General features: G+C 43.3%; 1 long non-coding RNA gene across 1 annotated transcript; it reads right to left on the bottom strand.

The window, feature by feature from the left end:
• Positions 1 to 13,788: 13,788 nt before the first annotated feature.
• On the bottom strand, positions 13,789 to 70,188 carry LOC130361654 (uncharacterized). Its single transcript, XR_008891099.1, has 3 exons — positions 70,100 to 70,188; positions 69,040 to 69,220; positions 13,789 to 13,997 (listed from the first exon to the last, which is right to left on the bottom strand). It is a non-coding gene; the product is annotated as an uncharacterized LOC130361654 (long non-coding RNA).
• Positions 70,189 to 72,089: the final 1,901 nt, after the last annotated feature.

Raw genomic sequence — 72,089 nt, 5'->3', positions numbered from 1 at the left:
ATTAGGTGGGCCACAGACAAGCCCCCCCCACTCTAAATAGGTGAAGGCTGAGGTATGAGGATTAGCTGTGTATACAGAGCCACAGAGAACAATGCTCTTAGCATCTGCATATAGAGCTAAACATGTATTGATACAAGGGCTCAGCGATGCCTTAATGGAGGAAAATAAACAATCATTTGCCTTTTTCTTCTACATTCATGTTTGTATAGCTGGAAACTAAAATGGATTTTTGGTTAACGTACAATCTGATATCACGTCAGCTTCCTGTCTGTCCCCAAGCTTCCCAATACTGTAGTCAGACATGCTGGTGTGATGTCCCAGTACCGTATTGCATACCGTACCTTGTGTGGTGGTCCCCAAAGTCAGAGTAACTATGCTCAGGAAGGGTCCCCCAGGTGGGACAGCCCCTAGTCACCTCTCCTCTATTCTAATTCTGTGATGTTTACATGTACATATTTAATAATAATGTGTATATTTAATACAATGTATAGTATGCTTACCTTGTTAGCGTCGCAGGACCTTCGGTCATGTGACTTTGTTAATTCCTCTATGGTATGTTAGAGGACCTTTGGAGGTCCTTGGGTCACATGCTACCCATAATCCTATGTGGAGGTGATTGACAGAAGCATTGGACCAATTAGCTCTAGTCCAGCCCCTGCCCATATAAGGGAGCTGTAGCCAATTATCACTCTCTTGGTTTGTCTTTTTCAAAGACACGCTAGGCCAGAAAACCTACCGGCCTCAGCCTAAACTAAACCGTGAGTTCTAAACTAATCCCTGCTAAAGCTAGCGTGACTACTGGACTGCAACTAATTCCCCTAAATCCAGTGGAATAGGTCCCAACCACTGTCAATCTCTGAGAGACCTTGCATGTATAGAGACTGTTCCTGTTATGAAGCTTGCATAAAATCTTCAGTAAAAGTTCTAACGGTTTTCAGCAAACTCTCCAGTTGTGGACATTCAATTATACTATACCTCCCTATCGCTCTTGGGAAGGGTGGCGGTAGGACAAGCATTACAGAGGAGCCCTCACCCTGGCGTCACGGATAGAAAGGGTTAACCAGACACCCTTTAGTCACCGCACAGCTACACCCCATATCACTACTCCCCCAGGCTATCACACTGGCACAAATACATGTATATCAATGGTATTTAGAGTGGGCATCAACAATTTACTATCAATTTTGATGCTAAGAATGTGTACTATATGAGTCAGATGGATAGTATGGAGATCCTGGTGTAAAAGGTATACCTGAGCCCTCCAACAAATGATAACTCGGTTCTTGTTATTTCCTTTCCTGTTATTCTTTATAAACGCTTTATTTAGGGTTTATGTGTACATCAAACCTATCCATTGTCACTTTGTACAGTCTCTGTGTTTGTTTATAAAAATATATATATATATATATATATATATATATATATATATATATACACAGTCATGGCCGTAAATGTAAAGTATTTCTCACAGAAAAGGATTGCAGTAACACATTTTGCTATACACATGTTTACTCCCTTTGTGTGTATTGGTACTAAACGAAAAAGGAAGGAAAAAATGCAAATTGGACATAATGTTCCACCAAACTCTAAAAATGGTCTGGACAAAATTATTGGCACCCTTAACTTAATATTTGGTTGCACACCCTTTGGAAAAAATAACTGAAATCAGTCACTTCCTATAACCATCAATAAGCTTCTTACACCTCTCAGCCGGAATGTTGGACCACTCTTCCTTTGCAAACTGCTCCAGGTCTCTCTTATTGGAAGGGCACCTTTTCCCAACAGCAATTTTAAGATCTCTCCACAGGTGTTCAATGGGATTTAGATCTGGACTCATTGCTGGCCACTTCAGAACTCTCCAGCACTTTGTTGTCATCCATTTCTGGGTGCTTTTTGACGTATGTTTGGGGTCATTGTCCTGCTGGAAGACCCAAGATCTCGGATGCAAATCCAGCTTTCTGACACTGTGCTGTACAGTGCAACGCAAAATCCGTTGGTAATCCTCAGATTTCACGATGCCCTGCACACATTCAAGGCACCCAGTGCTAGAGGCAGCAAAACAACCCCAAAACATCATTGAACCTCCACCATATTTCACTGTAGGCACTGTGTTCTTTTCTTTGTAGGCCTCATTCCATTTTCGGTAAACAGTAGAATGATGTGCTTTACCAAAAAGCTCTATCTTGGTCTCATCTGTCCACTAGTCATTTTCCCAGAAAGACTTTGGCTTACTCAAGTTCATTTTGGCATGTAGTCTTGCTTTTTTATGTCTCTGTGTCAGCAGTGGGGTCCTCCTGGGTCTCCTGCCATGGTGTTTCATTTCATTTAAATGTCAACGGATAGTTCACGCTGACACTGATGTTCTCTGAGCCTGCAGGGCAGCTTGAATATCTTTGGAACTTGTTTGGGGCTGCTTATCCACCATCCGGACTATCTTGTGTTGACAGCTTTCATCAATTTTTCTCGTCCGTCCATGCCCAGAGAGATTAGCTACAGTGCCATGGGTTGCAAACGTCTTGATAATGTTGTGCACTGTGGACAAAGGCAAATCTAGATCTCTGGAGATGGACTTGTAACCTTGAGATTGTTAATATTTTTCCACAATTTTGGTTTGCAAGTCCTCAGACAACTCTCGTCTCCTCTTTCTGTTGTCCATGCTTAGTGTGGCACACACAGACACACAATGCAAAAACTAAGTGAACATCTCTCCTTTTTATCTGCTTTCAGGTGTGATTTTTATATTGCACACCTGTTACTTGCCCCCAGGTGAGTTTAAAGGAGCATCACATGCTTGAAACAATCTTATTTTTCCACAATTTTGAAAGGGTGCCAATAATTTTGGCCAGCCCATTTTTGAAGTTTGGTGTGACATTATGTCTAATTTGATTTTTTTCCTCCCCTTTTTGGTTTAGTTCCACTACACACAAAGGGAATAAACATGTGTATAGCAAAACATGTGTTACTGCAATCCTTTTCTGTGAGAAAAACTTTATTTTCAAGAAAAATTTCAGGAGCGCCAAGATTTACGGCCATGACTGTGTGTGTGTATATATATATATATATATATATATATATATATATATATATATATATATATCTTTGTGTATATATAGATATCTCACTTTGTATATATAGATATCTCATTTTGGATGTTTTCATTGATGACATTGTATTTTTTAATATGTTTAATATATGTTTAATATAAAATCTTTTAAATAGCATGACCATCCACGCTAAGCAATTAGCAGAACAGCCATTTGTGATGTTATATGGGGTAATGTGTGTATTAACCTCTTTGTGACGCCAGGGCGTGGTTATCCTATACACCACCCGAGGTAGACCAGCTTCACCTGGGCCAGGCACGGTGCAAATAATCACTCTGACGCAAGGTTATGATTAACTGGTATGCTTTACTGAGGCAGACAAGGGGTTACAGTCTTTATAGCTCAGTTCAGCACTTGGGAGATGCAGGGTGAACCTCAAGAAGCTTTTCGGCTTGATGGTACTTATAGTTGCTATTGACTTGACTGATGCAGCACTGCTTGTTAACAGACTTGACTTGGACTAACTTGCTTAGACTGGAGTGGACTAGAATCCCCACTGGTTTAGGTCATACCTTGCAGCTTTGACTTTCACTACAGGGGCAGGGTTTAACTTGAAGTAGAAGAGTGCTGGCTGGATTAGGCCTCAAGCCTCCTTCTGGATCACACAAACTCCTCAGGTCCTCACTTCACTGTACCTCAGCTAAAAACTGCCACTAAGCTAACTCCTCCCAGCTATATATGGGAGCAATTTAGAGATGTCCCATTGGTCACTGATAAGCCACCTGTTCACCTTGCAAACCGCCTCTTAACAACAGGGTTACTAAGAACATAATTTAAAGTGACAACTGCCTCAAAAGATGGACCAACACATGACATGAGATTTGATAGTACTCTATAGTTCTTAGGAGGAATGTGGACCCAGGGACACTGAAATAGAAGCCGCCACACAGGACAGGCAGGTGTACAGAATGACACTGGGCCACAACACATTCATAGGGCAATACAGTGGGCAATATATTTGTATATATGGATCTTCAGGTTGCTCTTGAAGGCCTTGATGGTGGGTGAGAGGTGGATATGTTGAGGTAGCAAGTTCCAGTGTATAGAGGATGCACTTGGAGATGGTTGCGTGAGGTGGCAACAAGAGGAAATCACAGGCAGAAGCCTTGAGAGAATGGAAGATTACATAAAGGGCGGTGTTGGATCTCAGGCCATAGATGTATAGAGGAGACAGGTTGTGGATGGCCTTGTATGTCATGGTTAGTTGGGTTAGCTGGGTAGCCAGTGAAGGGATTGAGAGGAGAGCGAGTGGAGGAGCGAGGGGAGAGGTTGATTGGTTGGGCAGCAGAGTTAAGGATGGATTAGAGGGAGCGAGAGTGTTTGATGGAAGACCGCATAGGCCGCCTAGTAATGTGTAATCTGCTTTATCCTCACATTTCTAGCTCTGTCTGTAGTTTTGATGGGTCAATACTACAAGGATCACAGACTCCCTTTATGGTGAAATATATCAGCTTCCAATAGAACTTCTAGAAATTTGCTATCTGATAACGTAATGGCATTTTTAGATGCAGAAAGATATGTTTCATCATGTGCTCTTTAAATAATAACCAAAAAAAAGAGTGGTCTAAAGCTAACCCGCGCCTATGAAGAGTCGACAGTCTAACAGTTCTCTTCGCTTCTTAACAGCCACTAATACATAACTTTTATTACATTTGGTGACTTATTTGTGTATGTGTTTTAATGTGAACAAAGATTTAATAAAAAGAGTGATTATGGTGATTGAATGCAATTCGCACCTATTTATTTTGTATTTGAAATTGTCTTTATTAAATTATGCTAGATAGAGGTGATTTATAAATCTACAAGACTTTGCAAAAAAGATTATTGTGAAAATGTATCAACAATATTTATATTACTATAAAGCTTGGGTAAGGAGGGCTATATCTATACCCCCTGTCAGTGTACAGTCCCATGAGGTTTGTGGGTTATTACAACATGAGCTACTATTGCCTTGGATTGAGCTTTAAATATATTGGTGAATGTAATAACAGTTTAATACTGTTCAGCTGAAACACAATGGCGTTTATTCATTGTGTAGTTTAGATTATTCAAAGATTATTTGGAACAAAAACACATGAGTGACTAACATTGCTCCCCCAACATTTAATGTAGGTCTTAGAGGGTCATCTCGATCAACTGATCTCTCCAATGATGTCTATATTCTATGCCCAAAAAATTAGTTTTAAAGATAATTTAACTACTTAAAGATTTAGGTATTGTAAACAGAGCACTATAAAATATAGGTTTAGCTACTCAAACTAGTCTCTATTTCCATCAATGTACTGTACAAAGTGTAAGGCATGTACCTCCATGTATGTTCTGGGCTTGCTGACCATACCTTCTGCATACAAGCACAGCTTTATGGCATGCACAGAAGGTATCAAATTCACAGAGTAAAAGTGGCTACAAGGATGGTGATGGTGACCATGTGCCTGCCAAGAACCAAAGCCGGTATACAACAAGTCTATGAGATGAACCCGTGGGGTAGCATCTCTTGGTCCAACTCCCAATGGACTATGGGGGAGATTTATCAAACCTGTGTAGGAAAAGAGTGGTGCAGTTGCCCAAAGCAAACAAACAAATAGCTTTTTTAGGTTTTCACAGTCCCCTTTAAAAATAAAAGAAGCAATCTGATTGGATGCTACAGGTAATTGGACCCCTATTCCTCTACACAGGTTTTGATAAATCTCCCTCTATTTGTCTGCTCTTGAGTTCCCACTAATAAAGCTGCGATAAATGAAACAAATGGGCATATGCCATGACAAATAAAAGCATGAACAATGTAAACATATACATTAAAAATGGATATTAATATATATATATATATATATATATATATATATATATACATACACATAGATAGATAGATATCTGGTATAGAGACAGCACTTGGCTCCACAGCTGTGCACGTAATAATCAAGGAAAGGCAAGGAGTGTAGTAGGAATGCATATAAGGAGTGTAGTAGATTACAGCACCAAAAAGCCGGAGACTCAAAATCTTGATGGAGTGTGATTTGAAGGAGTTGCAACTGAGTATAAAATCAAGTGAGTCGCTGATGAAATCAATTTCATCTGCGACTCACTTGACTTTATTCTCAGTTTCAACTCCTTCAAGTTTGGTGACCAATGGTATACTCAGGTTGGAGAAGTTGCTCCGTGGTATACTCCGTGGCTTACATGCTAGCCAATATTTACGTGGCAATGTTCGAAAAAAGGTTTATTTTTTCAAGTAATAACCCATACTGTAAAGCAATTGCTTGTCAATTGCTCATAGATGATGTTTTCATCATCTGGACTGACACAGAGTCTGCTTTGCAGACTTTGTGTCGTACCTAAATTCATCTAATGATATGAATCTAGGGTTTACAAGCAAAGTGGGCCCATACGAATTGGAATTTTTGGACGTCCTTATTAGTCTAAAAGAGGGTAACTTGGTCACAAGAGGGTCCTGGAAGCCAACAGTGTGCAATTCACTCTTGCATTTTGAGAGTTATCATCCCGATCCTGTTAAAAGGGCAGTACCCTACGGACAGATTTTGAGACTGCGGAGGGTGAACAGCCGGGATGATGACTTTCTGATGCAAACAAGAGATTTGAAAAGGCACTTGGCTGTAAGAGGTTACCCTGAGACTGTCTTGGATAAGGCTCTAGAAAGAGCAATGAAACAAAATAGATCCATCCTTTTAAAAGGTAGAAAAAAACTACAAAAATGATGGGCCTCAGCTCGATACTCATTGCAAGGATGGGGGTTTTTCATTCTCATTTTGTTTTAGCCCAATTGCGGAAAGAATCAAGAGAATCATCTATGACAATTGGTTTCTAGTTCAAAATGATGCCAGTTTATCAGAATATGCTAAAGCGAAACCGCTCATCTCGTTTAGGATGTGCAGAAAACTTGAGAGATGAATTGGTAAAAAATAGTTTTTCGTCATTCTGGAACAAAAAACAATTGGCTAAATAGAACCCTGTCACCCGGAAACTATAGGTGTAACACATGCAACTGGTGTAACTTCATATGTCAAGACAGTAATGTGACTATTGGAGGTAAATTATTTCGAGATACAATAAGCTGTCACACAAATTAAGTAGTTTAGGCCATAATATACATATGTAAACGTTTCTATATTGGTTGCACCATACATCTAGTCAATGTACGCTTTAGGTAACTTATCCACTCAGTGAAATCTGGCAAGGGTTGCCCAAGACTCATTGCACACATAAGAAATGAACATCAGGGTGATACTAGCTGTCTGTCCTTCCTTGGCTTGGAAAGAGTTACTGCCAGAGAGTGAACATACAGACATAAATTACTTTTATACCTTGAAGCCAAAATTATCCTGGAAACAAATGCCCAGGGTATTCTGGGCTTAAACGATCGCTTAGATCTAGGCATATTTATGTAAATACTTTTTGCTACTACATATCTATCTGCTTTTGGTCCACAATGTGCTTTTGCTTTTAATGTGATTTTAATTCACTTGTAGCTACGCCCTGCACACCACACGTCACTACAGGAGGTGTATTTACCTGCCATGACAGTGGAGTGAATGCAGTCTGAAGAAAGAACCAGAAGGGGCGTGAAACAATTGTCATTACACCTATATACTCCTTATGGCGTCCCGCTATTGCTGTACCTGCATGCACAGAAAATAAAGAAGCCTGCTGCGCTATAATCGTGAGTGCCTCCTCAATCTCTTTCTTCCATGGGTGACTATATATGACTATACATTTATTATTATCATTTTGTTTTGAAGAAAGTATTGAATTGAATAAGAAACATTTGTGAAAACATACTGAAAATGCCTTTTTTTTTTTTTTAAAGGGAAGGTGGACAATTTAACAACAGCATGTGTATGACCTGAATGCCATTAGGTGGAGTAGTAACTAAAACACAGCCTCCAGTAAGAGGGGGCCTCCAGTAAGAGGGGGGGAGAATGGACATTATTTGTATGCACACAACCAAGTCTGGAATTTCCTATATTAACTGCAATGATCCAGATGCCCAGGACAGTCATAGCATCCATTGCTCTCCATTCAAAGACCATAGATGCATCTTTTCCAACAACTCTGCAAATTAAAAGAGAGATACCGAAACAGATGAGTACATTTACTGGGCTGTCTTCATATCTCCCAAATAGTGTATCAATGAAATTAATTTAGACATCCACCTCTCTAGGTGTGTAACCTAAAGCAATAAAATATAGTCTTTATATCACATTATATTACATGAAAACATCCCCTTGCTAGTTAGTCTGGCATTATTGGGTACGGGTGGGGCCTGTCTGAACTATGGATGAAGGGTAACAATTTGTATTGGGCTCTATGATGTAAATTGTGACACTCACCGGAGAGGACTGGAGGTGGATCCGCTGGGCACCGCATGGCAGGTGTAGAGAGCCGCACCAGGGAGCGGAATCTAAGACGCCGCTGGTCTTCACCAGAGCCCGCTGCAAAGCAGGATGGACTTGCTGCGGCAGGCGACGTCCAGGTCGCTTCCGCTGGCACGACTCGACCACGCGGGCAGCCGAGGTGGAACTTGGCACCGAGAGGAGTCGCCTGAGGTAGGAAGCGGGCAACCGGCCGGGCAGGTGGTAAGTCGTGGGCTGGGTCAGCCTAAGGTCTGAGGCAGGAGACAGGTTGTGTAGTCAGGGACGTAACAGTAAGTCAAGGGCTGGCGGCAAAGGTACGAAGTCAGGGACGTAGCTAAAGGTCAGGTAGCACAGGTAGTCAGAACAGTAGTAGTAGTACGCTTTCTCTAGGGCAATAGCACAAAGATCCGGCAGGGAACAAGGGAAATGACATGCTTAAATAAGGTGGGACCATCCAGGTGACAAATGAAATGCGCACTGCCCCTTTAAATCTCACAGAGTGGTGCGCGCGTGCCCTAGGGGAGAGACGCGCGTGCACCAGCACTGCAGGACGGTGCACAGGAGACGCGCCGAGACAAGCCCAAGGACGTGGCTCCCGTGCGAGCGGGGCGAGGAGGCTGACCAGCGGGGGTGACCCGGGGAGAAGCACCAGAGGAGGAAGGTAAGTGGCGGGGAGGTGAACGCCGAAGCACGGGCACACAGGAGCGGGGGAGAAGCCGCAGGCGGCCCCGCGCAGGGCACCGGGACATGGCGCGGGACGTGACATAAATGAGAAGTAGGAATAACAGGTTCTGCAAAAATTAAAAGAGTACCTGTCATCAAACCATATTATCTAAACTACCGTATTTATCGGGATATACCACGCACCGGCCAATAACACGCACCCTCATTTTACCAAGGATATTTGGGTAAAAAAAGTTTTTTACCCAAATATCCTTGGTAAAATGAGGGTGCGTATGTGTGCATGTGTATACCCCGATAAACTGTTTCTGACCCCGCAAAAGCCCCCAGGAAAGGCAGGGGGGGAGAGGCCGTCGCTGCCCGCTTCTTTCCCCCAGCCTTTCCTGGTGTCGTTGCTATGCGCTGCGAGGCGCAATGACGAGTGACGTCTTCAACTTGACGTCACTCGTCATTGCGCAGCGCATAGCAACGACACAGGAGCAGCACACTGGATCCAGAAGCAGCGCAGACCCCGGCAACAGGTAATTATAAAACCGGGGATGGGGGAGGAAATGGGGCAACGGCGCCGGCAATGGGGCAGCAGTGCCGACAGCCAGGGAAGAGAAGCGGTGGCAGCAGGGCTCTAGACCCCAGGAAAGGCAGGGGGAGAGAAGCGGGCAGCGACGGCCTCTCTCCCCCTGCCTTTCCTGGGGGCTTCAGGAGAAAGTGGGCATTCCCCAGCAGGCGCAATGTCACTGAAGCCTGCGAGAATTGAGCCTCGCCATGCCCTGCACGCACTTCCTGAGTTTGGTCTCCTGCCAGACCCAGAGGAGACCAAACTGTTTGACTTGTGCAGTGAACAGTACAGAGACACCTAGTGGCAATCACATCGCTTCTTTCATTTTTGAAAAGGCCTCTAAAAAATGAAAGAAGCGATCTGATTGGTTGCTATGGGCAATTAAGCAACTTTTCCTCTGGTCAGGTTTTAATTAATCTCCCCCATAGTGTTGAGAATTTTAACAGCAAATAGCTAAGTGTCTTATAATTACATAATAATAGAAACATAGTTTAGTTTGGGGACAGGTACTGTTTAAATTGCATTAAAACACCCATTTAAGAAAAAATCGACTAAATCTTCCCCATCATCTGTAGATAAATGACTTATAGCTAGCTTCAAAATCAATGTATTTGTGGAAAGCAATTGCCCTAGTGTTGTTTTTGTTATCTATAGTAGCAAAATAAAAAAATAACAAAAATAAAAAACTATTTAAAACAAGTGACTCCATACTCTTAAAGGGGAACTCTGGTGGAAAACAACTTTTTTCAAATCAACCGATGCCAGAAAGTTATACAGATTTGTAAATTACTTCTATTTAAAAAAATCGTAATCATTCCAGTACTTATCAGCTGCTGTATGCTCCACAGGAAGTTGACTAGTTATTTTCTGTCTGACCACAGTGCTCTCTGCTGACACATCTGTCCACGTCAGGAACTGTCCAGAGCAGGATAGGTTTGCTATGGGATTTTGCTTCTACTCTGGACAGTTCCTGACGTGGACAGAGGTGGCAGCAAAGAGCACTGTGGTCAGACTGAAAAGAACTTCACAACTTCCTCTGTAGCATACAGCAGCTGGTTAGTGCTGGAAGGATTAAGATTATTTAACCCCTTAAGGACCAAGGACGTACCGGTACGTCCTTGGTCCTGCTCTTCTGATATAACGCGGGGTTACACAGTAACCCCGCGTCATATCACGGCGGGCCCGGCGTCATAGTGAAGCCGGGACCCGCCTCTAATAGCGTGCAGCGACGATCGCGGCTAAAAGTGAAAGTGAAAGTTCCCGGCTAGCTCAGTCGGGCTGTTCGGGATAGCCGCGGCTAATCGCGGCATCCCGAACAGCTGACAGGACAGCGGGAGGGCCCCTTCCTGCCTCCTCGCTGTCCGATCGCCGAATGACTGCTCAGTGCCTGAGATCCAGGCATGAGCAGTCATCCGGCAGAATCGTTGATCACTGGTTTCTTATGAGAAACCAGTGATCAACATAGAAGATCAGTGTGTGCAGTGTTATAGGTCCCTATGGGACCTATAACACTGCAAAAAAAAAGTGAAAAAAAAAAGTGAATAAAGATCATTTAACTCCTCCCCTATTAAAAGTTTGAATCACCCCCCTTTTCCAATAAAAAAAAAAACACAGTGTAAATAAAAATAAAAATAAACATATGTGGTATCACCGCGTGCGGAAATGTCCGAATTATAAAAATATATCATTAATTAAACCGCTTGGTCAATGGCGTGCGCGCAAAAAAATTCCAAAGTCCAAAATAGTGCATTTTTGGTCACTTTTTATATCATTTAAAAATGAATAAAAAGTGATCAATAAGTCCTATCAATGCAAAAATGGTACCGTTAAAAACTTCAGATCACGGCGCAAAAAATGAGCGCTCATACCGCCCCATACACGGAAAAATAAAAAAGTTATAGGGGTCAGAAGATGACAATTTTAAACGTATTAATTTTCCTGCATGTAGTTATGATTTTTTCCAGAAGTCCGACAAAATCAAACCTATATAAGTAGGGTATCATTTTAATCGTATGGACCTACAGAATACATATCAGGTGTCATTTTTACCGAAAAATGTACTACGTAGAAACGGAAGCCCCCAAAAGTTACAAAACAGCGTTTTTTTTTTCAATTTTGTCGCACAATGATTTTTTTTCCCGCTTCACCATAGATTTTTGGGCAAAATGACTGACGTCATTACAAAGTAGAATTGTTGGCGCAAAAAATAAGCCATCATATGGATTTTTAGGTGTAAATTTGAAAGAGTTATGATTTTTTAAATGCAAGGAGCAAAAAACGAAAATGCAAAAACGGAAAAACCTCCGGTCCTTAAGGGGTTAATAGAAGTCAGTTACAAATCTTTTTGACTCTCTGGAGCCAGTTGATATGAAATGAATTGGTTTCCACCAGAGTAACCCTTTCAGACCTTTAAAGGTGTACTCCTCCCCTAGACATCTTATCCCCTAACCAAAGGATAGGGGATACGATGGCTGATTGCGGGGGTCCCGCCGCTGGGGACCCCTGCAATATAGCATGCAGCACCCACCTGTATTTGCTTCCGGCAGCGCTGGAGGTTCTGGTTCCCGACCACGGGAACGGAAGATCGTGATGTCACGTCCCCGCCCCCGTGTGACATCACGCCCCGCCCCCTCAATGCAAGTCTATGGGAGGGGGCGTGCCAGCTGTCACGCCCCCTCCCATAGACTTACATTAAGGGGGTGGAGTCGTGATGTCACGATGTTCCGTTCCCGTGGTCGGGAGCCAGAACCTCCAGCACTGCCGGAAGCAGATACAGGTGGGTGCTGCATGCTATATTGCGGGGGTCCCCAGCGGCAGGACCCACGGAACCAGACATCTTATCCCCTATCCTTTGGATAGGGGATGTCTAGGGGTGGAGTACCCCTTTAACATACATGTATAACACATTAAGACGAGGACCTGGTCCCTCAAAAATAAGATGTGCTCAGGGTGTGGCTCAGAGAATAAGGATCCCCAATGTAATTTACATTCCAAATACATATACCATATTTTTCGCCGTATAAGGCGCACTTTTTCTATCCCAAAACTGGGGGGAAAAAGTCGGTGCATCTTATACGGCGAATACACCCCTATCGCGGCGGTCCCTGCGGCCATCAACGGCCAGGACCCGCGGCTAATACAGGACATCACCGATCGCGGTGATGCCCTGTATTAACCCTTCAGACGCGGCGATCAAAGCTGACCGCCGCGTCTTAAGGGAAAGTGACACTAACCCGGCTGTTCAGTCGGGCTGTTCGGGACCGCCGCGATTTCACCGCGGCGGTCCCGAATAGCCCGACTGAATTGCCAGGTTAGTGCTTACAGGACACCGGGAGGGACCTTACCTGCCTCCTCGGTGTCTTCTCCATTCAGGGATCCCCTGTATGGCCGGCGCTCTCCTTCCTCATCATCACGTCATCGCGTACGTGCGTCGGCGTGTGTAACGACGTGATGGCGGCGACGGAGAGCGAGGATACCCGGCCGGCAGCAGAGACAGAGACGTTCCGGTGCGACGGCGACAGCGATGGAGCGACATCCAGGGCAGCGGGGGGGGGGGGGGGGGGTTGGGACACGTGAGTATTACCTCCTATGCAGTGGTCTTCAATCTGCCGACCTCCAGATGTTGCAAAACTACAACTCCCAGCATGCCCGGACAGCCGTTGGCTGTCCGGGCATGCTGGGAGATGTAGTTTTGCAACATCTGGAGGTCCGCAGGTTGAAGACCACTATTGGGTTCAAAATCTTTATTTTTTTCGATTTTGCACCTATAAATTGGGTGCGTCTTATACGCCGGTGCGTCCTATAGGATGAAAAATACGGTAAATATGCTTGGGAAGGTTGACCAATAATGACCTATACAGTGACCAGACCAGAAGAAAGACAAACGCACAACGCCCTATTATCAATAGGACTTGAAGTGATTCTGGAAATGACTGTATTAGACAGACAAGCTTCCTATTATTTACTATGGCCTGCAGTAAAAGTAAAGTTTACATGCACATACTCCTGTCAGCAAGCTGGTGAAATGTGTCCAGGCGGAATCCTTTCTTCTGTTTGGAGCTTGGTCACAGTGTAGAACAACATTGATTACCAAGCCGGGAGAGCTCTCAGATTCCTTCATTGTTAATCTTCTCTTTCCTTTCCTTATCAGTTCACCTCATCCATCAAACTGCTTACATCCTAGAAACATACTCCATCTGCTGTCTGTCTAGTGGGGCTTTATTCTGTGTCCAAAGGTGAACTCTGTGATCAAACACACTGCTGATGGAACTCATTGGGAAATGCCATCTATATTGCACATAGGGGGCAAAATGATTTGACCTTGTTAGAAACACCTTGTACGCATTATTAAAACTCTGGAAGCGGACTACATGGATCGTTACATTGAAATTCTTTTGCCTTGGAAAGGAAGTAGAAATTTTGTCTGTTGTTCCTCATTTCACTTCTATAGCAATCACCCAGCTCCTATCGATGAATCTAGTGCGCTGACAAAGTGTATCACCTGCAATCTGGGTACAAACTAAACAGGGGTGAAATATAAGACATATGGCTGCCAGGACATAGGAAGTTCTGTACATTAACCCCTTAAGGACTCAGGGTTTTTCCGTTTTTGCACTTTCGTTTTTTCCTCCTTACCTTTTAAAAATCATAACCCTTTCAATTTTCCACCTAAAAATCCATATTATGGCTTTTTTTTTGCGTCGCCAATTCTACTTTGCAGTGACATTAGTCATTTTACCCAAAAATGCACGGCGAAACGGAAAAAAAAATCATTGTGCGACAAAATTGAAAAAAAACGCAATTTTGTAACTTTTGGGGGCTTCCGTTTCTACGCAGTGCATATTTCGGTAAAAATTACACCTTATCATTATTCTGTAGGTCCATACAGTTAAAATGATACCCTACTTATATAGGTTTGATTTTGTCGCACTTCTGGAAAAAATCATAACTACATGCAGGAAAATGTATACGTTTAAAAATGTCATCTTCTGACCCCTATAACTTTTTTATTTTTCGACATACAAGGCAGTATGAGGACTCATTTTTTGCGCCGTGATCTGACGTTTTTATAGTTATGATTTTTGTTTTAATCGGACTTTTTGATCACTTTTTATTCATTTTTTTTATGGTATAAAAAGTGACCAAAATACGCTTTTTTGGACTTTGGAATTTTTTTGCGCATACGCCATTGACCGTGCGGTTTAATTAATGATATATTTTTATAGTTCGGACATTTACGCACGTGGCGAAACCACATATGTTTATTTATTTATTTTTTTACACTGTTTTATTTTTTTTATGGGAAAAGGGGGGTGATTCAAACTTTTATTAGGGAAGGGGTTAAATTACCTTTATTAACACTTTTTTTTTACTTTTTTTTTTGCAGTGTTATAGGTCCCATAGGGACCTATAACACTGCACACACTGATCTCCTATGCTGATCACTGGCGTGTATTAACACGCCTGTGATCAGCATTATCGGCGCTTGACTGCTCCTGCCTGGATCTCAGGCACGGAGCAGTCATTCGTCGATCGGACACCGAGGAGGCAGGTAAGGGCCCTCCCGGTGTCCTGTAAGCTGTTCGGGACTCCGCGATTTCACTGCGGCGGTCCCGAACAGCCCGACTGAGCAGCCGGGTCACTTTCAGTTTCACTTTAGGAGCGGCGGTCAGCTTTGATCGCGGCGATGTGCGGTATTAGCCGCGGGTCCCGGCCGTTGATGAGCACCGGGAGCGACGCGATATGATGCAGGATCGCGGCGCGATCCCGCTTCATATCGCGGGAGCCGGCGCAGGACGTAAATTTACGTCCTGCGTCGCTAAGGGGTTAAAGGGGTACTCCAGTGGAAAAAAAAAATTTAATCAACTAGTGCCAGAAAGTTAAACAGATTTGTAAATTAAACAATGTAGAAAGAACCGCACTCACCCGTTTATCGTGCACTAATATCTTTATTCCATGGAACATCAATGGAGAACACAGGACAGACAGTCGGCAGGTACGCCAGGGAACACGAGGTGTAGTACTACACCTCGTGTTCCCTGGCGTACCTGCCGACTGTCTGTCCTGTGTTCTCCGTTGATGTTCCATGGAATAAAGATATTAGTGCACGATGTACGGGTGAGTGCGGTTCTTTCTACATTGTTTGATGTTACAAGCGACTTGTGCCTTTCTAACCAGCACCCCAGCATAGCACGCCTGCACTAGTCTCTATATCTCCCTGTTGAACGGACACCATATCACGTTACCCCACGCTACCTACATCAGTATAGCGGTGCCGGACTGATTTCTTTCTGCTTCTACCTTAAGCTAGATTTGTAAATTACTTCTATTTAAAAATCTTAATCCTTCCAGTACTTATCAGCTGCTGTATACTCCACAGAAAGTTATTTTCTTTTTGAATTTCTTTTCAGTCTGACCACAGTGCTCTCTGCTGACACCTCTACTGATGTCAGGAACTGTCCAGAGCAGGAGCAAATCCCCATAGCAAACCTATCCTGCTCTGGACAGTTCTTGACATGGACAGAGGTGTCAGCAGAGAGCACTGTGGTCAGACAGAAAAGAAAAAATAAAACAAATTCCACCGGAGTTCCCCTTTAATGTGGATGTACTAGTAAGGAACATGGTGGGCAAAAAGTGATTCATGGACATCAGTGAGACTGAGTCATGTCCATCCAAGACGCATGTTCATACAGTGTCAATGGTGTTCATATGAATTTGGAAATTTAGAATATTATAATGAATAAATGAACATGTTCAAACCGTTCACAATATGTCCCCATACACAATGGTAGCAGTCTGATGTGGAAGGGCCGGATAATGTGCATATCATAAATGTGTCTAGTTCACAGCAGTCAGCACACTACAACTACAACTTTAGTGTAACTATAATACTGCATATTTTCTCATACATGACACAAGGTCATAGGGAGCGTCCCTGACACTGTCACTGAATTCCGGCCTCACAAGGAGCCGCATAAACTTGCTGACAAATTGGTTTACTTCCGATGAAATATAGTCATATGTAATGCAATGCATTCGGAAAGTCCTCAGACTTTCATATTTTGTTATGTTTCGGCCTTATTCATTCCGCACTCAATATCTAATAATGAGAATATAAAACGATGTCTTTGCTAATTTATTAAAAAGAAAAAACTAGCTCTGGCTCCTCCCATTTCTCTTGATCATCTCTGAGATGTTTCTACACCTTGATTAGAGTAGCCAGTGGTCAATTCAGGTGATTGGACAGGATTTGGTAAGACTCACCCCTTTCTTTATAAGGTCTCAGAGATGACAATGTATATTGGAGCAAAAATCAAGCCATGAGGTAGAAAGAACTGCCTATAGAGCTCAGAGACAGAATTGAGTGGAGACAGATCTGGAAAAGGGTATAACATAATTGTATGCTGCACTAAAAGTTCTAAAGAGTACAGTGACCTCCATACATTTTCATCTGGCTGCTGCACCAAACCTAAGACCAAGAAAACCAATAATTAATTTGACTGAGCTCCAAAGATCCTGTGTGAAGATGGCAGAAACTTCCATTGCTCCAACAATCTAAGCTGCCGTGATAGTTGACCTGCCTCTAGAGCGTTTTGATAGCAGCTTGCTTCCCATTCAGAACACATGCATGCTAAGCTTAAAGGGGTCCTCCGCCCCTAGACATCTTATCCCCTATCCATTTGTTTTTAGCATCTGTTAACGTGTAATTTTTTTCTTTTTCAAGCGTGTAAAATGTACATTAAACGGGAGCAAAGACTTATTGTGAACCCACACTTACAAGTATGTCTCAGTGAATGAAGTTCATCCCATACCTGTATCTTTTAATAGTCCTATAAGGCAAGTCTTCACATCAAAGTTTATAGTAAATAGGATTCATTTTTTATTAATACATATATTATTATTATTGCATATGCAATATCCTGTGTATTATGAATCCCATTAGTTAAAGGGGTATTTCGGGCAAAAACATTTTATCCCCTATCCAAAGTATAGGGGATAAGATGTCTGATTGCGGGGGGCCCGCCGCTGGGACCCCCCCGCAATCTCCCTGCAGCACCCGCATTCTATGTGGGAGCTGCGTCTCCACTTTCGGAAACCTCCGGTTTTCCAGGACCTGGAACGTGACGTCACGCCACGCCCCCTACATTCATGTCTATGGAAGGGGGTGTGATTGCCATCACACCCCTCCCATAGACATGAATGGAGGGGGCGTGGCGTGGCGTGACGTCACATCCCCTGTCCCCGAAACCCAGGGGTTTCCGAAACTGGAGACGCAGCTCCCACATAGAATGCGGGTGCTGCAGGGAGATCGCTGGGGGGTCCCAGCGGCAGGCCCCCCGCGATCAGACATCTTGTCCCCTATCCTTTGGATAGGGGATAAAATGTTTTTGCACGAAATACCCCTTTAAGGAATAACCTACTGTATATCTTATATGAAAGAATCTATAATTTGCCATGACAACTATATAACAGTCAGTCCAAAGAATGTATCCTGATTCCTGGTTTGGATGTCACTGGATGTTGTACTCAGTCATAAAGTTATGTATTAATCTTTTGATGTAGTGTTCAATATGACTCATGGTTTCCTCCATTTTCTCTTTAGTACAAGTTCTATGACTAAATAAAACCACACCAAAGCCTCCACTTCTGAACAGCTAAACCTTCCTAAGGTTGACACAAGGTCAATGTTTGATCATGACAACTCATTTTTGGATGAATTGTATATCCTCCCTTTTGTAAATAGTTGCCTGTCACTTTAAATGGACTATCACCCTCGAAGAGACTGCTTAGTTGTACTTTTTACTCCAGGAGTACTCCAGTTAATTTTTATAATAAGCACAGGGAGTGATCTTTATCATTGCCAGCACTGACAGATCCACATGGTTCAGCATTGCACCTCCCAGTGACTACAGTACAGGGACCTTCATGATCATGGCTGAAGTCTTCTACTGAAGATGAGCAGCATCTGACCTTTACACATATAACGTAATGGGCACATAGGGGATTTATTTGCATAGAATAGACGTGAATGAAGTGCAGATCCATGAAAAATAAGGCGTTGAGCTGTAAATCCATTGCAGAGTGGGAGTGATCTGTATTACTGAATACTTGTATACCAGGCATGATGATGGTGAGTCTCAGGAAATGATCAGTCATGGTTTAGCGACTGAGACTCAGTTCTGTGGGTCTGTCACCTTATTCTTCATCTTCATGGGACAGTCAATAATATAACTGGTGAGGGATTAGAAAGAAGAGGGCTTCATGAAAGAGCTGGCAGCCAGCAGAGATCACCGACCCATAAATAAACTTGTCACCCATAACCAAAACCTATTGCTCAACCCTTCATTGCTTTCTCATTATGTCACATATAACCAGCTCAACGCCTGTGTGTGATTGGGAAATGCGATGGAGGAAATATGTAACCATTAACCATGGGGGCACAATGGACAGAACAATGCTGAATGCTAGTAACGGAATCTACATCCATCCATGAAGTAAGGTACCGTATATACTCGAGTATAAGCCGAGTTTTTCAGCACGATTTTTCGTGCTGAAAACACCCCCCTCGGCTTATACTCGAGTGAACTCTCCACCCGCAGTGGTCTTCAACCTGCGGACCTCCAGAAGTTTCAAAACTACAACTCCCAGCAAGCCCGGGCAGCCATCGGCTGTCCGGGCTTGCTGGGAGTTGTAGTTTTGAAACCTCTGGAGGTCCACAGGTTAAAGACCACTGCGGCCTTCGACATCATCCAGCCCCCTCTCACCCCCCTGTAGTTCTGTACAGTACTCACCTCCGCTCGGCGCTGGTCCGGTGCTGCAGGGCTGTCCGGAGAGGAGGTGGTCCGGTGGGATAGTGGTTCCGGGCTGCTATCCCACCCACCGGACCACCTCCTCTCCGGACAGCCCTGCAGGACCGGACCAGCGCCGAGCAGAGGTGAGTACTGTACAGAACTAAAGGGGGGTGAGAGGGGGCTGGATGATGTCGAAGGCCGCAGTGGTCTTCAACCTGCGGACCTCCGGAGGTTTCAAAACTACGACTCCCAGCAAGCCCTTGCTTGTAGTTTTGAAACCTCTGGAGGTCCGCAGGTTGAAGAACACTGAGGACGGATGATGAGAAGAGGATGATGAAGGGAGGGTGTGGGATGATGACAAGAGGCTGATGAAGGGGGGGGGATGATGAAGGGGGTGGGGATGATGAAGGGGGTGGGGATGATGAAGGGGGGTGTGGGATGATTACAAGGGGATGATGAAGGGGGGTGGGAATGATGACAAGGGGATGATGAAGGGGGGATGTGTGGGATGATTACAAGGGGATGATGAAGGGGGGTGGGAATGATGACAAGGGGATGATGAAGGGGGGATGTGTGGGATGATGACAAGGGGATGATGAAGGGGGGATGTGTGGGATGATGACAAGGGGATGATGACAGGTGATGATGATGAGGGTCTGGATGATGACAGGCGGTGATGATGATGAGGATGTTAATGACGGGTCTGGATGATGACAGGGGGGGATGATGTATTTCCCACCCTAGGCTTATACTCGAGTCAATAATTTTTCCTGGGATTTTGGGTTGAAATTAGGGGTCTTGGCTTATACTCGGGTCGGCTTATACTCGAGTATATACGATAGTTCTCATATGCCCTTTATTCATAGGGTGGGTGTTACAGCAAGTCAAGCAGTATGTGGTCATGTGAAACTGTACTTTTTCTCTAAGGAGGCTGTCACATATGGAAAATTTCAGTTGTTACTGTTGTTCCAAAATATTTTGCATAAATAAATAGTACAAGCGAAAAGAAGTAACATTGTAATATTTTTATGAGAGAAACATGCCTCTTTCTTCATTTAGCAAGCTCCTTTGCTGCACCCCGCTCCTTCCAAACTGATTGTTTACTCTGAAAAACTGCTCAAGTTCACCTATTAGCTAACTGAGGGGTTGGGTTACATGCCATCCATAAAGTCTAGGGAGAGGAAGGATGTGAGGAGAGAGTGGCTGGGAAAGAGAAAGAGATAGACAGAAGGACTGCAAATAATTAAAGTGAGTATTAGATCTCAGCTCAGTGCTGGATATACATCTTACACTGCTCAATACTGTTCTGTAATGTCCTCTAGGTTTCTGCTTCTAAGGTTGTGTTGTAGATATATAGTCTCTTCTCTTCTGTGTGTGCAGTATAAGTGAGTCATCATAGATGTTAGGCTCCACCTACTGCCCAGAATGAATGGAAAATTAAAGATGAAGCTTGCAGAGAGGAAAATGGTGAAAATGCCATGTACAGATAATATCAAGGTTATATAATGATCAGAAATAGTTCTTCTCGTTATGTACACACATGACAGCTTATACTTAAAAGTTATCTAAAACACCAGGTACTCTTTAGGATGTTTAGCATGTTGCTATGGGCTCATGGCCATATTATAACTTTACTAACCCCTTATGAGCAAAACACTCTTTGGAAAAAGCACTTTTGTTCTTTTCATCCATGTTGTCTAACTAAAAACTTTTCATATGTCCATAAATAATTATTTTTTATTTGTCCAAAGAGATGTCCAGCAATCGAAGTGGGTGCAAAAACAGAAACTTCATTATTGGATCATAATCTGAACAAATCAACCATAAAACGCTGACACGTTTCAAATCACACTGGATTCTTTGTCATGGCAAATCATGCCATGACTAAGAATCCAGTGTGATCCAAAATGCATCTGCGTTTTATGGTTGTCTTGTTCCTGTTATGATCCAATAATGAAGTTCTTGTTTTTGCATCCACTTCGATTGCTGGACATCTCTTTGTATTCATCTCTGATCTCTGCTTGGGTGTGGAATGCCGCCGCCCAGTCCGTGCACAGGTGTGGGAGTCGCGTAGCTGTCTGCTTTTCCTTTGGTATTATTTTTTATATATTTATTTTTTGAAGGATAAAATGCATTTTAAGTGACATCATTTACTGAATAACATGTTGAAAAACATTGAAAAAATTCTACCATTGTTTTGGGATTTTGTGGCAGCAAATCAGCAATTTTTTAATTGCGTTTACTATACATGATAAATAATAGGATCTTTTTTTATAATTTAGCCATTTAAAGGGGTACTCTGGTGGAAACCTTTTTTTTTTTTTTTTTTTTTTTTAAATCAACTGGTGCCAGAAAATTAAACAGATTTGTAAATTATTTCTATTAAAAAAATCTTAATCCTTCCAGTACTTATTAGTTGCTGAATACTACAGAGGAAATTATTTTCTTTTTGGAACACAGTGCTCTCTGCTGACATCATGACCACAGTGCTCTCTACTGACATCTCTGTCCATTTTAGGAACTGTCCAGAGCAGCATATGTTTTCTATGGGGATTTTCTCCTACTCTGGACAGTTCTTAAAATGGACAGAGGTGTCAGCAGAGAGCACTGTGGTCATGATGTCAGCAGAGAGCTCTGTGTTCCAAAAAGAAAAAGAATTTCCTCTGTAGTATTCACCAGCTAATAAGTACTGGAAGGATTAAGATTTTTTTTATAGAAGTAATTTACAAATCTGTTTATCCGGCACCAGTTGATTAAAAAAAAGGAAAGAAAAAAAAGTTTTTCACCGGAGTACCCCTTTAAGGTTCTTATAGTATTAAGTATGTTAATTTTGTATTTGCTGTGATAAATGGGAAAATTAGTTTTAGGTTAGTATTTTGTACATTTAACTTTTGTTTACTTCTATTTTAGTCTCCATTGGGGGCATTTGATCACGTACGTACTACTTCTGTATTCTAGTGTATTGTGCTGTAATTGCAATCCTAGTACACACCTGTTCCCAGCATTTCGTGTCATGGGGGGAGAGCGATGAAATGACAGTGGTCCTTCTTTAGATGCAATGATCTTACCATATACCGTATTTTTCGCCCTATAGGACACACCGGCGTATAAGACGCACCCAATTTTTAGGGACAAAATCTAAAAAAATAAAGATTTTGAACCCAATAGTGGTCTTCAACTTGCGGACCTCCAGATGTTGCAAAACTACAACTCCCAGCATGCCCGGACAGCCGTTGGCTGTCCGGGCATGCTCGGAGTTGTAGTTTTGCAACATCTGGAGGTCCGCAGATTGAAGACCACTGCAGGAGGAGGTAATACTCACGTGTCCCCACCGCTCCGGACCCGTCACCGCTGCCCTGGATGTCGCTCCATCGCTGTCGCCGTGTCCCCGTCGCTCCGGAACGTCTCTGCTGCCGGCCAGGTATCCTCGCTCTCCGTCGCCGCCATCACGTCGTTACGCACGCCGACGCACGTACGCGACGACGTGATGACGAGGAAGGAGAGCGCCGGCCATACAGGGGATTCCTGAACGGAGAAGACACCGAGGAGGCAGGTAAGGTCCCCCCCCGGTGTCCTGTAAGCACTAACCCGGCTATTCAGTCGGGCTGTTCGAGACCGCCGCGGTGAAATCGCGGCGGTCCCGAACAGCCCGACCAAACAGCCGGGTTAGTGTCACTTTCCCTTCAGACGCGGCGGTCAGCTTTGATCGCCGCGTCTGAAGGGTTAATACAGGGCATCACCGCGATCGGTGATGTCCTGTATTAGCCGCGGGTCCCGGCCGTTGATGGCTGCAGGGACCGCCGCCATAGGGGTGTATTCGCCGTATAAGACGCACTGACTTTTTCCCCTCAGTTTTGGGGAAGAAAAAGTGCGTCTTATACGGCGAAAAATACGTAGATGCAATTGTCGCTATTGACTGTGGTACCTGAGTGCTGAAAGAGTTATCTCTGATCCCAGACATTAAAGACAAGTTATAGGTGTAGAAAACATTTGTATACAGAGCAGACTCGGCTCCTGAGCCCTCTGCATACTTCCCGTGTTAACTTCATCCTTGAGGATCAGTAATGCCTTAAAAAACACATTTCAGGAAAGTCCTTCCTAATGTAATATAACAGATCCTTAGCTCTAAATATATAATGACATATAAAGATTTGCATCCTGTTTATGTGACTTATATAGAGTTATATAGTTATATAGAGTCCAAACCAGAAGTTATTTTGGAAGTACATTTTTGGTCCCAGATTCTGGTTGATAATGTGATATGCCAGTGTGATTCCGGATATCAATTTTATATCTTTTAATCCTTGTAGTCTGTGACCACACAGTAATAGAACTTAATGCTGTCTTATATTAGACTTTTACTTGTTACTAATTTGTTTCTTTGCCTGGAGCACATAAAATTTGTTTGGAGTCTTTGGCACTCCAGCTTCATAGTGTGACCTCTCCTTGTAGAGCGGTCTGTCTCTGAAGTATATTCCTTATATTTCTAATGAATCATGCACTGTGTTTACCCCTTAGCCCCTGCTTCAGGCTATGCCAATGCCTTTTGAAGATGAAATCAAGAGTTGACATTTCAGGGTGGTGTTAAACAAGATGATTAATAATTTACGAGGAGATGATGGATGAACAAGGAATCTGAGTTTATTGCCGAACGCTTCACATTTATATACACAGACTGTGAATTCAATAGACGCGTAGAAGGGAAATAGTGTCTCCGTTTATGAACACTATTAATGGTACAATACTATTTTTTTTGTTTCTTTTTAAAGTTTCTTTATGTAATTATTTAAAATTAGAGCACATAAAGGAAAATGGTCACTCGTTTACCCGCACTATATCTCTATATAACGGGTTAAAGTGCGGGTGAACAGGAGACTGATGTGGTATTTCGGGCACCAGGCGCCATCTTGGGACTCTCCGACCTTGTGCTTGCTTGTCCCACCATGTTGCTCTCTCCACAGACTTACGGCAAACTGAAGAGGTACAGTGGCACTGTTTCTTTTATAGTGGACTTCGGCAAGATGACCGCCGATCAAAATTACATCAGTGGTGCAGCGCTGACTTCCGCTCCCCCAGCAACAGGGGGGGGGGGGGATCTTTCAAGTTCCACATAGGACTTAGGATGGGAAAATGGTTTCCATGGGTCAGGACGCTTACCAATCGCAGGACATTTCCACATGTTTCTCCTGCACATCTTTAACTCTTTCAGGTGCAGCCAGCACTTTGTTACGCAACATAACTTCGGCCCGTATTTTACACATGGTGGGCACAATTTTTTTACGGTTCACAATGGCAGATAGCAGACTTTTCTTCACCTCCCCCTCTATTTCACAAGCGCCTCGCAATACACAGATTTCACTGACAAAGTCCCATACACTTTTTGGAACAATTTCTTCTCGCATTTGCGAGCAAATTTTTGGCAATACTGGACACAGTTCAGACTGGGGGGTACTTTTCGCTTAAGGCGCACACCCTTATCCTATTCGTAGGATGCCAAAAGTTGTAGTGAGGATGTGATGAAGGAAGATGTTGTTTCCCTAGGGGCAGATGGCATTAACCTCTTGTATTCATGACGCCAGGGCGTGGTTTTATCTCTACACCACCCAAAGGTATGGCAGCTGGATCCTGGGCTAGGCACAAGGCAAATAATGACTCCGACGCCAAGTTACGGAACAACGGCAGCTTTACTGAGGCAGACAGTCGGAATAGTCTTTTACAGCTCAGTAGGCCCAAGGAATGGACCAGTGACTTCAGAGACTTTAGGGCTTGCTGGGACTTGAAGTGGATTTGGACAATTTGCTTCAGGCCCACGCTGATTTTATACAGACTGATCTTGACTGACTTGACTTAGACTGGCTAGACAGACTTCACCCCGTATGTTGCTTACCAGGTTTTGACTTTCACCCATGGGTCACTGGATTAGTAGAAACGTGGCTGTGTGGTAGGCCTTGGGTCTCCTCAGGACACCAGACACTCTCTCAGGACTTGACTGTTCCTCAGCATGCACTCCAAGAGACTGAACTAGCTCTTCTCAGGGTTTATATGGGGGAGACTTCTGAGGGGTCCTGTAGGCCACCAAATAAGTCATGTGGTCACTGGTATCTTCCTTGTTTATAACACATGCAAAAGTAGTTAAAGGCACATGCCAGTATATATACATTACAATAGACAATATAAGATATAATTAACCATTTACATTGCATAGGGTAAAGAGGGACTCAGGGGACACCGCAATAGAGTCCGCCTGACAGGACAGCAAGGGTACAGGGGTGCAACTCCTGTACTGGGCCACACTTCGGTTAACGGCAAACAAGCAGCTGCCATGCAAGAAATAGGCGCTGCTTGTTGTAGAACATTATTAGTACTATAATAATAAGTCATAATCATTCCCCAACTGCCACACACTCTGCTCCTAGTATAATACTGCCACACACCCTGTCCATGAGTGTAATACTTCCACACACGGTTCTCCTGAGTATAATACTACCACACACTGACCCCGAGTATAATACTACCACACAGCATGCCCCTGAGTATAATACTGCCACACACCGTGCCCTGGTATAATACTATCACACATTGTGCCCCTGACTATAATACTGCCCACACTGTGCCCTTCAATATAATACTACCACACACTGTGCTCCTGAGTATAATACTACCACATGCTTAGCCCCCAAATATTATACTGCCACTGTGCCCTGAACCAAATTTTACCTCTGTGTCCCTTAAAACAATGAATGAGGTGTCTGTGCCCCCTCAATGAACCATGCAGACTCTTCCTACCCCCCTATGAACTGTGCCACAATGCCTCCCCCCATATGAGCTGTGCCACTGTCTCCCCCCATATAAAGTGTGCCACTATGCCTGCCACCCCCCCCCCATATTAACTGTTAAACAATGCCTGCCACCAACATTTGAACTGTGCCACTATGCCTGCCCCCATTAACTGTGCCTCAATGTCTGCCCCTTCATATGAACTGGTCCACAATGCCTCCCCCATATGAACTGTGCCATTGTTTCCCCCTCCATATAAAGTGCTTTGTCAGGCCACTGACGAAGTGCCTAGGGACGTGATACAGTCCGTAGCCTGACGTCTGAACTCCCCCGGATCCATCTGCCGCCTCCCTGCTTCGGACCGATCCGGTCTATGGACTAGTTTCCTATGCCTGCCTGAAAACTACATTGGTGAGCACTCCATTTTCTTTCCTTTTTGTGTTGTAGAATTGTAAATTACAAGGACGCAGCTCATTTTCACCTTAAAGGGGTACTCCGGTATAAAACCTTTTTTCTTTTAAATCAATTGGTGGCAGAAAGTTAAACATATTTGTAAATTACTTCTATTAAAAAATCTTAATCTTTCCAGTACATATCAGCTGCTGAATACTACAGAGGAAATTCTTTTCTTTTTGTAATGCTCTCTGATGACATCACGAGCACAGTTCTCTCTGCTGACGTTATTATAATAATAATAACGCTTTATTTATTGTTTTCCTTAGTGGGATTTGAACCCAAGTCCCCAGCACTGCAAGGCAGCAGTGCTAACCACTGAGCCACCATGCTGCCCTTATCATACATCTGCTATGCATCTGCTATGCATACTATGCATGGTTGCCAAAATGGACAGAGATGTCAGCAGAGAGCACTGTGTTCGTGATGTCATCAGTGTTCCAAAAAGAAAGGAATTTCCTCTGTAGCATTCAGCAGCTAATAAGTACTGGAAGGATTAAGTTTTTTTAATAGAAGTAATATACAAATATGTTTAACTTTCTGCCACCAGTTGATTTAAAAGAAAAAAGGTTTTCACCGGAGTACCCCTTTAACCCCTTAACCCCTTAAGGACTCAGCCCATTTTGGCCTTAAGGACAATTTAATTTTTACGTTTTCATTTTTTCCTCCTCGCCTTCTAAAAATCATAACTCTTTTATATTTTCATCTACAGACTAGTATGAGGGCTTGTTTTTTGCGCGACCAGTTGTCCATTGTAATGACATCACTCATTATATCATAAAATGTATGGCGCAACCAAAAAACACTATTTTTGTGGGGAAATTAAAACGAAAAACGCAATTTTGCTAATTTTGGAAGGTTTTGTTTTCACGCCGTACAATTTCTGGTAAAAATGACATGTGTTCTTTATTCTGAGGGTCAATACGATTAAAATGATACCCATTATTATATACTTTTATATTATTGTTGCGCTTAAAAAAAATCACAAACTTTTTAACCAAATTAGTACGTTTATAATCCCTTTATTTTGATGACCTATAACTTTTTTATTTTTCCGTATAAGCGGCGGTATGGGGGCTCATTTTTTGCGCCATGATCTGTACTTTTTTTTGATACCACATTTGTATATAAAAAACTTTTAATACATTTTTTATAATTTTTTTTTTAATAAAATGTATAAAAAAAGTAGGAATTTTGGACTTTTTTAATTTTTTTTCGTTCACGCCGTTCACCGTACGGGATCATTAACATTTTATTTTAATAGTTCGGACATTTACGCACGCGGCGATACCAAATATGTCTATAAAAAATGTTTTTTACGCTTTTTGGGGGTAAAATAGGAAAAAACGGACGTTTTACTTTTTTATTGGGGGAGGGGATTTTTCACTTTTTTTTTACTTTTACTTTTACATTTTTTTACATTTTTTTTTACACTTGAATAGTCCCCATAGGGGACTATTCATAGCAATACCATGATTGCTAATACTGATCTGTTCTATGTATAGGACATAGAACAGATCAGTGTTATCGGTCATCTCCTGCTCTGGTCTGCTCGATCACAGACCAGAGCAGGAGACGCCGGGAGCCGCACGTAGGAAGGAGAGGGGACCTCCGTGCGGCGTTATGAATGATCGGATCCCCGCAGCAGCGCTGCGGGCGATCCGATCGTTCATTTTAATCGCGAACTGCCGCAGATGCCGGGATCTGTATTGATCCCGGCACCTGAGGGGTTAATGGCGGACGCCCGCGAGATCGCGGGCGTCGGCCATTGCCGGCGGGTCCCTGGCTGCGATCAGCAGCCGGGATCAGCCGCGCATGACACGGGCATCGCTCCGATGCCCGCGGTTATGCTTAGGACGTAAATGTACGTCCTGGTGCGTTAAGTACCACCTCACCAGGACGTACATTTACGTCCTGCGTCCTTAAGGGGTTAAGGACTCAGGGTTTTTCCGTTTTTGCACTTTGGTTTTTTTCCTCCTTACCTTTTAAAAATCATAACCCTTTAAATTTTCCACCTTAAAAATCCATATTATGGCTTATTTTTTGCATCACCAATTCTACTTTGCAGTGACATCAGTCATTTTACCCAAAAATTCACGACGAAACGAAAAAAAAAAACGCCATTTTGTAAATTTTGGGGGCTTCCGTTTCTACGCAGTGCATATTTCTGTAAAAATGACACCTTATCATTATTCTGTAGGTCCATACGGTTAAAATGATACCCTACTTATATAGGTTTGATTTTGTCGTACTTCTGGAAAAAATCATAACTACATGCAGGAAAATTTATACGTTTAAAAATGTCCTCTTCTGACCACTATAACTTTTTTATTTTTCCACGTACAGGGCGGTATGAGGACTCATTTTTTGCGCTGTTATCTGAAGTTTTTATCGGTATGATTTTTGTTTTGATCGGACTTTTTGATCACTTTATTCATTTTTTAATGGCATAAAAAGTGACCAAAATATGCTTTTTTGGACTTTGGAATTTTTTTGCGCGTACGCCATTGACCGTGCGGTTTAATTAATGATATATTTTTATAGTTCGGACATTTATGCACGCGAAGAAACCACAAATGTTTATTTTTATTATTATTTACACTGTTTTATTTTTTTATGGGAAAAGGGGGGTGATTCAAACTTTTATTAGGGAAGGGGTTAAACGACCTTTATTAAAACTTTTTTTAACTTTTTTTTTGCAGTGTTATAGGTCCCATAGGGACCTATAACACTGCACAACTGATCTCCTATGCTGATCACTGGCGTGTATTAACACGCCTGTGATCAGTGTTATCGGCGCTTGACTGCTCCTGCCTTTTTTCGCAATTCTGACCACTGTCACTTTATGCATTAATAACTCTACAATGCTTTTACCGATTGTTCTGATTCTGCGATAGTTTTTTTGTGACATATTCTACTTTATTTTTGTGGTAAATTTTCGTTGTTACTTGCATCCTTTCTTGGTGAAAAATCCCCAAATTTCATGAAAATTTTGTAAATTTTGCATTTTTCTAACTTTGAAGCTCTCTGCTTGTAAGGGAAATGAATATTCAAAATAAATGTTATATTGATTCACAAAAACAATATGTCTACTTTATGTTGGCATCATAAAATGGACATATTTTAACTTTTTGAAAAAATTAGAGGACTTCAAAGTATAGCAGCAAGTTTCAAAATGTTCATGAAAATTGCAAAATCTGAAGGGACAGATGTTACAGAACTACAACTCCTAGCTGGCCTGGGTAGTCTAGGCATGCTGAGAGTTGTAGTTTGGCAACATCTGGAGGGCCACCGTTTGGGCGCCATTGTAATAGTGGTCTCCAAACTGTGACCCTCCAGATGTTGCAAAACTACAACTCCCAGCATGCCCATACAGACTTTGGCTGTCTGGGCATGCTGGGAGTTGCAGTTTGGCAACCACTAGAAGGGCAGCAATAAAGATCGCTTTACTGCCCCCTTCCATCCCCCACCATCGTCTCCTTACCTGCGCCGCTGATCTTCGCTGTCTCCACCGATGATTGCAGGGTCCCATCGCATCTTCTCGTCAGGTACGGGCCGCCATCTTCTCCCCCCGTTCTGCCCGACATCCGGGGGCTGTCCTGCGCTGCCATTGGTCAGAATTAATTTCTGACCAATGGCAGGGGATAGGAGGAGATCGCAGCACTGCAATCTCGATCATATCCCTCAGGATGATCGGGGCTGTCACTGACAGCTCCGATCATCCCTATTTTCCAGGAGATCGGGTCACCAGAGACCCGATCAGGCCAGAATAGCAGAAAATGGCATGTCTGAATTGACATGCGATTTTCTTCGATCGCCGACATGGGGGGGGGGGGGGTCTCAGGACCCCCCTCGGCGATCTGCCAGTTTGCCTGCTGAATGATTTCAGCAGGCATCCTGGTCCGGTCCCCAACCGGCTAGCGGTGGGGACCGGATTTCTCACGGGCGTATGCATACGCCCTACGTCCTGAAAAGGTTAAAGACGCAAGTAAAGATGCAATGAATTTCTCCAAGTGTTTCAAAAAAATTTCCCTTTTAGGAATGTCAACAGGATTAGTGTCCCAAAATAATGAAAAATAGCATTTGTGTGAAAAGCAGAAAAAAATTTAAAAAAAATTTGAAGATGATGTATATTTGTAGGCCTGGCTGGTAGCAGTGATGGTGAACTGGTGGTAGTTGTTTTCGGCGGACCGCAGGTAGTTGTAGACTGGTTGTAGGAGTAGTAGCCAGCTTAAAGCAGGCAGTGGTGGTCTAGTGCTAGTAGTAGCCAGCGGACAGCAGGCATTGGTGGACTAGTGATGCTTTTAGCAAGGCCTTGGCTATGCCTTACTTTTTTTTTTTGCACTTTTATTTTGAGATGCCACTGTGTAAGGTAGAAAATAATTTCCACATGGCAGGATACTATAAAGAGATAGGTACACTGCCACCTGACTGTACTCCTCCCCTGGAAGGCTTTTTTCTCAAGCCTGCAGATGCAGACCAACAGGCCTGCTGACATCATCATCATCATCATCATCATCAAACTCCTCATTGCCCCCACCACTCCTCTCAGTATGAACCTCTGATGTCTGACCATATGGTCCTTGCTCTCCCTCAGCATATCCACCATTATGCCTTACAATTTCACCACCACCAGTCCCACTAGTGCTATGCTTGGCCATAGCCTCCACCTCCACCATCTCTGTAATATATTCAAAAGGCTGACTGTGACACTATTCCTCCTTATAGCTATCCTTCTGCTTAGCACTACGAGGGAAGCAAAGACAGAGATGATGGAACAGACCGTCTAGGACGAATATTTCCACAGCACCATGTAAGTGTAGACCTTGTGCAAATCTTTTCTGGATTACCAAAGCATACCTGCAATGTGTGCACAAGATGTGATGTATTTGGCCCCTAATATATAACTGGTCTAAGGAGAAAACACCTATAAATATATAAAAGGAGGGAAATATATGAAATACTGCAACCTTTTTTATAATTAAATTTCCAATAAGACTCATATATGAATGTTTAAAGTAATAAACTCCCATTTATAATGTGTTTAGGACATACACTTTACCATATAATTATAAGGTATATTGAGTAACGTGTATATTAATAATAGCTATACATGTATATTATGTCACATAATTTATAAAACTTAGTTATTGTGAATGATGACTAGTATATAGCTATATCTATAGCTTTTTGTGAGAATCACCATAGCTGTCCCATTCTCTTAGTAAGTTTACATGGACTTTGTCTATTTGTCAGTGAAGATTAATCACGGTGACACTAATGACTTCTCTCCAATTATTGGGAACTAATTTCACTATAATAACATCTGACACAGTTAAGGAACCAATCAATAGCCGCAGTATTGTCCAATTATCAGGGAAGAGACTGAGCGCCCTGTTGACTTCTTTATCAGTGTACTGGCTGATAATACGATCATTAACAAGTAGCTATTCTATCATTTACAGCCTGAGACCAATACATAGTAACTAGGGATGAGCGAATCGAATCTGACAAATCCAAATTTGTTACGAATTTAAGGAAAAGTTGGATTTGCAGTGAATGTGAATATTGCCGCCATTCTATCACGCGAATGGCTTCATTAAACTCCATTTAGTGCGGTCCAGGCTCCAGGGCATCTAAAATGGTGGATCCACATGTGAGAACATGGGACTAGGAATCCTGGGAAGGCGGGAACAAGGGTAACTAGGGATGAGCGAATCGAATCTGACAAATCCGAATTTGTTACGAATTTAAGGAAAAGTTGGATTTGCAGTGAATGTGAATATTGCCGCCATTCTATCACGCGAATGGCTTCATTAAACTCCATTTAGTGCGGTCCAGGCTCCAGGGCATCTAAAATGGTGGATCCACATGTGAGAACATGGGACTAGGAATCCTGGGAAGGCGGGAACAAGGGTAGGCGGACGACCCTGAATCACATGAAACCTATCAGCAGCCATCCAGGGCTGTAATGTCACAGCCCTATATAATTGGCAGCCATCTAGCGGCCAGTCACCAGCGTTTTATTGCACAGAGAGAAAAGGACAGAGAGCAGTGTGTGTTGCACAGATAAACTTTTTTTCCAGCAGCGATTCACCTCCCAGTCACATCAGGGTTCTGTTGCACAGAGAGAGGGATAGAGAGCAGTGTGTGTTGCACAGAAAAGCATTTTTACACCAGCGACTCACCTCCCAGTCACTACAGCATTCTATTACAGAGAGGGACAGAGAGCAGTGTGTTGCACAGAACAGCAGCAATTCACCTCAAGCCCAAATCCTGCCTAGAAGCACTGATAGGGAAGGGAGTGAGATTGAGAGAGAAAGTGCAATTTTGGGTGTAGTACACAGCGACTGTGTGCTGCAGCACTGGTGTGTACTGCTGGTGTTGTACACAAATTATTTTTTATGCGTACTGGAGCGCATTGTCCTCCCCTCATAAGTGCATACCACATACGTACATCTAAGTGGTGTACTATTTTGTTCCTGTTAAAGTCTTAAGGGTCCAGATACTGTGAAAGGCAAGCCAAAAATACACACCAGCTGGTGATGTACACAAATACTTTTTAAGTGTAGTGGAGCATATTGTACTCCCCTCATATGCGCACTAAGTATGCCAGGCAGAGAAGTGACAGGATGTGCACAGAGGAGTGGCAAAGGCTTAAATTAATCAGGCAGAGGTCGCAGCAGACTAGGGACGAGTGGCAGCAGGAGTCGAAGCGAGAGGACTAAGCTCCTGGTAATGGTATCAGCTAGCAGTTGTGTCTCGACCAACAACCCATCTGCTGTCATTGATTGGTTAACACGGTCATCCACTTCTTCACAAGTGACAACTGACACCCCCAGTCAACAGTCAGTGAGTTACTCAGACACAACCGTCAGTTGACATGGCCCGGGAGCAGTCCCTGTCCTCCCATTGCCTCTGTCTTATGCTGTTCCTTCCCGCACAGAAGTATCTTATGCTGTGGGTTCAGCTCCACTATTTAGTGAGCACGATCTAGAGGACAGTCAGCAGCTCCTGCCCAGCAAAGAAGGGGAGGAGACATCCGCCACTTCCTCCACTAGGCGGGCAATAAGTGATAAAGAGAGTGGCGTGCGAGGTGGTGTTGCGAGCATTCAGTCTCCTGAAGCAGGCACTGTTGAGGAACCTTATGAGGACATCAGGGATGTGCAGACACAACTCGATGATGATGAAGCCAATCGCACTTGGGGGCTGGGTGCAGAAGGGGCTTCATCATCATCCGGAGAAGAGGTTTGCAGGTTTCCCATGAGGCAACAGTTGAGCCAGCAAGGTGGTAGCATTATTGGCAGTCAGCATGGTGGCAGAAGTGGAAAGTCTGGAGCCAAACGTGCCCGGGGGGAGACCACCTGCTTTGCGGCATCCTACCTTCCTGGGAGGTAGTGGAACAGGGGTTCCTGGAGTCGGCAGCAGTAGCAGTCAATCAGTGCTGACTGTTGGTGGGAAAATCAGCTACTCGGCAGTGTGGTAGTTTTTCATCAAGCATCCGGGGGAGGTTAACATGGCTACATGCAAGATGTGTAAGCAGAAGGTGGCCAGGGTCAAATTGTTGGCACCACGGCCCTGCATCAACATATGCAGCATCACCATAAAGCAGCCTGGGAGAACCATGGCTCCGATGTGGTGGTCCAGTCTACTGTATCACCCAGTGGCACACCGCTCCCTGTTTCAGCCAGCCACTACCTCAGCCGAAGGGAACTGTGTGTCAAACCCATCTTCTGCCGCTCCAGATGCTCCTACTCTTCCTACTTCGAGTCAAAAATTCCGCCAGCAATCCATCTGCGAAGGCATGTCCAAGAGACAACAGTATGCGCCCACTCATCCAACGGTGCAGAAGCTGAATGTGCTCCTGTCCAAGTTGCTGGTGCTGCAGTCAGTTTTTCAAGTGGTGGAATCTGCACCTTTCAGAGAACTGATGGCTTGTGCCGAGCCGAGGTGGAGAGTCCCAAGCCGTTATTTCTTTACGAAGAATGCAGTACCATCCCTGCACAAAAAGAAGGTGGGCCAGTCCTTTAGCCTCTCCGTGATTACCAAAGTGCATGGCAGCGCCGACATGTGAAGCTGTAAATGCAGTCAGGGACAATACATGTCCTTTACAGCTCACTGGTGAATGTGGTTCCTTCACAGCCACAACAGCAACTTAGACAGGTCATGCCTCTTCCGCCTCCACGCTTTCAGGCCGTTGGTCCTGTGACAGTGTGTGACTTCACCTCCTCATCCTCCACCGTATCCTCAGCCTCCACTGCACGGACAAGTCTCAGTGCCCCTTCAGCATACCGTGTGTGCAGGGTGTGGCGGTGTCACGCTGTTCTTCACATGGTTTGCCTTGGCGAAATGAGTCACACAGGGAAGGAAATGCTAAAAGTAATTCATGAAGAAATCGAATCATGGCTTACTCCACGAAAACTGGAAATGGGAATCATGGTGACTGACAATGGGAAGAACATCTTGTCTGCGCTGCGACAAGGAAGCCTGAGACATGTGCCCTGCATGGCACACGTGTTCAATCTGGTTGTCAAACGGTTCCTGAAGTGTTCCCCCCATCTGCAAGACATCTTAACAATGGGAAGGAAACTTTGCATGAACTTCAGTCACTCGTTCACTGCAAAGCACACCCTCCTTGAGCTGCAGCGTCAGAACTGTATCCCCCAACATAGTCTGATTTGCAATGTTTCCACACATTGGAATTCCACCCTCCATATGCTGGACTGACTATATGAACAGAGAAAAGCCATCACCGATTTCTTGATGATCCAAGCGGATAGGGGACTCCCCTGTGGAAGTTCAATGACAACCAGTGGCAGCTCATACATGACATCTGCCGTTTGCTCAGGCCCTTTGAGGAAGCCACATTATTAGTAAGTCGCCAGGATTACAGGATGAACACTGTCATTCCACTGCTTCATTTCCTACAACAAGTGTTGGAAACGATGGCTGGTCAGGGCACTGGAGACATGGAGCCTACATCTTACGGCCACATGAGCCCTGTGGGTGCTGAACGGGAGGAGGAGGAGGGGTAGGGGCACAGTAAAGCACAGTTTAGGTTTTGCGAGATGGGCGTGTGGTAGGCCTCAGGGGTAGGGGTAGTGTAGTCAGGGTGTTGTTTCAGTATATCAAGGGTTAAGGTTAACCCTGTTGTTCGTGATGCCAGGCTTGAGGGCTAGTATGCTGAGGTAATTTTCCGGCCTATTGCCGCCCTTCCCAGTAACGATAGGTGCATGCATATAATGACTGAAGGTCCACAAGGTAGTTGAACTTGAACTTGGATAAACTTTACTTAAAGACTTGCGGTACATCCAATGAACAGTAACTGTTGCGGACCTTGACTTTTGATATGTCTCTGAATTTAGGGTTATTTGAGAAGATCCGTCCGGATTTAGGGGTTAGATATGGTCCGGTGATCTTGCAGAGTGCTTAGGGATTGATACACTCACAGTTTAGTAATGATCAGCCGTCGCCGCAAGGCTTGGGTCTAACTCACTGATGACAGCAGCGCAGATCCTTCCCTATCAACGGCCCAGGAACAAGAGAGCAAGTAATGGCTGCCGCTCCCTTATATGGGCAGGGCCGTTTTGGATTGGTCCAAGTCAGCTGTCACTCACCGTTACATAGCCTGATGGGTAAACACCTGACTTCCTCCAAAGGTCCTTGAACTACAATACCATAGAGTCTTTGGAACGCATCATGTGATCCGCAGGTCCTGCGACGCTAACCAGGTAAGTACACTTACTATATAAATATATACACATTAAATCTAAATAATTTTAATTACAAAAGGGGTGACAAGGGGCTAACTAAGGATGAGGACCCCACCTACACCTAGGGACTCTGACTTAGGGGACCTCACCACAAGGCAACGGATGCAATCCGGTGCCCGGACACCACAAACTCCCTTACTTAAAATAAGTCGACCCCGACGCCTGTCCCCTAAGGCAGAGGAACTAGGACAGACTTAAGCAGGATCTCTAACTAGACAGAATTTACATCCTGACAAACTTTTATACACATTAGGTACTTTTAAACCTACTAGACATTTTCTAGGCATTTTAAACATTTTATAAATATAATCCTATTAGACATTTAAGAAGGCTTCTAAGACATTTATGAAGTTATCTAAGCAATTATTAAGCTATCTAAATAATTATGAAGCTATCTAGACCTTTAGTTTCTAGCTTCTAAAACATTTTATTAAGCTTACAATACATTTTAAAGCTTACTAGACAATTAGGCAGCTATCCAACATGTAGTTGCTAGCTCCTAAGACATTTTATTAGCTCTCTACACATCTTTATGAGGCTAACTAAACATTAGCACAGCTCTTTATACCTTTAGTTTCAAGCTGACTAAACAATTATATTATCTTACACATTTTATTCGCCAACAATGAGTTTCCTGTTAGTACACATAAGGTATACTGGCTAGCCGGAAGCTAGGTCACAGTAATATTGGCTGCTAGGGTCTATTGGCTACACGCTACTTACCCCTAGAGCACTTCACATAACCTACCTAGGTTACTTTAAGAATTACGTGTTTCATTTGTTAGCTCGCAAGAGCACCTACTGGCCAGGTAAAGCATCTCACACACGCAAAGAAGGAGAAGAAAAAGTGTACCTAACAGTGGCAGGAATTGAACTTCAATAGGCTACAATCCCTAAAGTGTTTTCTTAAGTGAGATATTTACTTAGGTGTATGTACTAGAGAAACTTGAAGTAGTACATTTAAGTGAGTTAGTTAAGGTACTATGTGTGAGAGTACTATTTTAAGGGCAACCTTCCCTATTATTTTTGTTGAGACAGGTGCTAGTGATGGGCGAAAGCGATAATACTACCCTCGGAGCAGCTGGGGTGTCACCTATTTAGCAAATACTAAACACCTTTAGCATTCTATACATTTGTATGTACAGGGATCATTTACGTTTTTAGTGTTGAGTGTACACGTGCAGGACACTAAAAATTTTTTCGTTTACAGCTCTGACTCACTTTTTATGTACATAGACATCAGACTAGCTTTCTATGTACAACCCTTACCTACTTTTTTTTTTTATGTACACAGACATGAGGATACCTTCCTGTGTACAAGAACCATATACATATTTACTACACAATTTACACAATTATCAACACTCCAACATGGCTCAGGTGCATTCACCTGATAAGTGCAAAATTGAGCATAAGAGTTCTTATGAAGCTGCTGGTATAAACATAAAGCGGATGTGTAAGGATCAGCAGTCCACCTACACTAGGAGACCAATTAAAGGGAAATATACAAAGTGGCGTGTAAGGATCAGCAGTCTACCTACACTAGGAGTCCAATTAAAGGGAAAGGTAAACACGGCCTTAACCACAACTCAGCCTGGTACAGTCCTTAATGAATCTCCTACTGGCCAGGAGTCTCTTGACTTAATAGTCAGGCACAAGCTTAGTGGTTACGTTGCTGAACTTTGAACTGGAACAATCTAAGCACAGTCCTGCTAGGCACAATTCTTAAACTTGGTTGCTGCAAAATAAAAGTGGTTAAAGGGTACCTCTCATCAAATAAACTTTTGATATATTTTAGATTAATGAATGTTGAATAACTTTCCAATAGCATGTTAATGAAAAATATGCTTCTTTCTATTGTATTTTTCCCGATCAGTCCTGTCAGCAAGCATTTCTGACTCATGCTGGAGTCCTAAACACTCAGAGCTGCCAGCCTGCTTTGTTCACAGCCAAACAGGCTGTGAACAAAGCAGGCTGGCAGCTCTGAGTGTTCTCCTTTGTGAACAAAGCAGACTGGCAGCTCGTAGTGGTTAGGATTCCAGCATGAGTCTGACAGGCTTGCTGCCAGGACTGGTAGGGAGACCCCTAGTGGTCATTTCTTCAAAGTGGAAAATTAAATAGAAAGAAGCATATTTTTTAATAACATGCAATTGTAAAGTTATTCTGCATACATTAATCTATAATATATCAAAAGTTTTTTTTGATGAGAGGTACCCTTTAACACAATACACAATCTGACATTACTTTAAAGTCTCTTCAGAGAATATTCTTCTTTACCCTTGTTGTGCCTCTCCTGGTTCCTCTGTACCTCCCAACATCAGGGGCAGGTATGGAATTGACATAGCTGTGCCACACCACATTGGTGAGGATGGAGTGGTGGATGGCAGCATTAGAAGGGGACACAGGCTTTCTAGCCGGGATCAAAGTGGGGCAATAGGGCTTGTTACGGAATAATGGTTGTAGTACTCTGCGTGAAAATTTGCACGCCAGTCACACACAGTAGTATTAGAGCCTTCTTTACACTACACAAGCTGGACGCGGAGAGGGATGATCACTGTGATGTGTACTGTAAAAAGAAAAAAAAAATATTAGTAATTGCGAATATATAGTGCTATATTCGAGAATATTCGCAAATTCGCGAACATGCGATATTCGCGAATAAAATTTGCATTGCAAATGTTCGCGAGCAACACTACCCAGGAACAAGAGAGTGAGTAATGGCCGCCGCTCCCTTATATGGGCAGGGCCGTTTTGGATTGGTTTAAGTCAGCTGTCACTCACCGTTACATAGCCTGATGGGTAAACACCTGACTTCTTCCAAAGGTCCTTGAACTACAATACCATAGTCTTTGGAATGCATCACGTGACCCGCATGTCCTGCGACACAAATTTAAATAATTTTAATTACAAAAGGGGTGACAAGGGGCTAAGGATGAGGACCCCACCTACACCTAGGGACTCTGACTTTGGGTACCTCACCACAAGGCAACGGATGCAATCCGGTGCCAGGACACCACAGGCGGTTTTTCTAGTCATCTGACAGGAGAGGAGGAGCAGGAGCAGCTAGAGGAGCTAGAGGGTTATAAGGAAGGCAAGACAGGGGACCCAGACACACCGTGGTAGTATGCAGCGGAGATGGAGGTAGGGAGTCCCTCGGAGTCACTTTCACAAATGGCGCGATGCATGCTCACTTGCTTGTGTAGTGACTGCCGAATTGTCACCATTCGGCAGTGGGATGACTTCTGGCTCTTCACCTTATTAGACCCTCGCTACCAGCACAAAATGGTCTTTTTTACACCCACTGAGAGGGAGGACAAACTGACCTACTACAGAGACATTCTACATAGTCAGTTGGCCTATGCCTATCTGCGCCATCATCCATCCTCTCGCAGGTCTGACTCGGGTGGCCCTCTGCGCTCACCTTTCACTGCCGGCTGCTGGGGAGGGTGGCAGGAGCAAGTATTGATGTGATGCAAAGACCTCTAAAAGGTGAAAGGGAACAACGTATGGTCCATTGTAACCAGTGGGGGTAAAACTTCCCCTGTAAGGCCCCACTCTCGCATTATTAATTCCCTTATTGTCAAGTGTTACTTGCCCTAAAAAGGGTGGCCCCACACAGGAACCTCTCCCTATTTCCCCCTACAAACACTGCCATTTCCCAGGGTTTTTTAGGTGGAAATAGAGAGTTTCCTGTGTGGGGCCGCCCTTTTTAGTGTGAGTATCAATTGCCAAGAAGGGAATTAATATTGCTAGAGTAGGGCCTTACAGGGGAAGTTTTTACCCCCACCTACTATAATGGACAATGGGTTGTTCCCTTCCACCTTTTTGAGGAAAGTGTTCCTCGTATTAAAAAGTGCGGCCCCACACGGGAACCAATCCCTATTTCCACCTGGAAAATGCCAAAGTTTGTAGATGGAAATAGGGAGAGGTTCCTGTGTGGGGCCGCACTTTTTAGGGCGGGTGACACTTGCCAAGAAGGGAATTAATAATGCAAGAGGAGGGCCTTACAGGGGAAGTTTTTACCTTAACCGATTAAAAGTGGACCATACGTTGTTTCCTTCCACCTTTTAGAGGTCTTTGCATCACATCAATACTTGGTGGTGTAGGTGGCAAGTAAAGGTGTTTGCACACCTTTACTTTTGTATGATAAAAAAAAAAATTTTTGGGTCCATATACTGTATTTTATCCTAAGCATATTACTAAAATTTAAGTTTTACTTAATGCATATCCTCAATACTTACTTGTGCACGCTTACACTTTTACAAAAGAGACCGTTTTCTTCTGCCTCAGCTACTATTCTCATCCTGTCACCTGCCTGATGCCACACATCTGATGCCAAGTTCTCCTTTTTTTTTACCCACCTTCATGACTGGTATTATCACCCACAGCACCACTCTGTCACTGGGTCACTTTCAGGACTCCTGATGCTGCTGCTGCCACCTCCAGGCTGTCTCATTATGCCACCATATGTTCTCCTCATGCTGATGCCAGTTTCAGGCTGTCTCATTATGCCACCATATGTTCTCCTCATGCTGCTGCCACCTCCAGGCTGAGTCATTCAGCCACTTTATGGTCTCCTCATGCTGCAGCCACCTCTACGCTGTGTCATTCAGGCACTATATGGTCCCTCATGCTACCGCCACCTCCCCACTGTGTCATTCAGCCACTATATAGTCTCCTCATGCTGACGCCAACTCCAGGCTGTGTCATTCAGCCACTATATGATCTCCACATGCTTCCGTCACCTCCAGGCTGTGTCATTCAGCCACTATATGTCCTCCTTATGCTGCCGCCAACTCCAGGCTGTGTCATTCAGCCACTATGTGTTCTCCGTATGCTGCCGCCAACTCCAGGCTGTGTCATTCAGCCACTATATGGTCTCCTCATGCTGCCTCCAACTCCAGGCTGTGTCATTCAGCCGCTATATATTTTCTCCACATGCTGCTGTCACCTCCACACTGTGTCATTCAGCCACTATATGGTCTCCTCATGCTGTCGCCACATCCAGGCTGTGTCATTCAGCCACTATATATTCTCCTAATGCTGCCGCAAACTTCAGGCTGTGCCGTTCAGCCACTATATGTTCTCCTTATGCTGCCTCCACTGCCAAACTGTGTAATTAAGCCACTATATGGTCTCTTCATGCTTCTGCCACCTCCAGGCTGTGTCATTCAGCCACTATATCTTCTCCTCATACTGCCGCAAACTCCAGGCTGTGTCATTCAGCCACTATATGCTGCCGCCAACTCCAGGCTGTGTCATTCAGCCACTATGTGATCTCCTCATGCTGCTGCCAACTCCAGGCAGTGTCATTCAACCAATATTTGTTCTCCTCATGCTGCCGCCACCTCCACGCTGTGTCATTCAGCCAGTATAGGGTCTCCTCATACTGATGCCACCTCTAGGCTCTGTCATTGTGCCGCTCTGCGAAAGTGATTCTAATAGCGACGCCTCTGATCTGCATGTCATACTGAATAACAGTATTATTTCACTAACCCAGCACACACCCTATGCGTGTTACAGCAAGGCAAAGTGTTCTACACCCCTATTGAGGCTTTCTGTAGGCCAGAAATAGCAGTTTTTAATAGTGATTTGCCATGAATAAATTCGGACTGAAACAAACTTTTTGGGAAAATTCGGCGAATTGGCAGAATCAAATTTTGCAAAAATTCGCTCATCTCTAATAGTAACATAGTAACATAGTTCATATTGTTGGAAAAAAAAATCCACCAAGTTCAACCTATATCCCTAATAAGTCCCTACTGAGTTGATCCAGAGGAAGGAAAAGAACCCTCATACTAGAAGTAAAAAATTCCTTCCCGACTCCAAATATCAGAATAAATCCCTGGATCAACGTTCTGTCCCTATAAATCTAGTATACGTAACCAGCAATGTTAATTCTCTCCAAAAATGCATCCAGACCCCCTTTGAACTCTTTTACAGAGTTCACCATGACCACCTTCTCCGGCAGAGAGTTCCATAGTCTCACTGCTCTTACAGTAAAGAACCCTTGTCTGTGCTGGTGTAGAAACCTTCTTTCCTCAAGATGTAGAGGATGCCCCCTTGTTATAGATACAGTTCTGGGTATAAATAGATCATGGGAGATATCTCTGTACTGCCCCCTGATATATTTATAGATAGTTATTAGGTTGCTCCCAAGCCTTCTTTTTTCTAAACTTAATAGCCCTAATCCTGCTTATCTTTCTGGGTACTGTAGTCCTCCCATTCCCCGTATTACCCTGGTTGCCCATCTTTGAACCCTCTCCAGCTCCACTATATCTTTTTTGTACACTGGTGCCCAGTATTTTGCACAGTTTTCTTTTTTCAAATTCAAAAAAGGTTTTATTGAAAGTGGTAAAAGAGGCATTACAAGCAATAGGTGAGCAACAAAATAAACAAACTTGGAAAAGAGAAAGGAGTCCGGTGGCCAGGGTAGGCCCAATGGGCAGCAGCTCAACAATGCATAACCATATGACATGTCACATATCAAAAAAGAACAGCAAGTAGTAAGTTCCACAATAAGTAGTGTAACAAGTAGTAATTCAGGAGCAACATATAACGCCCTAGGCACAAGGGCCAGGGTTACCCAGATAGGTCGGGTACGAGTCCTATTGAGGAATCTGAAATCAGCAAAAGGTGCTCCGGTGGAAGTACCAAAAAGAAAGAGAGCGAACAGATACAAACGGTGTTGTGTAGGAAACAATAAGAGACATCAGGAAGGAGGAGAGGGTCATGGAAGGAGGAAAAGGTAGAGGAGTCAGGTACTGAGCAGTAAAAGAGGGGCATACAGACAAGGATTGACAAGAAAAGGAGAGGGACAGAAAAGGAGGGGAAAAAAAAGGGGGGGGGGAATGGGGGGGAGGGGTGGTGGAGGGAAAGGAGCCAGGAACCAGCGGGGGCCGCAGCACAACACGGATGTAGGAGATATGATTGATACGGAAACTCAATGAGAGGGAGATCACAGGGATCTGCATCTCTGGGAAGAACAAAACTGTACCCACGGGAGCCAAGTGGTCTTAACACGCACAGCGTCATCAGGATGAACCGACATCAATTCCTCCATCTGACGTGAGTTGGCAACTTCCGCCAACCATTCGTCCAACGTAGGGGGGTCAACAGACCGCCACTTTCGAGGTATCACCGCGGCCTGAAGGAGGTGCCAGAGACTTCTTGTACTTAGCCTGCGCCATGGGAAACATAAAGAGTAGGGCTGCTGCAGGAGTGGGGGGGACACAAATCCCAGTGACCTCTTGAACAACCCGGAGGACCAATTGCCAAAATGAGGTGAGTTTGGAGCAGCTCCACCAGATATGCGTCATAGTACACTCCGCCACACCACATCTCCAACAAACGCTGGGGACCGAGGGATACCAGCGGTGAAGCATCGCTGGGACATGGTACCAGCGAGTGAGAATTTTGTAGCAAGTCTCCTGGGCTTTGGTGGTCACCACCGCTTTATGGGTCAAAAAGAAGCATTTGGCCCAGGCTTCAGGAGAGAACGTCATTCCCAGTTCAGCCTCCCAAGCTGTGCAGTAAGCAGGCACAGCATGCGAACGCTGGGACAGCAAAAGATCATAAAGAACGGAGATGGAGTGGCGGGTGTACGACGAGGCCAGGCACAGGTGCTCAAAGGGCTGCAGGTCCCTATGTAAGTCAAAATGGGCGGGGATGAATAGAAATGGCGTAGTTGCAGGTAGGCAAAGGGGGCTCTGGTAGAGGAAGGGTACTCTTCCAACAGAATTTCCAAGGGTTTCAGGTGGCGCGCTGCTAGGACGTGTCTAAAGCGCAAAGGGGCAGACCGAGTAGCCCCAAAAAAGGGGCCAGCAGTGGAAGCTCCAGGTGGGAAGTAAGGGTGGTCAGTGACGGGGAGGAGGGGGCCCATGTGGTCAATCAAGCTACTGTTCCCACGCACAGAGTGTAGGGAGGCCAGAGTGTGGCGAGTGGAATAGGATGTAGGAAAGGCAGTCAGATAAGCAGGTGACCAGGTCCAGGGGAGGGTGGATAAAGCCTTGGTGCATAGGTCCTGGGCTATGCGCACCCATTGCGTGGATTCGGTGTTGTGCGTCCAGTCAAAGACCCGTGCATGCACACAAGCTAAAAAATATAAACGGCAATCCGGCAGGCCCGCTCCACCAGACTGTTTAGGCCTGGAAAGGAGGAGACGGTTCAAGCGGGGTCTAGCCTATGACCAGACGAACAAACCGAAGCAGCGTTGGAAAGCACGCCAACAGGAGGAGGGGAGATGAATGGGTACGGTTTGTAGCAGATATAACAGCCTGGGTAAGAGGTTAATTTTTAAAATGCTAATTCTTCCAAACCAGGAAAATTCTCGTCTATCCCAGACGGTTAAGTCCTGCTTGAACTGCGTGAGAAGAGGGGAAAAGTTTCATACCCAGGTATGTGATACCCCTGGAGGGCCAAGCAAAGGGAAAAGCAGATCGAAGAGAGTCCACTGCATGTCCTGGTAATGAAACATTAAGGGCCTCTGATTTGGAAAGATTAATTTTAAAGTTAGACCAGGCACCAAAGTCTCGAATACGAGACATGAGATTAGGTAAGGAGGTAAAAGGGTTTGAGAGATAGACCAGGAGATCATCGGCAAAGGCCGAACATTTATATTCCCGATTTCCAATCGAGATTCCCTGGATGTTGGGGTCGGCTCTGATGCCGGCGAGAAGATGCTCCATCACCAGGACATACAGTAGGGGGGAGAGAGGACAACCCTGACGAGTGCCGTTGCGTATGGGAAAGGAGTCAGATAGAGAGCCGTTAATCTTCAGGCGGGCTGCGGGGGAACTGTAAAGGGCCAGTACTTTAGAGGTGAAAACAGGGCCAAGGCCAATGTGACGTAGGGTTTGTGTCAGGGAGGACCAGGAAACATGATCAAAAGCCTTCTCAGCATCAAGGGAGGGTATCATCATAGGCAGTTTAGAAGACTGAGCATAATGGATCAGGTCGATAGTCTTGATCGTGTTGTCCCTGGCTTCCCTCCCCGACACAAAGCAGACCTGGTCAAGATGGATTAGGGAAGGGAGAACGGAATTCAGGCGAACCGCCAGCAATTTGGCGTAGATCTTTAGGTCTACATTTAGTAAGGAAATGGGGTGGTAACTACCACAGGCCTGGGGGTCCTTTCCGGGTTTGGGGATAACTACTATATGTGCCAGCAAAGAGGTGGGGGGAATAGGGTGCAAAGTGGAAATAGAGTTAAAAGCCTTGAGCAGAAGAGGGTAGAGGGCATCTAAGAGGGTCTTAAAGAATCTGGCCGTGAAGCCATCCGGGCCTGGACTCTTCCCACCAGGGAGGTCACGAACTTCTGCGGCTAACTCTTCCAAGGTGAAGGGGGCCTCGAGGGCTTCCAACTCCTCCAGGGGCAGGGCCTCGAAAGGCGAGGAATGTGGAGGGGGAGGGTCGGGCGGGTTGAGGGAGGTTGCATAGGTCCGAGAAGTCAAGAAAAGAGGAAGCAATGTCAGGGGTGGTATGTACTACATTACCAGTAGGGGAGCGTATGGTCGGGATATGAGTCTGGGCTATTTTAGAGCGCAGCGCCCTGGCCAGCATGCGACCGCTTTTGTTGCCAAACTCTATGCCCTTATTGATGCACTGGTCACTACAGCTAACTTTCCTGTAAATTAAGACTCCTTAGTCCTTTTCGACGTCAGTCGTCCCAAGTGTTCTCCCATTTAATACATAATCCCAGCCCAAATTATTCTTCCCCTTGTGCATAACCTTACATTTAACATTGTTGAACCTCATCTGCCACTTGCCAGCCCAAACCTCCAACCTATCCAGATCCATTTGTAGTAGTGCACTGCCCTCTATTGTGTTTACCGCTTTACAGAGTTTAGTATCATCTGCAAAGATTGCTACTTTACTATTCAACCCCTCTGCAAGGTCATTAATAAATATAATAGAACTGGACCCAAGACTGACCCCTGTGGTACCCCACTAGTAACAGTCACCCAATCACCAGAATAAGTACCATTAATAACCACCCTCTGTTTCTTACTTACCCACTTACACACATTCTCCCCCAGTCCAATCCATCTCATTTTACACACCAATCTTTTATGTAGCACTGTAATCTTTTATGTAGCACTGCTTTGGAAAAATCAAGATATACGACATCCATCGATTGCCCCTGGTCCAGTCTGGAGCTCACCTCCTCATAAAAGCTGATCAGGTTAGTTTGACAGGATCGATCCCTCATAAAGCCATGCTGATATGGAGTCATACATTTATTTTTATCAAGATACTCCAAAATAGTATCCCATAGAAAACCCTCAAACTATTTACATACAACGGAGGTTAACCTGTTGGCGACAGAGGGCGTACCGGGGCGTAGCCCGCTCCCTGTCTATAACGTGGGGCCATGCCGTTTCCCTGCATCACAGTGGGTAGGGCCGGCACCTAGCAATGGCCGGGACCCGAGGCTAATAGCGCACGGCACTGATCGAGGTGCCGCGCACTATTAACCCTTTAGGCACGGCATTCAAAGTTGAACGCCGCGTTTAAAGGGAAAGTAAACCATTGCCGGTTAGCTAAGGTGGCTGTTCGGGATTGACGCGAAGAAATCGGGGCATCCTGAACAGTTTACAGGACAGCAGGAGGGTCCCTAGCTGCCTCCTCACTGTCTGATCGCTGAATGACTGCTCAGTGCCTGAGATCCAGGCATGAGCAGTCAAGTGGCAGAATCATTGATCAATGGTTTCCTATGAGAAACCATTGATCAATGTAAAAGATCAGTGTGTGCAGTGTTATAAATGCTATAAAAAAACAGTGTAAATAAAAATAAACATATGTGGTATTGCTGCGTGCGTAAATGTCCGAATTATAAAAATATATTGTTAATTAAACCGCACGGTCAATGGCGTAGACGCAAAAAAAGCATATTTTTGGTCACTTTTTACATCATGAATAAAAAGTGATCAAAAAGTCAGATCAATACATACATGATACTGCTAAAAACTTCAGATCATGGCGCAAAAAATGAGCCCTCATACCACCCCGTGCGCAGAAAAATAAAAAGGGGTCAGAGGGATCAGAATATGACAATTTTAAAAGTATAAATTTTCCTGAATGTAGTTATGATTTTTTTCAGAAGTACGACAAAATCAAACCTATATAAGTAGGGTATCATTTTAATCATATGGACCTACTGAATAAAGATAAGGTGTTATTTTTACCGAAAAATGTACTGCGTAGAAACGGAAGCCCCCAAAATGTACAAAATTGCATTCTTTTTTTCAATTTTGTCGCACAATGATTTTTTTTCACGTTTCTAGGTAGAATTTTGGGTAAAATGACTGATGTCATAAAAAATTTGAATTGGTGGCACAAAAAATAAGCCATTATATGGATTTTTAGGTGCAAAATTGAAAGGGTTATGATTTTTAAAAGGAGGAAAAAACAAAAGTGCAAAAACGTAAAAACCCTTTGTCCCCAAGGGGTTAAACTAACAGGTCTATAATACCTGGGGTCACCTTTTGACCCCTTTTTAAATATTGACATCACATTTGCCATGCGCCAGTCCTGGGAAACAGTCCCTGTTACTATAGAGTCTGTACTGGGGAGTTTACCTTATCACACTGTATTTCTCCTGACATTTCATTTTCCTCGGTGAATACAGTGGAGAAGAATTTGTTTAGTATATTTGCCTTTTCCTGATCCCCGTCTATAATTTCTTCCTCATCATTTTTTAAAGGGCCAACACTTTCATTTTTGACCTTTTTGCTATTTATATAGTTAAAGAACATTTTGGGGTTAGTTTTACTCTCTTTGGCAATGAGTCTTTCTGTCTCAATTTTTTTGGCTTTTATCTGTTTTTTACGTAATTTATATTTTTCCCCACAGCTTTTTAATGCTTCTTCACTGCCGTCCTGTTTTAGTAGTTTAAATGCAAAATTTTTGTAATTTATTCCCCCCTTAACATTTTTATTCATCCACATTGATTTTTTTTTATTCCTGACCCTTTTATTCCTGTAATGTATGTACCTTATGACCTGTTTATATTGTTAGAAATCACCTCATGCAGTCCGCTATGGAGCCCTTAAAGGGGTACTCCGGTGGTTAATTTTTTTTACTATATGGCATCTTCTTTGTAAGTTTAGTTTTTTTGCAATATATATGTGTTATATGTTTTTGCAGCATGTGTGTGTTATTCTTACCTGTTTGTTGGGCAGGAAGTTCTGTAGTTCAGAGGATTTTCTTTTACCGTTGTCCACAGTTCTGAGTCTGTTGTGGACAAGATGTCACAGCTTTTTTTCTTTCTTTGTCTGCATGAGAGGAATAAGCCACGCCCCCTCATCTCATCCAGCTGAGTACACAGGTCCTCACCTCCCCTCCCCCCCCCCCCCCCCCCCCCGCTCTGTACTCTAAGGACGCAGGTCTGCACAGGAGAAGGACCTCACAGAGAAGATAAGTGTTATCTGAGGGGGAGGATGAGAAGGTGCACGGGCTGGGGATGTATGGACTGCAGGGGAATAAATCTCATACTGGGAATGATCTCTATGGGGGAGCCCAGTTGCTCATAGCAACCAATCAGATTGCTTCTTTCATTTTTCACAGGCATTTATAAAAATGATTGGTTGCTATGGGCAACTGGGCAAGTTTTCCTCTCCACAGGTTTTGATAAATCTATATCTAAATCTATATGTGAAGGGGGAGGGGGGGGACTCCTGAATGACACATGCTGGGAGTTGTAGTCCCTGTTGTGTGTGTGTGTGTGTGTGTGTGCTAGTGTTTACAAACCAGTGTGCCTCCAGCTGTTTCAAAACTACAACTCCCAGCATGCCCTGACAGACTTTGGACATGCTGGGAGTTGTAGATTTGCAACAGCTGGAGGTACACTGGCTGGGAAACACTGTTCTAGCCTATTCAGCATACACATAATGTTACACTAGTGTTTCCCAACCAGTGTGCTTCCAGTTTCCCAACCAGTGTGCCAAAGGCTGTCAGGGCATGCTGGGAGTTGTAGTTTTGCAACACCTGGAGGCACCCTGGTTGGGAAACACTGGTGTATGCCCTACAGAGGTGTGGTGAACTACAACCCCCAGGAGACTACAGAGGCAGCATGCTGGTGTTATACCACAGACTGAAGATTCCTGAATGATACATGCTGGGAGTTGTAGTCCCTTTTGTGTGTGTATGACAGTGTATCCCAACCAGGGCTGATTATATTAGTGTGCTATGTATAAGGGGGCTGACCTGGGAAAATAGTAGGGTGGGTAAAGGGTGGAACAAACAAAAAAAAAAAAAAAAGGAGCCGCCCTAAACCAGCAAGGCATGTGGCATGCTGGGATTTGTAGTTTTCAGCACAACAAGAAACAGGAAATAGAAGCAAAGATAGGAAAACAAAGTGGGGGATAAAAAGACAACAAAGAACGGAAATAGAGTAGGCTAAACAACAAGAATAGAAATGAAACAAAACAAATAGGGTAAGTCAAAAACGGAAAAACTCCTTGACCACCGGAGTACCCCTTTAAACTGCCCATACACATATCTATTACAGTGTTCCCTAATATAGGTTGGGAAATTGTTACACTCACGTTTCAGAAGACAGGAACTCCAAAGGTTGTGGATCAAAGCACAGACATTCTGCCCCAATTACACGGAATTCCTTAATTCCGTTTAGCAAGCTATTGCAAGCAATTCTGCCGTGTGAACATAGCCTAACCCTCCATAGATGCCACCTTGTTGTCCAAAAATTGTTTTATGTGAACAAGTGGGAGACCCTCCTGTCCCATTGAGCTGTAGTGAGGAAACCATGTTTTCCCTTTTTTTTTTTTTTTGCGGTGAAACCTCCTCTCCTCTATGTAGTCCCCTGATCCAAGGGCCAGAGCAGTGGGGACATTGGAGCTGTGAAATACTGAAGGGTGAGTAACATATATTTTTTAAATACTCTTGTCCACGGTTTAGAACAAACAAATTATTTTACCATTAATTGTAGACATTGGGATGAGTCTCAGAATCTTTCTCTAATGACTTGTCTAGAATTTCCTATCTACAAAGTTATTGCCTAAATTCCTGAGTTTACCTATTAGTAAGATACAGGAAGCGTTTAATCATTATACAAAGCAGGTTATACAGATTTCTGTTCTTGGTCAATATAGGAAATATTAACTAAAATAGTTTCACCACAGATTTGCATCAATTTTGAAAATATTGCAACAAAAACACATACAATATGAATACACTCCTATACTTTTAAGGATATGAGTGCTCTAATAGACAAAACCTTTATAGGGTACAGTCCCATCTACCACTTATGCAGAAAATGTCATGCTGGGCAGCGGGAAATATGCTGCGTATTCTCCATTGAGCATACACAAAGGGCTACCTGGCAGCAGCCTTGTGTTTTCCGTGAGGTTTGGAGGCAGGGCCTAATGTCACAGTCACTTATGTACGCGGTCCTGCCACCAAACCACACTCAACACATAGGGCTGCTGCCAGGTATGCTCACAGGAGAATATGCAGCGTATTTCCCACTGTGCAGCAGATTTTGCACAGCATGAAATATAATGCGTAAGCACTACATGGGGTCGTAGCCTTAAGGTGTGGCCAAATGTTCAGGTTTTTAATTGCATACAATCCATTTCTGGCTTTGAATACAAAGACAGAAATGGATTTGAAAAAAGAAAAGTCTCAGCCTTCCTTTATATGTTGCCTCCATTTATGATCTGTTTCCTAATTTGTATTCAATAAGTGCCGCACACCCCTAAGCATAGGGTATAAAATGACCAATCAACATAATAGAACTAGCATGTCCACCATGAAAGATGAAGGGCTAGATTGAAGACCATGATCCAATTCATTTTAATGGGACAGTTTACATTTATGTGGATCCTTAATTGGCACGTCCGATCTCTTGACAGCCCGAAAAGGGGACCTAGCTTGCAATGTTCCACTGTCCGGCCTACAGAAATAACTAGGCACTGGACCATTCACAACTGATGCACTTTGCCATTAGTTGTGGCTGGTTATTCAGCTCAGTACTGGACATATGTGATGCCCCACTTAAAGGGGTACTCCCCCCCCTAGACATCTTATCCTTTATCCAAAGGATAGGGGATAAGATGTCTGATCATGGGGGTCTCGCCGCTGGGGACCCCCACAATATAGCATGCGGCACCCACCTGTTTCTGCTCCGGACTGTGACTTCCGTTCCAGTGGTCGTGACCCAGACCCTCCAGCGCTTCCGGAGCAGAAACAGGTGGGTGCCGCATGCTATATTGCGAGGGTCCCCAGCGGCGGGACCCCCGCGATCGGGATAATATGTCTAGGGGTGGAGTACCCCTTTAAAGGAAATCTGCAGCTATAGACACCTATCTATACGATAGGGAATAAGTGTCTGATCACGGGAGGGGGGGTCCGAATGCTGGGACTCCCTGAGATCTCCTGTACAGGGCCCTGGCTTTGCCGTATGATGCCGCAACCGTCATGCCCCCTCTATGTATCTCTATGAGAGAGGCGGAGATGCAGCATTCGTGCTTCCCGACCTCTCTCATAGAGCAGTATGGAGGGGGCGAGTCGTCGACATTAGGGAGGTCTGTTTATTATCTGTCCAGAGCTGCGGTAATGCCGTGTCCCCATATGAGAGACCCCCCCCCCACGATCAGACACTATCCTGCGGATAAGGGATAAGTTTCTATGGCTGCAGTACTCCTTTAAATGTCAGAATCTTCTCTCTTCTGACATCATCTGTTGGGGGAATGTTAGACAGTCAGACTGTTCTACCGAAGTCTTCCCTCTCCTGTGAGACTGTATTCCACTCTGAAAATCAGCTCAGCTTTGTCCCATGTCTTCAAGATGAGAAATACAAGTCTATAAAGGTAGGCAGGAGAGAACATTGCCCACCAGCTGTGGGAGAGCTGCAAATTAGAGATAAAGCCTGCAGAGCAGAAATCTTCTAAAAATTGCATATACAGTACAAGTTATAACAACTAGAAATAGTGCTGCTCCTCATGTATACACATAGGACAGATTATCCTAAAAAGTCACCTGAAAAGAAACATAAGCTTTAAAGAGGTACTCTGCTGGAAAACATTTTTTTCAAATCAACTGGTGCCAGAAAGTTAAACAGATTTGTAAATTATGTCTTTTTTAAAATCTTAATCCTTCCAGTACTTATCAGCTGCTTTATGCTCCAGAGGAAGTTGAGTAGTTATTTTGAGTCTAACCACAGTGCTCTCTGCTGACATCTCTGTCCATGTCATAAACTGTCCGGAGCAGGTGACGTTTTCTGAAAAGAACAACTTAACTTCCTTGGAGCATACAGCAGTTGAGAAGTACTGGAAGGATTAAGATTTATTAATACGAGTAATTTACAAATTTGTTTAACTTTTTGGAACCAGTTGATTTAAAAATAAAAAACTAGAGTACCCCTTTAAAGGTCGAAAGAAAAGGGGAAATAGCCTACACCTCTTTGGGATGGCATTGTCATATACAAACAGCTAGTGCAACCTTGTACTTCTGTAGATATTCTTTACACATGCATCCAAACCTTCAGCACCCGGAGTCCTTTCTTTAAGCCCTCTTTTCCAAATAACTCACCCTCCGTTAGATTCCAAACTATATACAGCGTAGGTAATGCATATGAAACCGCAGCAATATTCTCTGTGACAAATCTATGGTTAGTTCCGCAGATGTTCTTCAATATTAAAAGTCGAAAAAAGTATTTTTTAAGCGACTTTTAAGTGACATATGTTACACTCTAATTGGCTAATACAGATCAGTGCTGAAGTGTTAAAGGTCGTAATGACTTCTTTGCCCAGCAATTAAAGGCATTGCTGATCAGTTCCGGCCATTGATTCTGCTAACAAGCTTGCCACAGTTCCTTCTGGAATGGCTATTGTTTCACTAAAAAGATGTTTTACAGGAATAATGCACTGAACCTTAGGTGCCAGAAATAAATCGTGACCACTAAACGTTAGAAAAGCAACACTTTTACAGCTATGGATTCTAAATATATAAATATAGTACATGTAATATAGTTTTCTATTTTTTTCCTTAAAAAAAAAAAAAAATACATATATATATATATATATATATTTTTTTTTTTTACATCTATAACCAATAGGTGCTCTTCATCCAGGTTTGACACAGACACCATAAATACCGATTTTACTTGGCTATTAGATTGTTCTCCTGAGTAAGGTGTAGCTTTATCACTGCTCCATTCAGTATCTGTGGGCTCTGAAAGATGGTGCCACAAGACAATGCTTTTGAAATTAAATTTAAAGTCTTTTAGGTCAGTTTTTTAAAACACATCTGGGTTTTTTCTGAGGCCTTATTTGACATTTTTCTACCATAGACCTTGATTGTTTTGTTACCTGCTTAACCCCTTAAGGACGCAGCCCTTTTTCACCTTAAGGACTGAGCCCTTTTTCGCAAGTCTGATCACCGTCGCTTTACGAATTAATAACTCGAAAACGCTTTTACCGAATATTCTGAGATTGTTTTTTCGTGACATATTCTACTTTATTTAGGTGGTAAATTTTGGGCGTTACTTGCATGCTTTTTTTGGTGAAAAATCCCAAAATTTCATGAAAATTTAGAAAATTTCACATTTTTCTAACTTTGAAGCTCTCTACTTGTAAGGAAAATTGATATTCCAAATAAACTTTATTTTTATTCACAAATACAATATGTCCACTTTATGTTGGCATCATAAAATTGACATATTTTTGTTTTTTGAAAAAAATTTGAGGGCTTCAAAGTAGAGCAGCAATTTTCAAAAATGTCATGAAAATTGCTAAATCTGAAGGGACAGATGTTACAGAACTACAACTCCCAGCATGCCTGGGCAGTCTAGGCATGCTGAGAGTTGTAGTTTTGCAACATCTGGAGGGCTACCGTTTGGGCACCACTGTAACAGTGGTCTCCAAACTGTGACTCTCGAGATGTTGCAAAACTACAACTCCCAGCATGCCCAGACAGCCTTTGGCTTTCTGGGCATGCTGAGAGTTGCAGTTTGGCCTTCCTAGTGGTTGCCACAGTAAAGATCACTTTACTTTCACTTTCATTCACCCCAAACCGTAGTTTCCCTACCTGAGCCAGGATCCAGCAGTCTCCAGCGACGATTGGGGGTCCCCAGGCATCTTCTCCTCCAGGTACCGGCCTCCATCTTCTCCCCACATTCCCCTCGACATCCAGGGGTGGGCAGAATGGGGGGGTTGCCATGGCAACCCACTGTCCTGCCCTGCCATTGGTCAGAATCAGTTCTGACCAATGGTAGGGGATAGGAGGAGATCGCAGCACTGCGACCTCACTCCTATCCCTCAGGATGATCAGGGCTGTCACTGACAGCTCCGATCATCCCTATTTTATATATAATAGTAGAAAATTGCATGTCTGAATTGACATACGATCGCCGACATGGTGGGGTCTCAGGACCCCCCTCGGTGAGGTGCCGGGATGCCTGCTGAATGATTTCAGCAGGCATCCTGGTCCGGTCCCCAACCAGCCAGCGGCGGGGACTGGAATTCCCACGGCGTATGCATACGCCTCACGTCCTTAAGGACTCGGGATGCAGGGCGTATGCATACGTCCGGCATCCTTAAAAGGTTAAAGTGAAACTGACAGATGGATCAGCCCCACTAACCTGAATATACAAGGGGTTAATGTGGGCAATCCTAAGTAAAACAATGTAATCCGTACCCCCAATCCATTCAGCTGTTCACAAGATATAGCACAATCCTGAAATATGCAAATTAAAGGGGTATTCCAGGCAAAAACCTTTTTTTATATATCAACTGGCTCCAGAAAGTTAAACAGATTTGTAAATTACTTCTATTAAAAAATCTTAATCCTTCCAATAGTTATTAGCTTCTGAAGTTTTCTGTCTAACTGCTCAATGATGATATCACGTCCCGGGAGCTGTGCATGATGGGAGAATATCCCCATAGGAGCTGGACAGCTTCCGGAATGTGAGTCATCAGAAAGCAGTTAGACAGAAAACAGCAGCTCAACTTCAGAAGCTAATAACTATTGGAAGGATTAAGATTTTTTAATAGAAGTAATTTACAAATCTGTTTAACTTTCCGGAGCCAGTTGATATATAAAAAAAAGTTTTTGCCTGGAATACCCCTTTAACTCAACTGCACTGGAAAAGGGTTTAGGGACTATCTATCCATCACCTGGGTCACGTTCATGCTTCCAGCTCATCAATATTAATTACCTTCATCTCCTTGATGTGTGGAACGGTGATAACAGGACCAAGGGGACGAGGTCTGAGGTGCAGATAGTCTTCAACCCTGTCTCCAGTGCAGCTAAGAGTTCATTTGCATATTGCAAAATTGTGCTATATCTTGGGAACGGCTGAACAAATTGCGGAAAGGAATACATTGTTTTACTAAGGATCACCCACACCAACCACCTGTGTATTCAGGTTAGTAGGCTTGATCCAAATGTCAGTTTCCCTTTAAAAAACACATGTGTAAATGGGGGCTGTTTTTTTTTTTTTTTTTTTGTGTGTGTGACTGACATGATCTATGACATATGACTTACATGCTTTGTGATGGGACAAGCAATGAAAGAAGCAACCAGAAAATACATGCTTCACAAAACACAACAATAAGCCAAAAAACACCACATAGAAAGTGTGTGCGTGAAGGTAGCCTAAATCAGGGGTTCACATGCAGTGATCCCTAGAGGCTGGCAAAGAAGCACAGAAATAAAAGGATGCTTCTCTCCTTCCACCAGAGAAGACTGTTTATCTCTGAATTGTGATCTGTACGGCTGGGTTCACATATATCAGGCATCCGGCATAGTTTCCCTCAGGCGTGCACTGGAAGGAAACTGATGCTAGAACTGTTCCCATTCATTTGAATGGGACAGTTCACAATCATCCAGCGTCTCAATTTTGATGGTTGGACACACCGGAGGGTACCGGACAGAGTCTGCCGTGCAGAAACAATGGATGCCGGATGCCATACAACTGATGACAACTTGTCATCAGTTGTGGCATCAGTTGCGTTGAGATCTAGGCTGAGTTCACCTATGCCGGATGCCGGACATATATGAACCCAGCCTTACTGAACGTTCTAAAAATAGTAAATTGCTTATGTATTTTTTTCTTATTTTTTTTATTTGTATTGTTTTTCACTTTTACTCAATTGAAAGCCGTCCGAAATGGAAACATTTCTAAAAAAAAAGATTAAATTGTTGTAGCAAAAATGGTTGAATTTTGTACAAGATCTGTATGTTTCTCTAATTCTAATATGCCCCTTATTATTGGCATCAAAACAATGTATAATTCCTCAAAGGAAGAGAAGCGGAGAAAGACACCTGCCATAGCCAGCTGTTTGTGAGCCAGAAACTGGTCTGCGAATAAAGTGCTGTCCAAATAAAGCCTCCTGGGACAAATCTAGAATATTTTTCGCCATTTACTATGTTATACTAAATAAGATTACAGGAGATGATGTCATTTTTAATGGTGCTGCCAGTTTTTAAATCTGCTGCCAGCTTACCCAGATACATCATTTCCTTTGCCCCTTTTTTTTCCATGTATTTTGAGGCGTGAATCACACATGCTTTTATGCTAGCTTTAGGTACATAAAGAGATGTTACCCTTCCTTTTGGATCCCCTTCTGTCTTTCACTGAAAAAACACAATTAAAGGAATACTCCGCTGCTCCAGTGTTCGGAACATTTAGTCCTGTGCACTTGGAGCGGGCGACCGGTCGTAACGTCACGACCACGCCCCTCGTGACCTCACATGATGCCCCTTCAATGCAAGTCTATGGGAGGGGGCCATGCCCCCTCCCATAGACTTGCATTGAGGGGGCGTCGTGTGACATCACGAGGGGGCACGGAATGACATCACAACCCCACCCCCTTGCTCCCAGCGTTCTAAATGAATGCCAGGTGCTGCACAGACATCTCAGACATTTTATCCCCTATCCTTTCGATAGCGAATAAGATGTCCAGGGGCAGAGTACCCCTTTAAATGCTGCTGCAAAAAAACTTTACGTGTGATTCCAGACTTATTATTATTGTTATTTTACATATATATATATATATATATATATATATATATATATATATATATATTTTTTTTTTTTTTTTTTTATTAACTAAAACTTCAATCAGAAACAAAACCATAAGAGTTGTAGTAACATTTTGGGTGGAAGGCTTCCACCCAACATGTTACCACAACTTTTCTGTTTTTTTCTGGTTGAAGATTTACTTAATAAAAAAATAATAATAAAAAAAAAAATATATATATATATATATATATATATATATATATATATATATATATATATATCTATCTATCCCAGGAGAGCAGCACAACCAATATATATATATATATATATATATATATATATATATATATACATATTAATAACAATAATTCCACTGGAAGTCAATAGTAAATACTAAACACATTACAATGTTTCCTTTTTTCTTTATTATTTGTGCACTTGAGTTGCATTTTCTGGGTCAGAGACAGCACACTCCAGGTGTGGTGACATTTTCCCGGCAATTTGTGGCTTTTTTTCCGTTTGCCTTAGTACAAATTATACATGAATAGATTCAGTTTTTTAGTGACTCACTCGTTCTTGCATTCATTTAGTTCCAATTTTTCATCTTAATGGGAAACAATAAAAGTCATGTTTTAGTCACTGGGTACTTTTAGTGAGCTGTGGTTTCAGAAATACCAGAGCTTATCTTTAACAGCGAAAGGTCAGGTCTCGGTGACTTGATGATACGGCAACTTTTGTTTGTTTTGTTGTACAGGGTACTGTATAGTAATGGAGCGCAATTACATTAAAGCGTAATTTTGCGGAGGTCCCAGGCTAGTTTAGAAGATTGAACGCCGTCGTCATGCTCAAGTCTCTGGCTCAGACAGCTCGGGCACAGACACAAAACATAGATCCTGCCGCCGCAGCCATCAATAGAGTTGCGCTTTAACAGTTAAATGGGTTGTTTGAATTAGACAATTCCTACTGGTCAGAAGATTTTCTTGGCAATAAGGGGTTCACTAAGGCCATGTTCACATGTGGGAATTTCCGAGCTGGATTCCGCAATGTAATTTGTCACGGAGATTCTGTTGCAGCAGAGTACTGGTGAATTCAACAGGATTCTGATGATCTGGGGAATTTCCGTGCCAGATGTTTCCAGCACAGAAATTCCGATTTCCGTGTGCGCAGAAAGAGTAAACACGTTCATTCTTTCTGTGGACTCGTACAGAATTCAGAGCCGCCTATGAGATGGCGCATTCCTGTGCGTAAACATGACGGCGCCTGCAGATTGCGAAATGTCCGCACTGAGATTTTCCGTCCAGACATTCCGACGTGTGAACATAGCCTAAGACTCCTTTGGTTGGGATCCCCACCGATCAGATGTATTCTCTGGGAAAACCTGATAGTAACAGGTCCTTTTCCCACCACAGAGAAAATAAAGTGTTACTCATTTACATCAATAGATTTTCCTTCAGACTGAGAGACACTCTTTGTAACTGCTCATAAACTGTACTACAGGTCCGCCATGGCATAGCTTTATAACAATAGTGGGGGAGATTCTCAAAAACCTTTGCGCAAAAAAAAAAATCTAATTGTGGTGCGAAAAGTATTGACCACATTTTCAAGAGCTTTGTGCCGCTGTTTACACTGCTGACGTCAGTTTTGTAAAAGTGGGCGTGTCCACTTATATTGTCTGCTTTACATGATATTTTAAAAAATTTCACACCAGCTTTTTGATAGTGTAGAAATCACAGAAATGGTTGTAGTTTTTTTTTTTTTTCTTTTTTTTTTGGGAAAAGGTGTAATTTAAGTAATTTATAAAAAGAAAAAAAAATATTATTATTGAAAAATGTTATTTAAAAAATCTATATATATTTTTTTTCTTGGTCACTCACTGCACTCACATTTAAGCACAGAAATGTTTTATTTATACAGTTATCGCTTGTCTTGGCACTAGTAATCATGGAATATTTCATAAGATGTTTCCGCCAGAATTTTCTGGGATGTAAAATTTGGCACAAAAATTTTCGATTTTGGTGCCAAACTCGCCAATTTTGATGCCAAAAAATCCAATATGGCTGCAACAAAAAAAATTGGCGCGAAAAAAATACAAAAGTGGTGTGAAAATGAATTTTTACATATTTTCATATTTTCAAAGCAGCACAAGGGAACTTGTGAGGAGGAAAAAAAAGTGTGAATAATATCGCTGGAACAGAAATTACAGTAGTTTTTGAGAATCTCCCGCAGTGTGCTTTGGAATAGATAGATAGATAGATAGATACAAACAAAGAATAAGTTGGCCAGCACTATTGATTCCAAACTATTATACGGACCTGGCTTACAGGTGCAGGCTGCTGGGCTAAATATACAGCAACAGGAGAATACAGCAGCACACTGCTAGCACAATGATAGAGATAAAACATGAGTATATAGATACAACATAAGAAGCTATTCAGCTATGGTGCAGTAAAGGACAGTATAAAATTGTGAAGTAATGAAATAGTGAGATACTTAGCTTGCCATTTGGCAGCCAAATAGCTTGGACCGTCCCACCACGGTAAGGTGATCTCATTGGGAAGGACCCTACACTATGAATATGCCTCTGTGTGAATAGAGCAGCAGGCATTGCAGGATCTGGAACATAGATTGATAGATAGATAGATAGATAGATACTAAGAGATGTATCACGTAAATACAAAAATAAATTTAAAAACATAATGTATATAAAAAATGTTAATGTGCACATGAGATATCATATGTCAGCAGTAGAGATGGTTGAAGGAGTTACAATTATTTCACGCTATAAATAATGGTGAATGTTCAGCCTTGCTATGTAGAGAATGTAATTCTGTTGGTCAGATTCCCCTGTCACCATCCCATAAGCAAAGTGAAGATGATTTTATAAAAGCCTTTAAAACCATGTATATTTTTTTTTTATATGAAAGTATAGGCGAAAGCTATATAGGGAACATATTAACTTTATGCAGATAGTCAGACTTTAACCTATGGTCCATGGAAATGTTCCAGGTAGCAAAAGCTAAGTAAGATTATAGGGAACGCCTTACATTCTCATTGTGATGATTGTATTCTAAATATCTGCAGTCACAATTTGTAGAACATTTTCTATTTTCAATGGGAAACTGGTTCTGGAACTAAGTGAATCAAATAGCACATGTAGCAAAAGCAGATTCTAGGGCCTCTTCTTACCAAACAGAGGGCACTTTATTAAATCAGACTAAGTTTACAAGAAGCAATAAAGATTCCTGTCAGATATTTCATTATCTGGTTGTCAATCTCAGCTGCCTTGATGTCTAGAGGTTATTTATTTCAATGGAAACAGGAAAAGCTTCCATACCCCATATATGGGAATCCTTTTCTATCACATTTAGGACACGTTCCCACATGGCGTATATGCAGCGTATTTCACGCTGCACAAAATCTGCAGCAGCAGCGGGAAATATGCTGCATATCCCTCGCTCACCATACACACGAGGCTGCGTATACGCCAAGTGGGAACGTGCCCTTAGGATGTATTCACACTGCATCCTGTGCATATTTGAAGCAGCAGATATCAATGTAAACTATATAATTGAGCGCACATCAAATCTGCAATATCTAAAGAGCACAGGATACTGTACGTGTGAATACACCCTTATGCTCTTCTCTTGTTAATGGGAAGTGTCCCTTACGTACACTGGGGGGTATGTATCAAACCTTTTACTCCATTATTTTGGCTGTAGTTTGTCTCTATTTTTGGTGCAATTGCTCTTTAGAGACAAATACCGTATTTTTCGCTATCAAAGCTGACCGCCGCGTTTGAAGTGAAAGTGAAACTAACCCGGCTGCACAGCTTACAGGACGCCGGGAGGGACCTTACCTGCCTCCTCGGTATCCGATTGGTGAATGACTGCTCCGTGTCGGGATCCCCTGCTTGGCTGGCGCTCTCCTTCGTCGTCCTCACGTCGTCGTGCACGCCGTCCCGTCATCCAATAGGAGCGGTGTGCGTAGCGACGTGATGGCGGTGACGGAGAGCGATGATACCGGGCAGCAGAGACGTTCCGGAGCGACGGGTACACCCCGAGGACGCGGCGACAGCAATGGAGGGCAACATCCAGGGCAGCGGTGACGAGCGGTGACGGGTCCGGAGCGGCGGGGACACGTGAGTATTACCTCCTATACCAGTGGTCTTCAACCTGCGGACCTCCAGATGTTGCAAAACTACAACTCCTGGCATGCCCGGACAGCCAACGGCTGTCCGGGCATGCAGGGGAGTTGTAGTTTTGCAACATCTGGAGGTCCGCAGGTTGAAGATCACTGTCCTATACTTTACATTGTATTTGGTTCAGAATCTTTTTTTCTAGATTTTCCTCCTTTAAAATTGGGTGTGTCTTATATGCCGGAGCGTCTTATATGGCGAAAAATACGGTAATTGTGACAAACCAAATAGAACATTTTTTACAAAGTGACATCTGAAGTCGTGATTTCAGTTGCTATCATGCAGTGGTCAGGAATTTATGATTTGCGACTTTTCAGTTTGTCGCATATTTTTCTACACCAGTTCTGAAATGTCCTAGAAATTGGCTGAGGACAGCATTATTAAAAAGTTGAACATTTTGTCGCACATGATAAAATTTGAAAACAAAGTTGCTGAGAAATTTGATTAGCACCAGATTTATCACATGCCCTGCGCCATGTAATAAAATTGGTGCAGGTACATAGTTTTCATCACGTGAATTAATGGAGTGAAAAGTCGTGCACCTCCTCCACTTTTCATACATACCCCTCACTGACACTACCGCGAGTGCTGACAATTCTCATGGTACAACACCCTTCGGTCAAGAGGAATAGTAATGCTAATAACCTTGATGTGTCGTGTGACCTTGATCATGAGGACCAAGCACCTTCATGCAAGGCCTCTTATATCTAATAGAAAATCTGTTCTGACTATCACAGCAAGTACTAAATGGACCGTGGACATTTTTAAGCAAGTTGGAAAATGTTGTAATGACCCAATGTTCAAACGGATGGCTTGATGTAAATTTAGAACTGGTTCATTGGTGACTGACATTGATGTATAAATATAGCCATGTTCATTTCCACTAGATGCTCATTACCCTGTTATAACTCCACCAAATATAACATTTGAATTAATCACCCGCTGTCGTCCCTAATCAGCTCTCTGCCTTAGGGGGTGTCATAAAGCCACCCGATCAGCTCATTAATAGATCAATAAGTCACCCGCCTGCCGGGGTCACTTTACTTTTTGAAGACCATTATAAATCATGAAAACAACAGTAACCAATCAAAAGAGTGTACCCAGCTCTTAAAGGGAGGGTCTTATCAATATTTACATAGCTTATCAGTCTGAGAGAGAGCCCTCAGCATAAGATGGATCAATCTGCTACAAAAGTCAACACTCCAGAATGCCATGGACGGCTCTCCTACCTGATGGATGGGCCCGGATCTAAGCAGCCCAGGAATTCATTTATGAATGGCAGACTGGTATTATTATTGGCTCTCAGATATGAAGTAATAAATTGACTGAAAAAATCCATCATGGCTTAAAGGTCATGATTCCCCCAAAAGAGAATTTGTTAACATCTTAAGGTTTCTAGCAGCTTAAAGAGACCCTTTGCATCTCCTTTTTTTAATCTGGTTCCCTTTTGACAGTAATTGTGTATTGCAATCTTTTCTGTCATAGCCACTGCCAACTTGGTTCTCTTCTTGTAATAGTGTAGTGTGCCACGCACTGTACATACAGGAGCAGGGACTCCTTGCTCTAGTATACTGAGCAGTGAAGCACACAGAACTGTATACTTTATCACTGGGCTATGTGCTGAGTGATTGGTCAAGCAAATGTTTAGAGAGAGTAAGTGGCGATGCAGACAGTGTTGCTGCCCACCCCCAGGCCGCTGTAGAACATTAAAGGAGCAAAGGAATAGAGAGGGCGCTACCTAGCGCATTACCACTAAAAACCAGGGTGAACAGAGGTAATTACAATGCTCACCCAGATTGGAAAAAAACTTGTGTGTAAGTATGCCGGCAGCCGGTCCACCTTCAGATAGATGCACAAAGAACACAAGGAGCCTCCAAGGAGGTGGCGGACATCAGGAGGCGCTGGACACACTCGGAGGGTAGAAACAACTTTAATCACCCATCATGCTGGGTGATTAAAGTTGTTTCTACCCTCCGAGTGTGTCCAGCGCCTCCTGATGACTGCCACCTCCTTGGAGGCTCCTTGTGTTCGCTGTAGAACATTGGGAATATACTGTAGTGAGCAGCGAAGCATACAGTCCAGTGTATGAATCACTGCTCATGTACACTTGGCTGGATCAAGAGGCATCATACAGGTGTGAGCGCCTATGTTGGTGGTATTTCTTATGCTGCCTATATTGGCGTTAGTAGAAGAAGTGACCTGGCAAAATACAAACAGATTGGTCTTAGGGAGCCATCACGTATGTCTGTGGATTCAGCTCAGTGTCCCTCCAGCACTGTAGGGAAACTGATGATCAAATTGGTCCTATTTCTTTAAATGGGGCAGTTTAGATTTATCCTCCGCCCCAGTTGGGATGGTGGATCGCCAGACAGGCCGGATGGGGGAATGCATCTTGCAGCGTTTCCCAGTCCAGCCTGCAGAAATAACTGGTCCATGCACAACTGATCAGTTTCATCATCAGTTTGCGCATCAGTTGTGGCCAGTGATCCTGCTTAGTACAGACATTTGTGACAACATCCTTAAAGCACCTTGTAAGGCAAGTACATTACTGACACCTTTTCCCTTCCACAAGCCTTCTGTGTAAATTATCTCCCAACACAGCACCAGCCAGTTTAGTGCACTTTCTCCGCCCCCTCATGTCATAGCATAGCAATAAGGAGTAGGTCTTGTGCTGTAATTGTTGCAATATCCACTCTGACCTCCTCAGGGTTATCTGGGTGTGGTCATGTATGAAGTAAAAGGATAATTCCAAGGTAATATATACATAAAAACAATAAATACATAAAAAATGCATACAACGCGTTTCAAAGGCGGTTCGGCTCCTTTACCCTGAGGAAGAAGCTGGACCGGCTTGAATGATTTACACTGCTGAATTTTTAGAATACAGTTCTAATGGTCTAATAGGTCTTTATTGGTGGAGAAAGGTGATACATATTTGCACACCCTTAGACCAATCTCAGTGCCAATGGATCACATATGTCAGAGGCAAGTGGAGCTCTGACCAGAACTGGGCACTTCAGAGTTGGTCATACACAATAATTTGCTAAACATTTTTTTACAAAAACAATTTAGTTGTTTTCCTCTAGGGATTTCTTTCAAAAAAATCTGTTGGTTGTGAAAAAAATAAAGTCTGCAAATAAATAATTCATATATTGGATACATTTCCTTGCTTGTCTTTCATATTGCTCTTAAGATGTTATTAGTAAGTGTACAGATTGAGGAGGTCCTAATACTTTTCCATTAATGTGAATTTGATACTATGGCCTGATATGCTTATCCATGGTGGAAAAACTCCAGATGTCACTGTCAAATGGTGTCAATTGCCTGGATCTTGTCTCACGTCCAATAAAAGGATTTATCATCTACCCAGGTTATCGGCATCAGCAGCAGATTATATTGATTCCTAATTCATTGAGCTTTATTCGAGAGGGCACAACATTGTAAAGACTTTAAAATATGTGTGATGTTCTTAGAGCCCCGGGCAAAGCCGATTCCTAACATAACAACAGCAATTCTGAAAAGTTACTATTATCAGGTGTAAAAAAGTTTCTGGCCTACAAACATAAGCTTTTGAACAATCTTTCACACTGTGGTTGCTTCATGCAGAGGAAACCATACCCACATCATATGACCAGTACCTACAGGAGCCGCTTGCCATTGCGTTACCACAAACATTCTGGTCAAGATAGTGAGCGGCGAGGCACACAGTGCCATTTAGTGTACAGAAGCAGAGACTTCTGCCATTTGACAGAAGTCCCTGCACCTGTACATACTTTTTTTTGGCACCCTACGCTGTTAACATATATAGTGCATCAGAAGGTATGGAGCCGTTTACCACTGGGAGGCAGGTTACACACATTCCAATCTCACACACCCTAACTGAGTGACATGTGTATGCTTTGTTGCATAGTGTACAGATGCAGGGACTCTTACCCTTGCCAGGAATCCCTGCTCCTATACATACTGTAGTTGTAATTCACAAAAAAAATTATTTCCCAAAAAACCCTATTCAGATTAATCAGATTTTAGGGGAAAATTTGGAGGATTTTAATTCTATTAAAATCGATTTGTTCATCTCTACCCATTGGCTGCCACATAACGGTGTAATGTTATCTATATGCAGCAGCTGCAACATAAAAACCAGGCCTTTCAGAAAATAGGTAGACTTTAGGGGCTTTGGAATGAAAAAGAAAACTGCTGCTTAAATGCAATGTATGAGATATGATTACAATGGGGAAGGGGGGCTGACAATGCCTGACACTGGAGCTCAGACAACTATTAGAGTAGGTTATTTTTTTATTTTGATCAGTATTTTAGCCAAAATCAGAAGTAGGTTCAAAATGCAGAAAAAGGTGCAAATATTTTGATGATAATATTTCTCTGTGTGGGCTCAATTCCTGGTGTTGGCTAAAAATATTGGCAAAAATACTACATGTGAACAGAGCCCGAGTCTGATACACTTAAAGGGAAGCAGTGTTTAAGAGTAGTGATGTCGCGAACATAACATATTCGGTTCGCGAACGGTGAATGCGAACTTCCGCAAATGTTCACGAACCGGGGGAACCATTATTGACTTCAATGGGCAGGCAAATTTTAAAACCCACAGGGACTCTTTCTGGCCACAATAGTGATTTACAAACAACAACAAAAAACGTGGTCTCAAATGGCTGGAGGTGCTCAACCCCAAATGCAGTTGTGCATATATACTGGGGGAGCAGATCCTGCCCTTGTAGTCCGTTGCTAGGGGCGATCCCCAGCATAAAAATGCATACAATGGAGGATGCCTGCAGTGGACTACAAGTGCCACAATAGAATCCTACACCAGATAAACGGTGTGGATGTGTAACAATTAGAATACAATACAGGAATATGGGTGCACTACTGTGGTAGATGTATACAATGACATTGGCTAATCCCTCAACACTGATGTTAATATTGAGACATTCGCCAGTGTATCCTTATATTAAGGACACACCAGAGCCCGCACACCAACGCCAAGGTTTCTCAGATGGCACGGGACCTAACCACAATAGTGATTTAAAAGTTGTTTCAAGGGGACTAACACCTGGACTGTGGCGTGCCGGAGGGCGATCCATGGCAAAACTCACATGAAAAATTACATAGTTGATGCAGAGTCAGGTTTTAATCCATAAAGGGCATAAATCACCTATTATTCCTAAATTCTTTGGAATAACGTGCTTTAGCCCCGTTTAGGCAGCACATAGAGCCCCCTTTAGGCATCACATAGTTAGATCCCCCTTTAGGCAGCACATAGATTCCCTGATATTAGACAGCACATAGTTAGAGCCCCCCTTTAGGCAGCACATAGGTAGAGCCTCCCTTTAGGCTGCACATAGAGCCCCCTTTAGGCAGCACATAGTTAGATCCCCCCTTTAGGCATCACATAGTTAGATCCCCCCTTTAGGCGGCACATAGATTCCCCCCTGTTAGGCAGCACATAGTTAGAGCCCCCCTTTAGGCAGCACATAGAGCCCCCTTTAGGCAGCACATAGATCCCCCCTTTAGGCAGCACATAGATTCCCCCATATTAGCAGCACATAGTTAGAGCCCCCCCTTTAGGCAGCACTGATTTTATTTCACAGCCAAAAAAGGTATTTTTTATTTGAACAACTGTCACACAGGGTGCCTCCAGCAGTTGCAAGACACATGGACTGAACTTATAGCCCTTTTAATACTGTAGTTAGTTGCTTGAAAGAAATTAAGTTTTACACCAGAGTACCCCTTTTAACCAGCGGTTCCCTCCCAACCAGGGTGCCTCCAGCTGTTGCAAGACACATGGACTGAACTTATAGCCCTTTTAATACTGTAGTTAGTTGCTTGAAAGAAATTAAGTTTTACACTGGAGTACCCTTTTAGCCAGCGGTTCCCTCCCAACCAGGGTGCCTCCAGCTGTTGCAAGACACACAGACTGATATTTGAGCCCTAAAAAGGGCTTTTTTTAGGTGCTGTACTTAAAGCAGATGTTAGACTAGTGCTTTAGGAGTAAAGTGGACCCTGAATACACCACCTAGCAGCAACCTAGCTATCACTTTCCCTATTACAGCAGGAGCAGCTTCTCTGTCCCTCCACTTTCTAAGCCTGCAGCATGCTCAATGAGGCTAAAATGGCATCCGTGCAGGAGGTAGGAGGGTCTGGAAGGGAGGGATTGCTGCTGATTGGCTGTAATGTGTCTGCTGACTCTGACTCACAGGGTCAAAGTTTACCGCAATGTTAAAGTATAGGGGGCGAATCGAACTTCACATATGTTCGCCCGGCGATGCAAACGCGAACATCCTAAGTTCGCCGGGAACTGTTCGCCGGCGAACAATTCGCGACATCTCTATTTAAGAGCTCTCGGTTGTCCCATGAAGCTTGTGTACAAGAGCGGGGTACACTAATAATGCTTGTCCATGGGTCACTCTATTTAGATAAATATCCACCAAATAATTTTACGTTTCCTACAATTAATCTTTATTTAACAAAATCAGTAGAATACAGGCACAGTCCGTGTGGACAATATTCTTTGACTGACTCCCTCACAGCTATTGCTATCCCAGTCACCACCATTGACAGTAGTTATGTCTAGAGAGATTGCTAATGGAATTGCATGCAATTCTATGATGAATTCTAAATGAATTGTATTGAAAAATGTATTCTAGCATTGTGTTAGCCTGTCTTAATTCACTGAAATTATATATATTGATACATATGGACATGGACATGCTTACACATTGGCAACTAAAGGGGTTGTGTATTAAGCTATAGAAGCTGCATGTATCAGGCTAGATTCACCAGCGAAAATGTTTATTTTCACCAGCAAATCTACTGTGCAGCCAGTCGGTGGGGATTATTCATCCTGGGGTATGACTTACGCCAGGATGTATTATGTGCAACTTTTGAAAAATGCTTCAAAAATGGCACATTAACTCACACAGCCTGCACTTGCCAGGAGCTGGAGTAAAAGCCTGCGTCCTGCTGGCATGGGCTGTGCAGAGCATTTATCATTCTGTGCTTGGAGCGCACTTAATGTGAAATGCCCCATGTGCTGTATACAGCACAGCAGAGTATCCCTTAACTCTTTCCTGTATAGGCAGGAGGGGTACAATATATACCTCCTGCTCAGCCAAGCTGTGCCCTCAACTATATACCCACGAGCACAGCTAGTACAGAGTGGGGACTCCCGTCAGTAAAGTGATATGGGTCCCGCTGCTGTACAGTATACAGCAGTGTGCTATACACTACTGTATTCTGTACCCTGCCAGCCCTGCTAAGGTACAGTATGCAAGTATACAGTATACTGATACAGGATACCAGTTCAGTATACAGCTGTGTGTCTCTATGCATTTCTACTTACTTCCAGTACATGTGCCAGGTGTAAAGTATCTGACACAGTTATGAAGAGTCGATGTGCCAGCATATATCGAAGCCCTGCTGCGTCAATCTATCAGTGTCAGGGCTTCCAAGCATTGCATGTAAATATACGAGCGGCCTCTTGATAAATGCCTGCCAAGTGCTCGTTCCGTGCCACAGCAGCGCTAAATTCAAAAAGTCACAGGGGTTAGTACATGACCACCTAAATGTTGCATAATCTGATGTATGTTAAATGGGAGCAGCAAATTACATCAGGTTGCACCAATGTTTAATGTATTTACACCATTTAGGTGTTTTACAAGTCATTGGAATGTATTATTTATCAATAGTGTCTGTATGAATACACCCTTTTTTTAGTAACACTGATATTACAGGTTTAGAATAATTTTGTCGAGCTATAATTTATATCAGATAGCAGTACCACTATTTCCTCTTCATCATCATCATCATGCTTTGATCAATAGGATCTATTCATTTTGGCTGATTACAATAAAGCTTTTAGCAGCGGAGAAGGAGGTGGGTGGATGTACTCAATGGACCAATGGCACTTGTACCCTGCAGTCTTTTGTGTCAAGACCCTTTACTAGAAGGTGGGAGAGGGCTTTCTTTCTCCACAGAGGTCTTTGTGTATGGGGGGGAGAAGTAAGGTAGAATGACATGAGTAGGCGTCAGGGCAGAGGGTTGGACAACACAACCACAACAGAACAGCATCTCCAATCTAGCTTTTAAAGAATAATATCCCATGTCCTTCCTGAGAAACTGCTTTGGCTGCAGGCAACTCACACTTTTTTTTTTTTTGGCACACAGCACTGTAAAATGTGTCTGTTGTAGGAATAAAGTGCAGCTACCACCAAATAATTGTCCAGCGTCCAATGGAAATTTGGCCCTAATACCTTTATCTAGTTTAATTTATTTACTGTACATTTTAGACTAGACACACTGGATTATGTCTAGTATGAGTTTAAGGTATTACATATTAGTATTGCACATACACATTGTAGGTATAGTATATACTTGGTCTACTTATAGAAAAACACGGTTACCTCACTCACCGCTAGGCTTCAGCCAGCCGACTACGCTACATCTGCTTTAACGGACATCTCCGGTACCAGACATGCTGCAGGGCGCTCAGAGGCCACTGCCGGCGGTTTTGAGCTGTGTGTGCTACTTCCGGCCTCGTTACAAGGCCGGAAGAAGCGTACACAGCTCAAAACTGCTGGCAGTCGCCTCTGAGCGCCCTGCAGAGTGTCTGGTATAGCAGACGACTGTTGAAGCAGATGTAGCGGAGTCGGCTGGCTGAAGCCTAGCGGTGAGTGCGGGTAACCGTGTTTTTCTATAAGTAGACTATATTGTAACTTTGAGTTTTCTGGGCCCGCATACCTAGGACCTCGGTCTCCCACAGTGATAGAAGAGCCGCTGCCTAGTAGAAATATCTGCAGTATGACAATAGTGCCACTACATCTCGTTTAGTGTTGTCATATAGTATGTATTTGGGGAGACGTGATGAAACTCAAGGTGACTTTACATGTGTAGTCAGGGAAAAGATAACACAGTTCATATAGTTTTATTTCTATGTCTATTCTAACGACACATCCCACCTTTTTATTGTCTATGGCTAGAAACATGATTTTTATTGTTCAAGCCTTTACAACACATTGTAAAGACTTGAAAAATAAAAATCATATTTTTACCATTTGGATTACATCCTACTTTTCGAACGGTTGGCGCCACTGAGACCCGATATCTTCTCTATTACTTCTTTGAAGTGAATCCACATTCCCATGTCATAGCCAGGCTCTTCTTCACCCAATGATTCCATTTATCTCCTCAGCCCTGTAACTAAATTCTATGGCCTCTGCAGTGTGGCTTAGTACCCCTCTAGAAACCAGATTATACCCCGCTATCTACCATACACCCCGTCCTATGTTGCTGTTGGGTATGTTGGGTTTGTGGACACTATTTAATCAATTTTCTTCCATTCAGGTTACTCATCATTGGCTCACAAATTTAGGAGAACTCTCTGTTACTTTGTTTAATCCTGTATCTGTTCTTGTTTATAGAAATCTTCTTTCTGATGATGTCCCCGTAATTACCTCTTCATTGTAGTTAATGTGATGTGAACATCACATGAGACATCTGAATCTTGTTATGGAAAACATTAAATTACTAGATTCCTTTTTCTTTATTGTGCTTCCATGAATAGAGAAACTTGACAGTTCTCTAAACAATAAAACCAAAAAATTTTTGTTATGCAGTAGAAATTTGGTATATATTTTTTTCTGTATTTTGATCAAAAGAAATTCTCCCTTGAGACTAAATATAATAATCAAAGGCTGAAGAAGTTAGAAGTAGAGAGGATCACGTGTTGGAGAAGCTGCATTAGTGTAATTAAAGTGTTGACCGAGTGCTCCAGTGAATGGTACCTCTTTGAGGACCTCATTCACAATGGGGATGTGTGGGTAGATACCCTCTCCAGCTGGAAGTGATGTGGTAAATTAACCAAAAAAAAATTCTGAAGACATCTGTATAGCTGAGAAAAAGTGGATTCAAAGATATACAATAATAGGAATTATCTGAAAGTCATTTATCACAACAGTGACACTAATGGTACCCACATCAGCCATGAAGTCTTGAAGCATCAAATCCGCCCGCGCACTGTCAATCTAGTTTGGCACTGGCGCTTTGTACGCTCTGGCACCAGTGTTCTCTTTCTCATTACTTCCTCGGCTTGCTGCGCTTCAACAATGATGTCCCCCCCTCTTTTCGTCAATTACGTTTTAGGGGTTTGTACTTGCGCAGCCAAACGTATCATCCAAACACATTCATGCTATGACAATAATGCAATAATGTACCTATTCTGCCGCTTTGCCAGATTGGCCATATGTTGTATGATATCATTAGGTCATCGGTGTTAGGATTCTAGGTTGTGGGAGTGACAAATTGAGGGGCCCACTGCTGTCTCGTTTCCACTTATTGCTTTTTTTCTCACGGTTTCGGCTTGAAAAGAGTTATTCGACACAACATTTTGTGTAA

Source organism: Hyla sarda, chromosome 3 (genome assembly GCF_029499605.1).
Source record: "Hyla sarda isolate aHylSar1 chromosome 3, aHylSar1.hap1, whole genome shotgun sequence".
NCBI lineage: Eukaryota > Metazoa > Chordata > Amphibia > Anura > Hylidae > Hyla > Hyla sarda.
Note: the sequence above shows the minus strand (reverse complement) of the source record. Positions and strands in the feature narration are given on the sequence as shown.